General features: G+C 42.6%; 1 protein-coding gene across 5 annotated transcripts; it reads right to left on the reverse strand.

Annotated features, from left to right (window-relative positions):
• Positions 1-9705: 9705 nt before the first annotated feature.
• LOC113953307 (histamine N-methyltransferase-like) lies at positions 9706-50424 on the reverse strand. 5 transcript variants are annotated; one of them, XM_027656319.1, is made up of 7 exons: positions 50299-50424; positions 47260-47446; positions 46282-46334; positions 42871-42978; positions 39287-39417; positions 38624-38717; positions 35088-36299 (listed from the first exon to the last, which is right to left on the reverse strand). In XM_027656319.1, exons 2-7 carry the CDS (start codon positions 47394-47396, stop codon positions 35944-35946), a joined length of 879 nt encoding a protein of 292 aa, XP_027512120.1. In that variant the 5' UTR covers positions 47397-47446; positions 50299-50424; the 3' UTR covers positions 35088-35943. The 5 variants fall into 5 exon arrangements, with proteins under 5 accessions (XP_027512122.1, XP_027512120.1, XP_027512121.1 ...); XM_027656320.1 differs by lacking the exon at positions 50299-50424 and adding an exon at positions 47672-47690; XM_027656321.1 differs by lacking the exons at positions 35088-36299; positions 50299-50424 and adding an exon at positions 9706-9780 and having other exon boundaries at positions 47260-47517.
• Between the last annotated feature and the right edge of the window lie 21665 nt (positions 50425-72089).

Consider the following 72089-nt stretch of genomic DNA (forward strand, 5'->3'; position numbering starts at 1 on the left):
GACTTAGTGCCTTGCAGAGCACTGGATTCCCCATCTGCTTTGTTTATTTCCAGTGAGAGAGAGGGATGAAGGACTTTTATCCCTTATGTTACCTCTGTATGAATCAAGCAAGATGCACCTTCAGGCAGGATGAGAAGAGTGGCTGGTAAGGGAGGCCATGGCCCCAACCCATTTGCACAGGAGTGAAACCAGACCCTGATGTAGGTGAGACTGAGGGTTTTGGAATTTTTTCTTACAGGCTACACAGCTCAGGACAACAGCTCCTGAGCTGGACAAAGTGATTCTTGATGAGGAAGGTAAGATGAATGTGCTAATACCAGACTAGAGCATCTACTACCCACTTCCAGGCCCTTTACAAAAAAAGTATGGAGTGCAGTCAGCTCTGAAAAGCACCTGCCTGTCACCTCATCACCCTCAGGCAGAACAAATTGCCCCACAAGGACCTTTAAGGTCATCCTTGGTTGCCAACCCCAGGGATGATTTGGCTGCTCCCACCCTTCCCTGCCATCCACAAAACTGGGCCAAGCTGGGCACAGAGATGTTGCCTCGGAGAGTGTAGTTACACACCTTTCCTTCTTTCACCAAAACTCACCAAACCTGTGATAAACTTCAGAGAAATGGTTAAATTATTGCAGAGGGAAGCCTGGATAATGTAGGTTGTGCTTTTAGAATATGTTGTATTGAGGGAAAATTAATTGAAAAAGAAAGTGAAGGGAACAGACAAATGATTATTGTTTTTTTCTGACCTGTGGGATGTGATGCTGTAGGAGGCAGAAGACTGTTCAATGTTTCAACGGGTAGACCTTATTTCAGACAGATATTTCTGATATGACCTTTTCCTAGTGATATTTCTTTTTCATATCTATCCAGTAGACGGAGTAAGGAGGTGGTGGATGTGCAGTGGATTATTAACCTGGTGGCAACGACATTAGTAACATAGAAGGGTGCTTTATTCTACTGCTAGAGCTCGCATCTGTTTCACAAACATTACCAAGATAATCACATTCTTCCTGCATCTGCTTTGCTTTAGCTCACACAGATAATTCAAGGGTAATGCACCTTGTCTAAGCTAATTCTAAATACATGCCTCAACACAAAAAAAAAGTGCTTGGTGGGTATTTTGACCCAATGCACTACATCAAAGTAACCGAGTAAGCTGTAAATGCTTTGAATAAAATTGGACAAAAACTGGCTTTTGTCCAGCCATGTTTCGGAATGGCAGTTTGCTTGAGTTTTAAACTTTCCCTTTATGTGAATATATATGAAATGACAGTGCAACCTGTAAGTTATTCAGGTGCTCCAGTGAGGGCTGTGCTGAAGGATAAAATACACCATGATGAGTATGAGGTCTAAGATGAGCCGTGGAACTGAGATCTGACCTTTTCAGATAACTTGCAGGCTATCAAAATTGCCTATGTGGGATGACAGCTTTGAGATATGCACCTGATGCAGAGGAACTCAGAGCCCTATGGGTCCAACTTACTGAGACTTTGCCCTGTGGATCCAGACATTAACTCCTGAAAACTGGAATCATGTAGATGATTGCTGAAAGTGAGGTTAAATGAAATTAAGCAAAATTGATAAACATAGTAGATTATGTACTTAATAAAAGCAGAATATGAGAACCCTGGAATCACAGAATGGTTTAAGTTGGAAGGGACAGTAAAGATCATCTCATTCCAACCTCCTGCCATGGGCAGGGACACCTTCAACTAAACCAGGTTGCTCAGAGTTCCATCCAGCCTGGCTCTGAACACTTCAGGGATGGGGAGACCTCAGCTTCTTTGGGCAGTGCATGCCAGGGCCTCACACTCTCAGAGTAAAGAATTTCTTCCCAATATTCCTAACCCTGTCCTCTGTCAGTTTAAAGCCACTCCCCCTTGTCCTATCACTCCAAGCCCTTGTCCAAAGTCCCTCTCCAGTTCTCTTGGAGCCCTTTTACATACTGGAAGGGGCTCTAGGGTCTCCCTGAAGCCTTTTCTTCTCCCAGCTGCTCTGGAGGAAACTTTACATCCTGGCTGAAGCTGTGCTTGTCATACACTGCAACCATCAAATCCTGGTTTGTAAGGTTTAGAAATATCAGTGACCATTGGTATCAGCAGCTTCTGTGAGGTGCTCTGGTCAGGTGGTAATCTATGGCATCAGAGGTTTGAAATGACTCCTTTAGACCTGGGAAAGAAGAGAATTTATGGAGGCATCATCTGCATTTCCTTTCAAAAGATCATGCAGATTTCTTGGAGGGACATATGCTGAGTGTCTTCTGTTAGCACTTGGAACTGAGTGGAGTCTCCTTCTCAACACTGGCTACCACCTGTCATCTTCTAAAACGTGTGGCATATGGTTTTAGATAGCTGACACTACACTGGACACCATTCCATTCATGATTTCTTCGAATCATAACCTATTTTTAAATGCTACTACTCCCAGTCATCAGTATGACAAATCCATTTAAAAATAGATTATTAACACTGTTCCTGTTTGCAAATACATTCACCTAACAGACTTAATTAGTAAAGTTTATGTTTGGCTGATGTTACATTAAAGTGCCCATCAGCATAAAAGAGTAAATAAAAATGAGGATTTTTTTTAACCGACTCCTGAGGCTGTACAGACTGCAGAGACAGCTCTGAGTCCCTCCTAACACCAAACTAGCTTATACATGGAAGATCAACATTTAGAAACACAAGATGGCAAAGAGGGATCTGAAGTAGGTCTTTATTCCACACCTTTCAATGCTAAAATACAGAACTGGGCATTTGAAAGAAAAGGCAACAGAAAACGAGCAGAGAAAACAAGCGAGTTTATCTCCAATAAAAAGAATTATTTATTTAATGCTATATAAAGTGATCTATGAATTATCTTCTTGTTGCACTAATAAAAAGTCTCAAGACTGTTGCACAAATGTGACCTGAAAGGGGTCTTCGCTTTAACATGGGGAACTGCATCAAATGCAGGGAGTTTGTCCCAAGGCTGAGAACTTCTGCAACAGTAAAAACACACCCTGGGTTTGAACATTCATTTCACAAACACTGTAACAGTGAGTCTTGTGGACTAATTTTTAATTTAGCCTGGTATAAATGTGAGTTAATTTCAGCTTACCTTTTTTTCCACTGTTCTCACTTGTTCACATCACTGTTTTGCTTTCCTGCCTTTCTACCTCTGTTGTCCTTGTTTTTTTGCTATGTATTTTTTAACTGAAGTTTTTTATAGCATTATAACTACTATAATTCCTCAATAGAAAAGGTCAATAGAATCCCATCAGTAATTAATAATTTAAATTAAAAGCAATATGTGATAGAAAACTTAGGAAATCTTTGAGCATGCTTAGTGGTATTCAGAAATTGGCCAAGTGTAATCTTGCCTGCAACCCTTGGAGCCACATGTAGAAATTCCTCACAGCCACAGAAAGAAGGAACAAGCCAGGATGGAAAGCTAGGTCCTTCTGCAGCTCATAGGAAAGAGAATTTAAAATGGCTTGGTGAAACACACAAAACACTGCCCTGTCATTGGGAATAATAGGCAACAAATTGATACAGTCATTAGGGAACTGAAAATGAGAAGTATAGGAAACAGCAATTAAGCAATTTCAAGCTTAAATCATAACAGCGCAAGTGAAACTCCCCAGATGCCTTTGCAGCCTTTCAAATAATCACTGGATAAGTTTTTCCAGGGTAAAGGAAAAAAAAAAAGAAAAGTGTGTAGAAAAAAGGAAAAGAAAAAAAGAAAGAAAAATCAGTGCATCTGCTCAGAAAAACACAAAACTGCAATAGCAGATTAACGAGGGGAAACTCCCCGAGGGTGGAAGAGGAAAAGATGCGTGAGGACTGCACAGTCTCCAGGAGCTGTGGCACAGGACATGACTTTGCAGGGAGGAGCCATGTGGGAGCTGTGTGGCCACCAGTCCCATCCCCAAGCCCTGCTGCTATCCCAGCAGATGCTGTGCCCTCACAGGCATCTCCTCACTTTCGACATTGGATTTCTGTAACTAATGGAGGAGATTCTCCTCTGGGAAACTCCACCAGGATCCTGCTGTCCTCCTGGTCCCCTCAGGCTCTCCCCAGGCTCGCACTCCCACTGGTCTGATCCCCTCATGTCAAAACACAGTCGAGCAGCCAGAGCATCCTGAAACACCCACACCTACACGGTCCAAGCCAGCTGATCCAGGAAGCAGTCAAGAAAATGTCCTGAGTCAAAATTTAACAGCACTGACGCTCCTTGTCTGACTCTCTGCTGGTGAGTTCATGTCTCGGTCATCATAAGCAACATTCTCTGCTTTCCCAGCCCTCTAAATCTATGCAGTTACTCAGATTTATCCTTCTAAGCAGTCGTGCAAGCGAAACCATTTGGTTGCCCTTGTTGAATCCTCCAGGATAGTTTAGCATCTCTGAGTCTCTTTGACTGACAATGAAAAAAATACTGGGGTTTAACAGGCTCGATATGGCTCATGGTTTTTCTGAGGATGACCTGAGTTGAAGCCCTAATACTGTGTGTGTGTAAGCTTTCCTGAGCCCAGCCACATTTTCCACCAAGCAATATTGTTCATGTGTATTTCCAGAATTTTGGAGTTTTGTCCTGCAACCTTAAGCGTGTTTCCAAACTAACTCCATGACTAAGGAAGGATGTAACCAGGCATTAGGCACTGCAAGTACCATTGGTGCAATGTCCAGCATGGCAACAAAATGATGTTCATCCATTTTGAACTGAAAAGTTACTTTGTGTATTCCCAGAAATCACCATGTTTTAGAGGAAAGATGGGTTTGCACACACATGCCAGCAATCTGGGCAGCACACGTGCAGAAGGTGTATGCTTTCTGAAGGAACAGAATCCATTCCAAACGGGTATATTCCTTTGTATCCAATATGAAATAAGTCTTGCCAGAAATGTGTCTTTTCAGGACCAGTAAGACAAGGACACAGTGGAAGTATTAAACACCTCTTTAACAGTATAAGCAGAAAGTCATGGAAATTATTAACAAAAAAAATAAAAGAACCAAATAAGAGAAAATTAACTATATGAAGCCCCAAATCTTAGCTCCAGGTAGTGCAATCATCTGAATATCTATTTCCTCCCATTTGCATGATTAATTGACATCTTGTTAACTGCTCATTAGGGACACTGCAAATCAGCGAAGAACAAAACAAACACTTCGCAAGAGAGAAGAGGGCCTCTAATTGTGAGTTATACTGGAAACAAAATTGAGGTTTAAAAATACATTTAAGGAGGCAACCTGTGCAAGATAAATTGGAGATTGGAAACTTTCTGAACTGCTGCTGGAGTGTGTATGGGGCAGCCTGTGCTATACTTGAAACGCTGCCCTGATTTAGACGTGTCCTTCACTTCTCTAGGACCACGCACGGGCTGGGCACAGTGCCTGAACAAGTGCTTTAGCTGGACTGTGGTTATCTCACAAGCCTTTACACTGATATTGTAGATTTGGAAACCAATTAGTAAATGCAAACCACCTTGAGACACTCAGATGGAAGGAACTGACAATGGACTGAGGTTGCTTCTTTTTGTTGTACTATTGCAGTTCCTGGGTGCTATGGTAATAAAAAAGAGTAGTAGTAAATAATAATTACATTAATAAGTAAGGAAGAGCTATAGCTACCAACTCCTGTTCATTCAATAGGGCTAAAATTATATCCCCTCTGTGGTCAGAGTAAGAACATGGCAAGCATTAGCATAAGCCCTACAAAATGCTTTGAAACTGTAGGGGGTGTGTTGTGAGGACAAGTGTGATTAATGAATTGATGGCTGTGGTTCTTCCCAACTCTGAGACCTTCTTAACTCCCTGAGGAGTTTCCATCACGGTTCTGTGGTTCCCTGCATCCCTTGCAAGGGTATCAGTATTAGGAGGAGTAGGTGGCAATTGTGTCTTCCCATGCACAGTGTTTGACCAGGAGAGGTAACAACCACTTAATGCTCTTGCACATCACAGCACTAGTATTATGAGATTTCTCTCCCTGTTGCAGCCTGGCAGTTCCAGTGGGAATTCTGGACTAAATGACTTTTTTTTTTCCTCCATGCACCAGAGAGTAATTTAATTTGTTTTCTCTCTCGCTTGTTTTGTATTGCTGCAGCAGGAAGGACAACGACTGATAAAGGGAGAAAGCAGGAGAGCTGCGGCAGTGATTTTCCATTTTATTTATGGTGACGCTGTGTAACAAAATGTAAAAATAGATCTTGGGACTGACAGTTTTGTTGCTTCTTGATCTCAGGCTGGCACTTTGGAGCTCTGTCCTCCACTCCTTGTGAGGAGCAGTGCCTGAGCAGAGGGATCAGGCAAGAGCCTGCATCCGATAAGTGGGCAACTCTCAAGGAAGAGAGTGTGAAAACAAAACAGTGAACAGTTTATTTTTCTTGGACGAGACATCCAGGCTAAATCTTACTCTCCTGAAACTGAAGTCAAAAGAATGAGTCCTGTGAGTGATGAGAGAGAAGCCTGGGCACTAGAGACATAGCAAAATCCTTGCAAAGGAGAGTATGAGAAATATCATTATACACAAAAACAGAAATACCTGGCTTCTGTTACAATCTTTTCCAACTAGTCCCCAATTTGCATGACAGGCGAGCAGTGAATCAGGCTGTGTGAAACCTTTTGATCCATAAAAACCTTACTGAAGGAGACAATGAACACTTTAAAATCAATGGCCTGAACAACCAGCAAGGTATCAGTGGTGATGACAGCCCACTTGAAAAAAGGAAAAAAACCTAGTGATATGGAACCCGAATAAGAGATATCATTAGCTTTTATTTTTAAAGCCACTTTTACAAAGATGCACCTCCTATTCACTGCCCTGCCTGGACATGCATTGTGTTTTATTAGAAGAAAGCGAAGTAATTTAAAAAGTATGTAAGTATTAAACAAGAATAATCAAATAACAATGGAGACAGAGAACGGTCACGATTTCTTTTTAACTCGGGGGAGGTGTTTTCAAACCACAGAGAGAAACATCTTTTCAAATAAGGGCAGTACTATTTAATGGCATGGATATGTCAGCCTTGCTTTTTTTTTTAAGTTTTTCTTTTTTTTTTTTAATTGCACACTGCTGAAGGAAGCAGTGGCAACACCCATTTTCATTAATACTGAGGATTCAATGTGAGTATTGCCACTCCGATTTAAACTTTTGATGTCCTCCAGGGACTGCACAGGGAAATGACTTTGATGGATCACAGTTGCACTTGAAACCGAGCCGGGAAAGATTACTGTGTCTCAGGCAGAGAGATTCCACTCACCTGATTTTTCTGTTGTTCCGATGAGATAATTTTTCTAATTAACCTTGATAACATTTCCAGACACACAGGCCTATCCACACACAGATGGAAATACGTTCTCAAATGGACATTTCACCTCTACCCATGTATTCTAGTAGTGACTACAGAATTTTAACACTTTAGCTGCCAACTGATTTGTTTGGGAATCTAAAGCTGAAGTTGTCCACAAAAGCCTCTAGAAGAAATCCACATTTCCATAGACACAGATTTGTATACTCTGATTGAATAACAGCAGTATGAATTTAGGAGCAATATGTGTGTCAGGCACCAATTTCTGTTTAGTACTCTTTTAATGCTTAGCAAGGAAGTCGGTGATGCTTTCCCTCTCTAAGCAGGGTCTGAAGAACTGTAAAAACATTTTGAAAGCCAAGGTATGGCAGAACAGGGTCCTTCGGAAATGTTCAGTGTCTGACATTTACTCCTCACACCAGCCCACTTAGGAACAGGAAGGACCATCTCTTAATCCCACTGAACTCACATGAAAATCATCCTGGAAGCAAACTGAACCATTCCCCCTGCTCTCACCTACTTCATTCAGGTTTAAAATCACTCAAGTGCCCAGCCGGAAGTTTTTCAAAGCTTTCCTGATTCCCCTCGCTCTTACCTGGCTTTATACCAATACTGATTTTTTACTACACAGAGCTGGAAAAGCAATTCTCTACTTCCCCAAGAGAGCTGTGACACTTGTGAGAAAGAACAAGTAACTCCCTGTCCATCCTTTCACCACATCCTTTGAACCTACTGCAGGTGAGCAGAGGCAAGTGCTGCTCTGAAAAGCTTTCTCAGGGTGTTTGCTGCAGGTAGTTTTTCTCTGACACCCGAAAGATGCTAAAGCTTGCTAAGGACGCAATATAAAAAAATCTAACACGTTATCTAGGCTCAAATGCGATAAATGTGAATTTATTCCTAACCATTGATCATATTTCCAAGTCTCTGACTATGATGTTACCAACAGAGCAGGGTTTTAAAGGGACTGCAACATCATTTCATAAACCTGCAGGCAGAGGAACTGAGAATCTGTAATCTAGACAACAACCTGTATTTTCCCCAGGAGCTGGGAATTGAGATTTATGGAGAAGTTTTACCAGCTAAACAGAGTTTAGGAGGGGGACAATGTATATGTAAGGTTTATGAAGACAGAAGTTTTAAAGACATCACAATCCTTTTTTTCTCCCATCAGAGGTTATACTGGTACCATATGACCAATCTGCCTTTTCTCTTCTCAGAGAGAATCTGCTCCAATTTTTGCTGCAGTGGGGTTTATACAAAGCCAAAACTCAGCTGTCCAGTTTTATGTGATTTTATGGGTCTCTTAACATTTGTAAAAGGTGTAATTGCTGCAGATGAGCATGACTTTGTTAGGTAGAAGTGATTCCTCTGTTGAATCGGCTTCCTCTACCTGTAGCAAGTTTTCTGTGTTTTTCTTCTCAATGAAGTCAATGTCACTGTCCATTTCTGAGCCAGCTTTACAAAGATTGTAAAATGAAAACGTTTTAAAACTAAAAAATGCCAATACTCAGAAATTACTTATTTAAAAGCCAGTTGTTCCATTGGCCTGAAAATGCTGATGTGGAGGTGCTGCTCACCCAATTCCCAAAGACAATCTTCATGATGGTTCACTAAATAATTTGCAGAAATTTCAGGCTTGGTACTATGTATATATATTTTTTGCTCAGTGGATATAACACGGTTCTGAGAATGTGTTATATTTTTTCATACAGACTTTGGTGAGGGGGTTTGTTTCACTTTGCTCATTTCTGAGGCATACTCTCTCTCTACCTTGTCAGCCTTTGCCATAGCTTTTAAAGGACGCAGGCAGAGAAAGAACAGATGGAAATAATGATAATTGCTTACTTTGAACACTGCAAGAAATGCACACTGCCTATAAGGTGTCATCCAAAGTTAATGGAAGGACTATCCATCTATTGTGCTTACAGTGCATCCATTACTGTGGGCTCTGAGCACCTCAGCAGCTTTCAGGAATTTATCCTCAGGACTGTGTGAGGTAAGGAAGAACATTTTTCCCCATTTCACTGAGAGAAAGACTTTTCATACATCCCAAGGTCATACACACCAGTGGAGCAGGAATTGAAGCTGCGTGTTTCAAGTTCTTTAGTTGCCTTATGGCAATCAGATCCCACATGGCCAGAACCACAGCATCCCTGGAGCACTGAGCAGTCACAAAACTCCTCCACTGTTCCCCTGCTCACAAAGTGCTCTGCAACACCCTGGTAATGGTTATAAATCTCCCAGTCTAGTAAAGGGAATTGTGCACAACAGTTTAGGATATGGAGGCCTGGGTTGTGATGAAGACCTTCTTTCTTGAAACAATGTGTTTGGGCTAATAACAGCTGATGGTTTTACTCTACTGCAGGAGTCATTCAGGCACTAAGTGGTTGATCTCACCTGTTATGTTGTGCTTCTGGATGAAAGCAGTGTGTAGTTCTAGTGACAAGTAAGCCTGCAGCAAACACTGTCACCAGTGTCCACAAGAGTGATTGCTCCTGAAACACGATGCAAGAACATTGGGTCTGAAAAGAAATGTAATATTTTAAACAACATAGAGGATGTAAAGTGAGATTTTTGGGTTACAGGTTTGTGTGAATGTTTTGCTTTCAAAGAAATAAAGTCGGGAATAATAAACAAGAATTCATCAAACATCTATCTGCACATCTGCTACATGTGCAGTACGTGAACAGTGCAATGTTGTGGTATCATGCGTGATACATGTACAATAATAGATATTAATTTGAATTAAGTGTGTACTACATACAGTGATCATGTCATTTCCAGGAACTACATAAAGACAATATGAAGAGCTTAGCTATGAGGACTGAAATAGTAGGGAGACTTCAGAAACCAAAGTTAAAGAACTTAAAAAGAACATTTGAAAAGATGAACCTTTTGATAGGATTTAGGCTGCCTTTGGGATTCCGAAGCTTTAATCAACAAAAGCAGCTTATTCCATCAGTGTTGTGAGCAACAGCAGAAAAGACATCATCAGTGAAGAACACTGTAGAAAACAATTTCTTTGGTTTAAAAGCTTGTTTAGAGAAATCTGAGACTCCTCCCTTAGTCTGGTGACCATCTGGATGGATTTTGCCTTGGAAAGCCTGCCTTGAACTTGAAGCAAACAAACATTTGTTCACATGGTGGGAAGGAAAAGATTGAAGCAATGTGCCAGAACTGGAAAAGCTGCCCATGCATATCAGTACATTTACCTAGAGCAAAATGTACTCTTTATTTTTGGGACATTATCTTTAGTCCTCTTGACCATCCTGCATAGTGGAAACTCAGGGAAAAGATACCTTTTTTTTCCTATGTGTGACAACTATATCTATAACACATATTTGCATTCAGATCTATTACCAGAAGACTCTTCACCATACTAGAGGCTGTGAGGGTTAATTTTTATGTTCCCTAATGTGGATTTTCATCACCCCAAAAGCAGTTTGCAGTAAGCAATTCCCTGGGGAGGAGGCAGCCCCAGAACACAGCACAGAGCACACCAGGGGGTTTCTGCGCAGTCTTTCAGGACCAGTACCAAGCGAGGTGGTAGTGCCAGATGGTGTCACCTCTGCCTGGCTGGGCTGCCAGAGCCATTTCGGGCATCTGGACCCAAAGCCATCATCTGGTGCCATGGCCCTCTCCAAGACCCATAAAGAAGGATAGATGGTAAACTCCATAATGGAGAGGAATAATGCAAAGTGGCAGAAATGTTTATTTTCCTTTCCTCTGTGGTTAGCTGTTATGAATTTGGGTAGCACTGTTTTGGATGGACCCTGGACAAGGCTGTCTCTGTGCTGCAGAATATTCACTCAAACACTCATTTAATGAGCTGGCAGTTCAGGTGATGGTTGCTTCCCCTTTCAAGCTATTTAACGTCCCTGGCTGTTTCTTCGATAACTGATATCCTTCAAAAAAAAAAACAGTGCCTGCAAACAACATTCATATCAAACCCAGACAGCACCTAAACTTTTACCATCTTTAGCATTCCTGATTGATAGCATTTACTAAACCTCTGAACCTGCCTCACCCGAAGTACAAAGGCAGGAGGGACCTTGGATTTCACGTTTCTCCTTTTCACAGCTTTGAGTAAGGTGTAAGTAACCTTTCCCATAAAGTCAGCTGATATGATCCTTCATCCTAGATATATATAATCTACAAATGTAAAAACCATGGCTCGTCACATTTATATGAATCCATATATGGGGTGAAAAGTTGAAATACTTTGAAGATGATACATGCTCCACAAAGGACACTAAGTGTGCTTATTTGTGCACTGTCATTGCTCTGGCACAAAGACAGAGTAACATCAAGTGGTGCAAGGCTACATTTCTAGTACACTTTGCCAGTGTACATTTTCACAGCCTAATGTGCATTTTTACAGGTGCAAATACAACTATATCCAAAAGACATACATACCTGGAAGATTTTAAGTTCAAAATGAAACACCTTTTCCTTAAAGACAATTTTGATTTCTTTTATTTAAAAATTACCTTGAAGTAAACTACGAATCACTCAGTGTTAAAATTAAAAGCAAAGGTTTAAAGTAAAGTAAATGTGTTAAAATGCTTTAAGTTCCAGTAAAATCTTTCTGAAAGTTTTAGAGCAAATTGAGGGCACCTATGTAGGCACATATTACCTTCCCACCAGCATTGCAGAGTCTGAGAGCTGAATTATTAGGAAAGCTCTTTTGCTGGATTTCTGACAAATCACTTTAATGTGCCAAAATTGATTTGGCATGAAATCGTCAATAGACTCTCCAGAATACTAATAGCATTAAAGGCAGATGCCAGGGCTGACAAACTTGCTTGACTAAAGTTAGGTTCATGAATTAGTAATTAGGTGTCTGAATTAAAGTCTTCTGCTTCCAGATGTGCTCTGTGTCTATTGGTCCAGCTGAAGAGGTTGCAGCAAGTGACAAATGGGAGTACTGGGAGTACTGGGGACAAGGAAAAGAGTTTATTTAATGACTTTGCTTCTCAGATAAAATCTTGATCTACAAGCCTCAGATACTCTAGGTAACCACCCCAGACAGTAGCTATAGTTTTGTCCTTCTTTTTTTTCCTGTAACAAATCCACAGATCTTGACTCTGAACACACATCTTTGCATCCATTAAAAACACCAGCACAGCCCAGTGCTCTGGGCAGAGAGCACAGGGCTGACAGGTGGAGATCACTGGCCTCTTCTCCCAGCTCCACTTTCAACACCCCTCATGGCCTTGGAAGAAATTTTCCCCAGCTCTGCTTTCTTGTTTGTAAGACAGCAATGACAGTGTTTATTTTCCATGTTGCTGTGAATGTGTCTTGTTATATTCTACTTTCCCTGAAGTACAAATTTACTGTAGGATCTTTGATATCAAAGTGTAGAGCAATCTTCTGCCCTCAGCTAGTTGTATTTATGGAATTTAAGAGTGTGAAACAGCATTTGGACCAGGTCTTTAGGCAGGAAGATACATATGTGCTATCTCTGTAACATGGAGGGACAGGAGCCTCGGGTGACATAAATCTGCTTTCTATAACTTTAGTGAATTTGAGATTTCCTGTGGTGAAGGTACTGATTCAGTTCAGCTGAGGTCCAGGCCTCTGCCATTTCAGCAGCGGCGTTTCCTAAAACAATTGGGAAAAGTACAGTAGAGGAGGAGATCTGCAGCCAAGCAACAACTCAAGGGAACTAAAACTGTCGTAGCTGATTAAGAGAAATGAAAGCTGCTCAGAAACAAATCTGAGTATGAATTTGGAGCACAAGAATTAATTGAGAAGGGGATTCTCTTTGTACTTCTTTTAGTAGGTCAGGCAGTTTATCCACTAAGATGCCTTTGAAGCTGCCAGTGAAAAAGGCATTGCTGCAAAGATGAAACGAGCCAGTGAGTGAAGTCATCTGTGTGTCCTGAACTCTGCTATTCTGAGTGAATTAGCTGCATGGTGAATAACTGAAGCCTAAGCCAAAGATGCTCCATTACCCTTTCCAAAGAGAGGGTGAGGAAGGGATAGCTCTAGGAAGGGATGAGTGACGGTAATGGGCAGCCTTAATGACAGAACAGGGGTGTGATGCTGGAAGGCTGAGTTTCTGCTTCGCTCACACAGCTGTGCAAACACTTGTGCTGTTGCTGCGGAGAACACCAAAGGACTGAACACAAACTCATAGCAATGTGTTCCCATCTTGATGTCACTCATTTAATGGTTCAGGTGAGAGCTTATGGTGATATCATGGTGACTTAGTAGGTGGCTATTCACAGAGCCATGAATTCAGTGGGAGTTTTTACCCTGATTTTAATGAAATGTAGCTCTAGAAGGGAAAAAAAAAAAGAAAGAAAAAAAGGCAGATAAAGGCACAGGAACTGATCAGTAACATACAGGGAACAGACTGTACCTCCTACAGAAGTCAATGGGAGGAAAGGTTTTCCCCAATAACATACAGGAATATTTTTGAGAATAAGAAATGTGCACTCGGAGCAAAGGAAATGGAGTGTTGTATTTTCTAGCCCTTGGCTGCTGAAAGATACTGACAGTAGGAAAACTCACTATTTAAAGCTGTGTCTGTTCTAAATGCAAAATAGCAATGTGGTATTTTTGTCCCAAAGAGAGCAGAAATAAAAGAGATATTATAATCTCGCAGTCCTATTCTTCCTCATCAAAGATGAATTGTGGCAGATCATGCCACCCTCTGTCGCCAGCATCCAACCTTGTACCTAAGGGATCACTCACCCTTCTCTGAGGATCAACTAGGTGTAAGGAATGGAGGAAAATAAGATGCAGTCACAGAATATCACACATTTGAGGAAGTAAATTTTGAAAATACTACTTACTTTGCCCATATTTTTCCGTACCTATAGCCGGAAAACCAATAAAGGAGGCTTTTTGTCACAGTGCTGTATTATGTTGTATTTATTGGTTTTTTCCAGCCTAAAGTGCTTTGTGCGTGAGATTAAAAAGCTGCAAGTCTCAGGCCATCTGGCCAACCAAATGGATTTAGTGTACAGGATCACTGCCAGATGTATGCCAGTTGTAAGTTTAATTTTTGAACATATAAAGTGCCTGGGGCTCTCTGTCTGTTATTCAGAGGAAATCGTGTTCCAGTTTTCCAAAACAATCCAGACACAGTTCAAGTCTAGGTGTATGGTATATTCTCCTCCACATGGTTTAAGGGCATATTCTTTGTTTCTCATAAAGGAAAAGTGAGGGCAAGAGAATTTTGCAGGTATCTTATGTGTAACTTATGTTTGATCACATCTCTCTGACCTTATGGGATGGTAGGAAACACAGCAATAAGTTTTCTTAAGGACCTTCACTGAAATTGTTTCATTGAAAGATAAAATTTGAAAGAGTACTTTAGATTAATTTACACATATTTATTTATGAACAACTTGGAGAATGAATATGTTTTCAAGTATATAGTAGTTTATAATATCTTAAAAGTGATATTTAATTGATCTGATTTATTTTAAATGAGGAGCTAATGGAAGGTGAGATATATTTTTAGCTTTACAGATGCTAAGAAGGATAAAGTGCATTTAATTTTTTTTTATTTTGCAAATGTTCTCACATAAGAAGGTCTACAGCACAACAGGCATAGATGTTGTGAAAATGAAGAAAGGTGTGAGCACAGATAGCTCCGGGCTTTGCAAAATGGTTGTTCAAAACACAGCAGTTGGAATCCAGGATAGAACAGGATTGGGGTGATGAGAAACGGTGATTTGTGGGTCTGGCTCTCCTGCTGCCCACATTATTTCCCACCGTATTTCTTTGCAACTGAAATCCTGAGGCTAAATTACTTTCTCCTAAGCAGACCTGAAGGCCCAATGAATCAGAGATAAATGTTTGGAAAGGAAAGACAGACTTGTTTGTCAGGGCATAGTTATTCTCCACTATCTGACAGAGCCATGAGGCAGAAGCTGGTGAAAGCCAGACATCCACATCACCCAGGAACTCCTGCAGGATACCCTGGAGCCCTTGAGAGGTCCAGCTTCACCGAGCCCACCATGCTGACTGGACTTGGCAATTTCCATCACAGTCAAGTCGAAGTATATATAGACAAAACATATGTTCAAATGTTTAGAAAAGGAGATTAGTGGCAATGTTGTTAGACACTGCCAAGAACCAGAGCCTTCAAGATATTTGCAAAAGTCTCTACCACTAAAACCAAATCTCAGTCTTCCAAAACAAGGCCTGCATTAGCCTTGAAATCAGCAGGTCTAATTACATTTGTGCTCCTGGACATTGCTGAGGAGTTTTGGTTAGCAGCTCTGGTCAGTGTGTTAGCAGTCGTGGTTACCCAGTAAAAGGGGCTCCATGTCTTTTTGAGTGCACTTTTCTAGTGAAGAGCCATAAAAGAAAAGCTTACACTGTCATTTGTAGTTTATTTTATTCCTGAAAGTATTTTTCCCTGTTATATTAGCCACTTTTTTTTCTCCTGCAAACTCGTTCAGGGGGTGGGAATAAGGGAAATCAAACAAATCATAGATTTCAGAAAATAAGAAACAGCAAATTGAGCAAAAGCAGGATTATGAAGACTAAATCTTTTGTTCAAAGAGTGATTAAAAAGCATTAAGTTGGATGAAGTCAATCTAGAGCTTAACTGAATGAACCTTCTGCTCTATTTTTCTTCTGTTTGATTTCACATATATTAATAAATTAAAGGATAGGAGAGACCTCTTGAGGACTGCTGAGGCTGGGGCTTCTTAAAAAAAATAGCTGAGCAAAATCAGTTGAACATGAGCTCTGTTTCCTGGTTTCTAGGCAATGCAAATTGTCCTGGCCAGCTGTGTCCAAGAGCATCAAGAATATGCTGAGGGTTTTTTTCCAGCAGAGGACTGGAACAATTCACACCCAAATGTGTGTGTTGTGGGGATTCCTCCAGGCAATGAAATTCTGGGATTTGTATCCTCCTTTCTCCATAGCTTAAGTGAAAACAGTTCCCCTGCCCAACAGCAAATACAGCTGCAGTTTGTTGCTGAAATAGAGAAGTGTCAGGGTAATTGCTGTTTGATTTGCATTCAGAATATCTTCTTTTATTTTTCTGTGGTTTCAGGATTAAATCTGCACAAGCTGAGGGCATCCAGCTCTCAGGGTGGCTTACCTTAAAGAAAACTGTGTGTTTAGAGGCACACAGCTCCTTTGCAGGAAATATCAAAAGTATGAAGTAGGAGTTACCAGTGGCTGCTATTGAGGCCATGGACTACAGCCTCAAGAAAGACTAAAACCAACAAATAATCAGGTTTCTGCACTCTTCTTGTGTGTGGCACTTGGAAAGCTCTGAGCCTTTGTTTCTGATCTGTGTTTATAGAGAAAGATTAAGGGAGGAGGACAGACTGTATCCCTAAACATAAGTGACCTTGGTGGTTTTTTTCCACAGCTTTTCTGTATTTACTGACTTAATTGTCTTCTTCTGTTTAGACTGTGGTTTTAAGTGAATTGCAAGTTTGTTTTAAAACTAATTGTTAATTTTGAAGTTATCTGTCTCCAGTCTTTGCCATCATGGGCTCTTTGGTCTGTACATTTTTATATCTTCCCAATTTGACCCAATATCATATCCTTTATCGGAAACATTTTTATTTCTGGTCTTTGATGTCCTTATGAACGTGGTAATTTCCATCTTCGTTTCTGGAAAATGCTACCCTTGGACAGCAGCTGTGTCCCATAGCTCTGCCATTTGGAGCAATGGCTCATAACAGAGAAACGTAAAACTCTCCCAGTGCCAGTAACATTAAACTTTGAGTTGTACTGAGCAAAAAAATTTGCCCTGAAGCCTTTTGCTCCCTTTGGATGTTATTTTCCCCCTTGATTCAGACTTCTCTTAGAAAGAGGATTGTCCCCCCAAGGCACTTGAATACAGCTTGGAGGAAAGCTATTTTCTTTCCAACATCTGTTTTTGGTATTTCATCACCTTTCTCATTCTGTGATTGGTGAAAATAGGTCCTTCTTCCTCAGGGAGAGACAATAAGTGACCTAGTGCCTGTGGCAAATGTCCAGGACAGGAGATACTGAACACCTCCTCAGTCTGGTCTGTACCAGAGACTGAGCTCAATTCCTGTGCAGTGCAGGGCAGAGGGTGCTTGACTGTCTTCATCACCCCTCTTCTTTCCCTCTGACCATTCTCACTTCTCCCCCCAAAATGTCTATTATTCCCATGGAAAAGTGCTTAATTAGCCATCTTACAAGATCTCCATGTGGTTCTAGACAAGAAAGTCAAAACACTGAAACTAGACTTGAAGCTCCAAACATAGGGGATACACATATTTATATTGATTGGGTTTTTTCTATCAAGTGCAGTGAATTATCATAGAACGGTGAAGTCCTCTCAGAATCGCTTTTTCAAGGGGTATTGCTGTATAAATCATGAAAACTAGACATGGAAAATGTTGAGCAGGTCTCCTGATCCAACCATCTGCCAAGAGAAGATTGTCCCCTGCAGAATTTTCCCTGTTGCTCTGCCGTAGCAAGGTATCAAGGAGATGCTTTATCTGCAAAACAGCTCCACACCTATTTATAGTCCTGCAGAACTCATTATCTTTAGCTACAAAGGAATGATTTTACCCCCCTGTTATAGAATAAGGTCCCTCTGTCCGCAGTGTTGCACATTTGCTCATCCTCAAAACCACAAGTACAAAATTTCATATGCGTTCGCTGCTCAATAATTTAATCAGAAATATATCTTATCCACTGCCATCATATATCCTGCCCTTCCATAACACATTGATAACCAAACAGCTACCTCTTGATGACTCCTCCATGAATAATAGGCAGCATAGCAAAATGTTCCTGTGCTTTTGAAGCAGAGAAGGAGCATTTCATTACCAGATCCTCTCCCTCTTTGCCAGAAGCTACCAAAAAATAAAAAGGAAAGGAGAGATATAGCTTGTGACATCTGTCAGTGCAAGTAGCCCTTGGTTCAACCTGGGCTGTTATAAATATTATATTTGAAGTATTAGCAAGAGCAGATTGGATTGCAGCAGGTCCAGAATGAGGCAGCCCGAAGGCTGGTAGTAAAACTGGAAGAAATGAAATGGTTTGGCATAGGTATCTCCTGCTTTGCACTGTACAAGGAATGAAGAGGGAAGAGGGAAATCCTTCTGTCTGATTCAGCTCATCCAGAGCATCTATTTAGAAGAGCCACTTTTGCCACCCTGGCAAAGATGGACCTTTTCAGCATGGGCACACAGTGTGACACGTGACAGCATCCTCATAACATCGGCTTAATTACCCTCATCACTCTTCTGTGCTTTTCTGGAGGTGTTTCTCTATGTTAGCTATGTTTGCATCATTATTGGGTATGCACTCAGTCCTCACTTTGGACCAGAGCTGGGAGTGCATGTTCAACCTGCACAGGCTTCAGGGGGAAAGATGAAGACTCTGGAGATATTCAGGTACTTAAAGATTAAAAAATAGTAACTAACTCCTCCTGGTTTCACAAAATGTGAGCTCTTGAAACTACTATTTAGTTTTTGCCCTCAGGTTTAGGCACCCCAATGATTTTAGAAATCTGGTTAAAGACTCTCCATCTTGGTCCTTCACTAATATTATGGAGAGAAAATTATTTCTCTAGCCTAAACTTTTGTGAGAAGATAAGAAACTTCTGGCAGAGGCCACATGAGTGCCCTAGCTAAACTGGAAAATTCCTAACACAGGCTGAAATTTTGACAACTTCAAGGGAACAGAGAAAATCAAGGGAGTGTGAATATATCTAATATTTCTTTCTGTTACTGCAATTTTAGGTGTTAATTGTAACAGAAATTTTTTAGAAAAATTTTCTTAGGTTCATGATGTTACTTAAAAAAACAAAGAGAGAGAGAAAACCAAAAATCCTTTAACATTTTTCCTCCAGCAATAAGAGAACAAAGCAGGCAAAAATTATTGAAGTTGTGGACACTTCCACACCACTAAATAAACTCTCCACCTTGGTGTACATGAGGGATTAGGAAAGAGAGATGCGAGAAATTGGCCTGGACTTTATTTCCCTAGAGGTATAGGGAGATACTGAGGGAAATCACAATTGTTCCATAACATGTGATTAAGAAATCAGGATATTTTTTTTCTCATTTTAAGAATGCAACAGACTAGACTGGAACCACCTGAGAAAGCTGATGGCAAGAAGAGTGGAGAGAAATCATTCCAGTCAATACTTCTGAAGTGTGGGCTTGCATCGTTTGCTCCACAGCATTTTTATTATAGCAGAAATGGTCATATAAAGGAGAATTGCCTTGATCATCTTGGGCAGAAGGATGTTATATAAACAAGTATTGGCTGATGAGAAGCTCAGTGGGATTCCGCAATGTGCACTTCCAGCCCAGAAAGCCAACGGTGTCCTGGGCTGCAACAAAAGGAGCAAAAACAGCAGATCAAAGAAAGTGAATCTGCCCCTCTGCTCCACTCTCGTGACACCCCACCTGGATTTCTGCATCCAGCTCTGGAGCCCTCAACACAAGAAGGACGTGGACCTCTTGGAGCAAATCCATAGAACAGCCATGAAGATGCTCAGAAGGCTGGAGCCCCTCTGCTATGGAGACAGACTGAGAGAGTTGGGGGTGTTTGGCCTGAAGAAGGGAAACCTCCAGGGAAACCTTAGAGCCCCTTCCAGTACCTAAAGGAGCTACAGGAGAGCTGGAGAGAGTCTTTAGACAATGGCATGGAGTGACAAGACAAGGGGAATGTCTTCAAAGTGATAGAAGGCAGGGTTAGATGAGATATCAGGAAGAAATTCTTCCCTGTGAGGGTGGTGAGGCTCTGGGACATGTTACCCAGAGAAACTGTAGCTGCTCCATCCCTGGAAGTGTTCAAGGCCAGGTTGAGTAGAGCTTTGAGCAACCTGGGATAGTGGAGTGGAAGGTGTCCCTGCCCATGGCAGGGGGGGTTGGAACAATATGGTCTTTATGGTCCCTCTGAACCCAAACTATTCTACAATTCTATGAAGTGTGTATTTAATTGCCCTCTTGTTGTTCTCTGGAAGGACTTTCCTCCCATTTCAAGTTGAAGGTTGGTCTAAACTGAAGAGCACTTGGCACAAAAAGGCACTTGAATTTTTCTCTTTAAGGACATGCAGTTTCATAGCCTCTTTAAGCAGCCTTAAATAGGTGCTGTGAATGGCCAGTCGAGAGGCTGCATTATCATTAGATTTTACCTGAGGGTAAAAAGAAATACACTGTCTGACCTTAGATGGGTCAGAAACACTGGCTATCAAGCAGATGGCAGTAAAATATCCCTGTCTGCTCTGCTGCTGTTAACCACTTCTGAGGTTGTGCCTACCTTAGGAAACACACCAAGGCTAAACTCTGCTTGCAGGACCGTAGCCTCCACAGGACAGGACAAACTAGCCACACACACTACACTGCAGTTATTGATGCCCATCCAAGGACTGGGAATGATTTTTCATCACCACTCCCAACCCTTCTGGACTGTCATTTTGCTGTTTTGAAACATCCAGCTATGGTTGTCTCAATTGTGACCCATGTTGGTGACAACAAATGTCTCCTTCATGGATGTGTCTTGCACATCTGTAAGAGTGGGGTGGTGGCTCCAAGTGACACAAGCTATGGTGTGAGATGTTCCTTCCCTGCCTGATGCTGTATCTCAACGAGCTGTTGCCCAAAAGGCAAGGCCATGAACAACCTGCCCAGTACTCGAGCACCATGCTGCTGGGATGATGTCCTGTGCCAAGGCAACAGGTCTGGCCATACAGCCTCTTGCTGTCCCCTTGCTATAGACAGATGCTATTTGGGGGTGTATTTTTGTCCCCTCTGCAGCACAGTCATCTCCCTTCTCTGACTTCTCCTTTCACACTTGGCACTGCAATTTGGGCTTTGGCTCTCTTCCTAATGACTGTATTATTAGCTCTATTTTCATCTGCTCTCAGCTCTTTATTTTGCAGAGAATTATTTTGGCTGCTCTACATACCACAAATTGAGTGGCTGAACCAAGTCCACAAACACTGACAGAGAAAGCACGTCGAGCAGGGCCCTGTCCGACCACCATCACTGTCACCCTCACATGTGTCACTGCTCCTTGTCCACACGGGCATCCTGACTGCTGCCCTGCTGCTTTTCCAAACACACCACGGTACAGCAAGGAGCAGAGTGACCATATGGCCTGAGGCAGCTGGGCCATATGAGCCTCCATTTGCAACACCCAGTTTGCACTTCCTAGGACACAGAAGGTGTTTAATATGTTATGTGTCACTTTACGGGTTATTCCAGCCTTAATTGCAAAGCCGGAAATGGTGCACAAAAGCTGTCCTCTTGAACGTGCTCCCTGCAGGAACAGTCCCTCAGTCAGAGTGGTTTTCCATCTGTATCCAGGACATACAGCCTGAGATTAGCTCATTTGGTTAGAGCACGGTGCTAAAAACGCCAACTTTGTCCGTTTGGTCCCTGTATGGGCCATTCACTTAGGAGTTGGACTTGATGATCTTTGTGGGTTCCTTCCAACTCTGAATATTCTGTGATTCTGTGATCTGAGCAAAGCAGCATTCAAGGTGGCTGGACCTGCCATTTGTCATTTAACCATAGTCCCCTCAGCAGTCCATCAGTGCTCTGGGGTTTTGGCACAGCTAATGGAAATGTGACTTGCAAAGCTGTGGGACAGGTCTACAGGGCCCTTGATGGGTATAGGGAGAGAAAAGGATCTGTGAGACTTCAGTTTTCTCTTGGTCTTCTGTCAGTTTCAGACTACAGAGGTCTGTTGTTAAGGTATGACAGGGATGGAGTCATCCCAAATTCACTTCTCACAGACCTCCCTGGGTTTTTGGAAAGGACTCATTTGCATATCTGTATTCCCAAAATATGTCTCTGGAGATCCCTCACTGTGATCAGCAGCAGGTACAAGTCCTTCAGCCTGCAACTGCTTAGGAGCTCAATGCCTCTCACTGCCCTTCAACAGCTCCAGTGGGCATTTCCATCTGCACTGTGCCGATTGCCTCCAGATTGGTTGTATGGAGGGAATGAACTGAGAAACAGGAAAGGAGCCTTCAACTTCTGCTATCCTGGGAGTAAAGACTTCTTAAAGGTTCTATTTCTTCCTGGCTCACTGGAAATCTTTGAGGGAACAGGAGGAGGAAGTATGATAGGAGATTCCCTAAGAACAAAGAGGGACCTCATTGCCTCAAAAAAGCAGGGAGGGGCTGGGTGGATAGAAGGAGAAACTAGAGATCTCCCTTTAGCTTTTCCTTTTCCACTAAATAAAGCTGAAAGCTGGAAATATTAAATAGCTGCCTATCTCCCGGGTTTTAGACGAAGAAGGAGTACAGGTTAAGTGCATGTGTTTTTACAAGTCTTAGCTTCAAAAGAGTTTTCTAACAATTTTACCCCCCTCCCAGGCAACCCATGGTTTTAGCAACAAACTGGGATCACCGGTGGATTGATAGCCCACTTTCCAGCAGAAAGAACTCTATGAAAGCTGCACATGGTTTTTAATGTTTAATGACACAAAATCAAATGGAAGTGGCTGCTGGCTTCCACAATCAATTTCAGGATATCTCCCAGAGAACAGGAGAAAGTGGGAGAGTTTCCATTAGCCCTGAAAATCTCATCAATGATAGGAAAATGGTTATAAATAACCCTGCACTCCAAGAAACATATTAATAACCTTGTCCTCACTCATTTCTCATGTCTCTGCAAGAGGATACAGTTTTGTCACTGGTAAGATCATATCTTGGTCTCAATTCCACCCTTTCTTTGCACAAACACTCAAACATCCACAGTGCCTTGAGAGAGCCATGGCTCACAGTTGTTACCCTGGGAGCTGTCCCTGGGTCTAGGAATATCTGAGGGACAGGAATCAGTTCATCCTCCTGCCTGTTGGCTCTGCCCCATAGTGAAAGGCATTCTTGACAAAATGCAGTGTAGGAAGTTGTCCTGTCCCATAGTTGGGTGGGAAGGGGCTCCCTAGGGAAATATGGAGCTCCCTGTCCTGGGTGCACACGGGGACTTGCATGGCCAAATTCACCCAGATGCTCACTGGTGGCCACACTCAAGGGCTGTTCGGTCAATGAGAAGGTTCCTGCTGATTTTGATGGGCTTTATGCCATTTGCCAAGCTTAATGCTGCATGGCATGAAGTGCCCTTTTTCTGCCCTTGTTTTGCTCAGACTGGAGGAGTGTGATGCCTTCTGCCAGCTGGAATCTGGGAGGGGGAAAAGGTTATTTTTTGCGTCTTTAAAAAAAACCAACCAGACCTAAGCAAAGTTAGGAACAGCCCTGACTTCAACTCAGTGCAAAACAAGAGGCTGTTTTCAAATTTTGCAGGTTCGCTCCAGGACTCCAGCTAAGTGAAGTCAAGGCAGGGTTTGTAATGCACAATTTAACCAGTGAATTTGTAAATCTCAAAAGGCATGCTTAATTTAATATTGTTTCTAATGGCTATTGTCTTCATGCTTGCCTGTTTCCCTGGTGTTTTTCCCTTTTGTAATTACTGGAATGGGCATTTCCAGGTGCACTGCATATATTAGCAAGCACTTTCATTTTAGTAATGGGTGAGACACTTTCAGTGTTTATTTCTTCATTGCCCTAATACTTACTTTATTAAAGGTCCTGATTCTTCTAAAGGAGAAAAATAAACATTTACCACTCCTTTCTACCTCATTTACCTCTTCCACAGAAAAAAACCAGAAGAGCTAAATTACTTCTTGGCCAGGGTTAGACCAGGTTTAAATTATCAGAAAAGAAAAACAAAAAAGGGATGCTTGGTCAATCATAGAACGGTTTTGGTTGGAAGGGACCTTCAAGGTCACATCATTCCAACCCCTCTGCTATGGGCAGGGACACCTTCCTCTAGACCAAGCTGCTCAAAGCCCTGTCCAACCTGACCTCGAACACTTAAGACCCATTCTCACCCCTTATGGGGATGAGAACTAAGCCCTTGTTGAACTTAAAGCCATTCTCTTGAGTGTCAGGACTTCACAGCTATTTTAAGCTCTGTTAGGGGTGCCTGCAGTGCCCCTTTCCTACACCTCATTACCATCCCCTAGCAATAAAGTCCATTTTTGCCCTCCTTGCCCCGCAGTATGCAGCCTGGGGACTCGTGGGGTGCAGGAGTCCAAGCCTTGCCCAGCCACCCCAGACTGCTGCTGAACACTGGCTGGATTTCAGCATCTGCTGACAGCCTTCATCCTGCTGCTGAGCAGCATTTTATTATACATGCACAACATCCCTTTGCCACATGCTAGTCTAATTTTCAGATTAGCTGTTTATTAGCATTATTACAAACATGGCTCTTCATCTTCTATAAATGGCAGTGCAGCCACTGTGCTCCTGTGTGAAGCCTGTAAGGAAGCACTTGGTTCACTAAATTACCCTGCAAATGTCAAACTTGCTCTGTAATATTAGCTGTACATCTTACATCCTCTTTATTAGGATTTTGTGTCTTGAGGGTGCCCTGTGGCATATAGATTTTTTAAAATACGAACCAGTGTCATTTCACTGTTTAAAAGAACATTTAATTAAACAGGATTCATTGCTTGTATGGGGCAAGTTAAATGAAAACTAAATAGAAGGCATATGATTACATGTTATTAAGCAGAGTAACTGCTCCAGAGACCAAACTCTTTTAACACAACATTAAACTGAACTCATTTCATATGCACAGGTTAGCTCTGGCTTGGGAGGGCATCATATTTTGAGAGCAGCAGAATGGTTATGGGCACTAAACGGCTTTTAACAAAATGTGTGTTTCAGAAAGAAACCTTACCTAAGCTGGACTTAAATATGTTAATGACAGAAATCAAAGCTTTGCACTGATTCTAGGTAACCTTTTAAAAATTAACACTTTTATAGTGTTAGATGCAAATGAGAATATCAGTTTTGTTTATTATTTCACTAGCTATAAATTAACAAGGGGCCACAATGAGTATAAAAACCAAATTGGAAGCATTTTTTAGGCTTGAGTCGTTGGTCACATCATGGCATTTTAATGTTCTTTAGGAAAACAAAAGGAATTATAATTAGAACTCCATTACACAAATTCCTATTCCCTACTCCTTTTATGTTAACGCTGTTGGTACAATTGGAATTTTTTTAAGACGAGCACTCCACCAAATTTCCTTTCCAGGCATCCTAAGCTCATTTTTGAATGCCTGCTGTTCTCTAATCCCACCCCTAAAACTCACCGTGGCTGTGAGCCTACAAAGCCTTTGGCAGTGGTGTAGCACTCGGTGGGCAAAAGTTGCTCTTTTTACATGAATTGCAGACACCTCATTGTACTTTTACAGCTCCCAACTACTGCAGTGGTTTCGCCCACCATTTGGAGGAGGGATAAGTGTTTGAGTGTGCATCACTACATGGCCCTGGCTGGGTGCCATAGCCTTCTCTCCCTTTCCTTCTTGCCTGCTGATTGACCTGTTACTAAGGTTAAAACCACAACAGTGACAAGCTCCAGCTCAAGCCCTCTCCAAATCCTCAAAAGGACATCACGTCTATTTTCTCTGCTTGCAAGTGTGCGTGCACAGCTAGAGCTCCAGAGAGGAAGCTCTCAGCATGAGGTTCGTGACTGAAAAGCATTAGGTGACTGAGATCTTGTATCTAAGACCGGAGCTATCTGTTTCTTCCAATAAAGTAACTTAAAATCAGGCTGTTTGGCGTGGTAGCTACCGGTGGGACCAGTGCTGTGTGTCCCTGTGTGTGTGCCCTGAGTGCCACTCTGTTGCAGTGAGGACCTGGCAGTGGGAGGATTTGGCTCACAAACCTCCTCAAATCACATGGAGAGCACAAGGAAAAGGTTTCTCATATGTGAAGCACATGCACTCAGGGGTGAGGCTGCACTGTCTCCCTCCAGTTCGGCTCCCCTGCCCTCTCTGTTGGTGCAATCAGCACTGAAGCTGATTCAAAGCACCAGTCACCTCGCACTGCCTGACTCCCCCCAGTTCCAGCAGAAGCTTTATCAATCGCCTGGGCATGAAGGTGCCTAGTGACCAGAATAAACACTTCTGTCCTAAAACTGGTGAGGTTTAACCATTCTCGGAATGTTCTCCATTCTGAGCGGGTGTGGGCAGCTCTGCTTGCTGCCCTCGGCACTCCTGGCACGGCCCCAGGGCACCTCACTGCCCAGAGCTACAGCCTGAGCCCCTGAGCTCCTCTGAGGGTTTGGGCTGCTGACTGCTGCCTCAGTGCGTGTCCCTGGCTAACAAACAGAATAACTTTTGCCTGTGCATTAGGCCAGACATGTCCCCCTACCTCTATCTAGGTCAGCAAGAGCCTTGGGAGCACAGAAGTGTACTCTAAAAAATAAAAAAAAAAGAGGAAGAGACCTTCCTATTTTTAGGTTGTTTTAATTGCTTTTCATGCTTTTCATAACAGCTGAGAGGAAACTCTTCCCTGAGAGTGCCACTTCCCCTTTCACACCTCTTCTGGGAAGACCTGGAATTCTCAGCCTCTCCTGCAGTGCAGCCCAGTCACAGCACCAGCTTTGCTGCTCCCGAGGTCCCTCTCGAGCTCATGTCTCTTATCTTCTCCGTGTGTCTATTTTTTATCTTCTTTTTTTACCTGCAAAAGAAACTGATCTCCGTGCATGTTAGTGCAGACATGCTGCCACATATCCATGAAAAACAGAATTATAACAAAAAAATTGAAACAAATAAAGCAGTCTTGGAGCAACTCTGCCTCCCAAGTGGGAGTGTGGTTGTCCAGAGGTTCAGTTTATAACTTCTGGGCTTTGAAACAGGCTCTTAAGTGGAGACCCTGCATTGTTTTTGTTCATTAACACAATCCACCCTTGGGTCACATCAATATGGCCGTGGCTTTAAGGAGAGTTGTAGCCAATACAGTAACATGCAGGTTTGTAATTAGCAACATCGGGAGGGCTGCTGTGGGCAGATGGGAGCTGAAAAGGCTGTGCCTTTTGTGAGACAAACTTCTATATGTATTGGCCTGGGAGTCCAAAGCCATGTGTGATGAATGACCTTACACACCGACAAGCCATTTGAACAGTAAACCATGGCATCTGTGTCCCTTTCTTGATGCAGGGCAGTCATACCCTCTCTATAAATCATGCCAGAATGAGGTTTCTCTTAGTCATCTGCGTTAATCTTTCCTGCTGTGTGGGTTACCTACCCAAGAGTTTAAATCAGCTGTTCAGTCAGGTGGCCTGAGGTTCATCTGCAAGTTAAGAAACTCCAAATTTCTTTAGCCATCATCCTTTGCCTTCCAGCAGACCCCAGTTTCTGCCTTAGAGCAGCTGTCCTCAGGCACAGCCTCTGAACTTCTACAAGGGGAAAAAAAAGAGTAGCCAGGAGCTGTAGGACCCAGAAATACTGTAAAGTCTGTGCTGTACATCCACCTGAGCAACAGTTCACCTGACCTATTTCAGGAAAGATCCCAGTCTCAGTAATAGCTTCTAATGGAAATATTCTGTGTCTGCTCGGTCTCAAGCTTTCTCAGATTTTGTTTTCCAGAAAACTGTAATTCAGGCACTCTTAGCATCTGCTCTTACATGGCAATATCCAAGAGTACCTGTTTTTTATACATGCACAGCAAAAAGCCTTTTACTCAGAATTTAAGAGCATTACACTAACACACCACTGCCTGTGTCTTCCATGGGATTAAATACAGGTTGTCAGAGTTCATGCTCCTATGGGCTGTGGAAGCACTGCTTTCAGTGGCCTAATGCTTGCCCTTAGCTTAGCTGTCAGTCATTATTAGGAAAAAAGAATGAAATTCCAGAAGAAGAGGTTTAGTGTGTCAAATCAGTAGCAGCACTGCTGTGCCATGATGTCACGTATAGTATCTCCAGTGATGGGCATTTCAGCTTGGACTACAATAAATTCTAAATGATTGGACTATCATGATTATTTATTTAGTGTTTCTCCAGCTGTGGTCACAGATAGGGAGCCAGGGGACAGTATACTACACATCTTATATATACAGGGCAAGCACTTGTGATAGTTTTCCTTAGTATTTTTCCACCTATTTAAGCTCAGGGACCTCATGCTTTGGACACTGGATGTTCCTCCTCAAAATGCTTCTCATCCACTATGTTCTTGTCTTCTCTTGAACCCATGTAAAGGTTTAACATCTGTTCCTCTTCCAGGAGGAGTCCCAGAGGTCACTCAGCTGCCATAGGAAGAGCAACTTCGTTCTGAGGATTTATAGATCTGAGCAACAGCAGCCATGGGGGAGGCAATTGCTGCCAGCCAACTCGTCCAAGATCACTGATCCAAATTTGTATCAAATCCTTAGAGTCCTCTTCCCTAAATAATGTCCTGTTCTTCACATAAAAAAAATAAATTTGTTATTTATACAACAGATGTACTTAAAACCACCGACCAAGATGAAGACTCAATTGTGCTAGGTACTATAAAAACAAGCAGTAATCCCCCAGAGAGCTTTTAAAGTAAGGGATTGATAGTTTAGCTTTCCTGGGAAGACCAGTCACAGTGAATCTTTAAAATCTATTTCTATGCAGAGCAGAGAAAGTTGTTGGGCTTTCACTCCTTACAGCTCTTGATAGCACACATAAAGCACGAAACAAGAAAGCTACATGTGACTTTGCAACTCCAGCCAGACAGAATGTATGTGCAGATCCTGCAGATACATCCATTGACTCCTAAGCTGGAATTTATTCCTGAATCAGGAAAACGATGACCCGGGCATTGCTCCTCACTTAAAATACCGGCCCCACAGTGGTAGATGTGATCACAGCACGCTTCATAGAGAGGAGCAATTCCTAACCCTTACCATAAAAGCACATTACTGACTTTCTGCTGTTGCACTATCTTCATGGACATGCCCAAAACCATCATTGTTAGAGTGGTTCGACTCCTGAGCTTGCCTCGGTGCACTTTGAAGCAGTTTGTCCTAAGCCAGTCATGTTCACTATCCTAATCTGACACGGAGCCTGATGGAAAAATCTGTGATCGATTATAGCAGCAGGACAAAGAGATATGAGAGGAAAGCAATGCAAAAGAACAGATATCAATCACTGGCTCGCGACGAGCCTGAAGAAGGTAGCTGATGGTATTCCTGAATTTGAAGGCAGTGTAGCACATCTTTTTGCTGTTGTAGGTAAACACTCTGAGCTGCAGATTGTTTGTCTTCCAGACAGACCGATTTGGTGTGAAAAGTGGATTTTGAAGTATGGATTATGTTGGAAGGGGACAAAATAAACTATTGGTTTGTTACCTTGAAAACGGTGTAGCATGTAATGGGTGTTTGCAGCAGTTTCACAGATGTTTATTGCTCTTCTTTTTAAGCTTCTAAGTGGGGATTTTTTTTAGATTTACATTTTTTAATTGATTGAATGTGAAATATATGATGGAACAAATTTGTATTGAATAACAAACTTTAATGTCGAGTTAGCTTTTTTCTCATTGCTGGACAAGATCATACTACAAAGCAAATTAAAAATGTGAAGCCAAACCCTGATTGCAATGCGGGTAACAGAAATCTTCTTGTCAGCCTCAATAAAAGCAGGTGTAAGTTTTCAGTATTAGTCCAGTCCATCCAATTCACATGTCTTTCTGTCTTTATCTAATCTAATACATGGTCATGAGATAAATTACAGAAGCGTATGATAAATTGCATTGCTATTAATTTTTGGCAAGATCACCTATACACTGGCCAGTAATTCATCTTCTCCAGGATCCATTGTAACATACCAGATCCTTGAAACTGCCTCTAAAATACTGTCATTTCATTTTATTTAAGAAAACAAAGAGATTATAACTGCTGGTAAATATCCTGCTTACCCTCACCAAAATAAATGATACTTCATTGTGACCTCTGTAAAATCATGGTTATAAAAGTATCAAAATGTATTTATAGCATTAAGAGTCCCAAAGGTCCTTATTGTCTGTGTGAGTGGAAAACTATGTACTAAGAGATTTCAAAGTGGGAAAGGATGACATGGTTTTAATTCATTTAATTCTGTGTTCATTGGGTTTTGGTTTTCTTTGCCTAGAGATTTGATATTACAGATAAAATACACAAAACTGAGTAAGAAATATGTGATATGTTGTAATAATATTTTCTGGTCCTCAGTTCACTACTCTTGAACAAAGTCCCATTCTGATTCACACAAGTACCATTCTGGACCCACACACTCATGGATCTCTGCCAGATACCATTCATATCCAACTGGGAGTGGAAAGAGATATATTCCAATAATGTGAAAATACAACTTCTTTTCCCTTACACCCATCAGATCCATCCCTGCATTCTCCTTGGTTCCACCGCCAGCATGAGCTGTTGGATGTGCTGGAGAGTGGGTGCACATTGGGCCTTATCCTGAGCCAACCCCATTGTCCCAGCCCAATGTCCCACCACTCTATACTGCCAAGGAAGAGGTGAAGCTGGTTGCAATTTTGGCTGGAGACTTGTTAGTGTCTGTGCCCCTGCTCAGTGCCAGCCTGGGAAATTGCTTTCTGCTCCTTGGCATTGTCAGTGACTGCCAACAGTCACCTCCTCCTCACCCCACAATAAATCACAGTGAAACGGTGCCATGAAACATCCAACAGCTGCTGAATTTCACCCAGGAGATTGCTGCACCTCAGTGACAAGAGAAGTGATTTTGCATATCAAGATTTTAAAGTAATTTGGGGCATTGTGAGATGAAAGACATTGTTGATGTGAAAAGAGAATTATTATATTTACTTCAAAATCCATTCTCCACCCCATGAAAACAGTAGTTAAAAACAGAGCGTGTATTGCAGGATGATGTGAAAACCTGGCCTTGCTGGTGGGAGGGAGTTTTCCCAATGATTTCAGGGAAATGAAGGCTTCATCCCGCACTATTTAGGAGCTGGTGAGGCATAATGGTTAAGTCCAGCTAATTGGATGCACTGCTATAGGCACTTGAGAAATGTGTTAGACAGATGCATTCAGCTAGATAGATATCCCTTGGTGCAGAGAGCTGAAGTCAATTACAGAGTTAAATTGTGAAAGATTTGACCTGATGTCATTTATATCTCAAGTCATAATTAATGCTTAAAGTTCAACTCTATGGCAATTTTCTTTTAATAACACTTAAAACCTATATAGAGCTGAAAGAATTGCATAGACGTGATGAAGGATGACTTGAGTGGATGCCAGAATTTCAGTGTCAGTAATTAATCCTCAAAACATCTTTGTGGGGCATTTGGAAGCATCATTTCCCTCCAGTTTCTCCTTTGAAGAGAAGCAGGGTGTGCTTAATGCCTCCCCAAAGTCTGTGGCACCTGGAGATAAGGACTGAGGTTTTTTCAGGTGCTAAAACAGTGAACACTTAGCTCAGCTCAGCTCCCGTCTTTTTGTCCTGATGAATTTTTAAATTTTACCACAATCTTTAGAAATATGGACAAATAACTTGACAAATAGCCTGGTTTTTCCCAATTAAAATCTATGCAAATGTAGAACCTGAAGATCTGTCATAAACACAGCTTCTGCCTCAGAGGTTTTTATGTGGATGAAATATGAATCTTACTGAGGGAAGAAACGCGCTCTTGGGCTGAGACCTTGTAAACTGGGATTCAGCTCCCTGCAGATTTTTATGGTCAGGTTATAACTGCCCGTAAAGCAGGGGTAAAATGGAAGTGCTGACAAAACTTTTAAACTATAACAGTGGAAATGGCGCCACAATAATTTATAATCTACAGGCAGCTTTGGATTTATTATCACAATGACAAATGCACTGTCATTGTTAATAGGATATTTCCCAGCAAGGACTTCTTGTTATGCAAGCCAGGTTCACTATGTCATGCAGCATGATAGCAATAAAGTCTACAAGAATTTGTAATGAACTTCAATTACTAATAGATTATGGTTAATGGGAAATATGTGCAGTAAAGATATGGGTTTTTATATGCGCCTTCTGGTACTGTACAAGGCAATGATTTATGCTACAATTTCTGTTAACATTCTCCTGTATGAAAAAAAAAAGCACCTAAATTGGTGGAAAGCCACTCCATCCATAACAAATATTTAAGATAATTTTGCACATCATGTAAATGAAGATGTAAAATTAGATATTAATCCATTTCATTTTAGCATTTGTATTTTTATTAAAAATGAAGACTTTGCACTACTGTGTAATGACATTAAAAATCCTATCATGGGCTGCAAGCATGAATTACACCGACGTAGGAATGGCGACAGCAGCCGAGCTGTGAGTGCATTTGTTCAATTTGCTGTTGTAATTAACGGAGCAGGGAGAATATTTTTCTATGTATGATTTAAAGTAACAACCCTGAAGCTGCTCAGGCAGATGTGTTTGATGCAGGGGGATATACACACGAAGTCTGGGCTCCTTTGGAGGGGGTCAGCCTTTTCCTCCCTTGCTGTGGCTCTGCCCCAGCCTTCCCGTGTGGCATCGCTCCAAAGCCGCACCTCGCTCATGGACATCGGGCTATTCCCTTCCCCGCACAGCAAACCTCCCACGGGAATTACATTGGAAAATAATCACCTGATGCACCATCAGAGCCACAAGCTCATTCTTACTTATCAGAGGGACACAGGCCTGAGTGTTTGCCTGCTGTTTCAAAGCAGACTTCCTCCTCTTCCTTCTCCCTCCCTCCCTCCAGCTCTTTTCTCCTGTACCTGTATTGTATTCCAGGTTTATGTGCTTATGAAATGAAAAGGAAAATGAATGTCTCCCAATTTGAAAACAAACACTGTTCAGAGCCATCTCTGAGAAATATATAGATGCAATATAAAGGATTGCATTTACCCAGAGTCACGTTTCATTGCTAAAACGTGTATTTAGCCAGAAAGGGGCACCCATGCATGAAGAACTTTCAGGATCATTTCTGGGATATTTTTTAATACAGGTATCCTGAAGCCTTACATGTTTCAGTCAGTGCTATGCTGGTTTAATACCACTTCTCTCAGTGAACCTCTGTATAAGTTAGTTTTCTAGGGGTGTAAGTGAGGAAAATGTGGGGTTGGGATTTGCTCTTTTCGCAAGGCATGTAGTGATAAGACAAGAGAAAAGGATTCAAACTGACGGAGGGCAGGTTTAGATTAGATATTGGGTAGAAATTCTTCATTTTGAGGGTGGTGAGGCCCTGGCACAGGTTGCCCAGAGAAGCTGTTGGTGCCCCATCCCTGTAAGAGTCCAAGGCCAGGTAGGATGGGGCTTGGAGCAACCTGATCTACAGGAAGGTGTCCCTGCCCATGGCAGAGAGGTTGAAACTGGATGATCTTGAAGGTTCCTTCCAACCCAAAATATTCTATGATTTTATGGTTCTATGAAGACCCATCCCATCGACCTGGGGGTTTGCAAAAACCAGGGCTGGTCTGGAGACGTGCTTTTCAAAGCAATTTCTGCTGGTTGAGATAAGGCAGACTTTCTGAGAGGAAAACAATTAATTTGGTGCAGAAAGCACACAGGTAAACTCAAAATTGCCATGTAAATCCCAGTCCATAAACAAACTGCACTCCCCAACCATGCTGTGGAATAGCAGTGTCTCACTGTACAATTAAGGGTGATTCCCACATGGAAATGTGGTTCTTCACTCTGTTAGGAAGTTCTTTGAGAGATTTACAAAATGTCCTACCGTTTTTATGGTAAAATGAGCATAAAATTGTGCTTCCCCACACTCATTTCCTACTAAGTAATATTTACTTCTTGGAAATGTGTGTGTTCCAAATTTAAAATTAAAAATAATTTATCCCTTAAGGGTGCTCTGCTGATTCAGTTTTCCCCTAGTCCCTTAGCAGAAGCAGCAGCATATACAGAACGGAGTTTACTGTATTTTTTTCCTCCAGTTTTTTTAATGAAATTCTCCTCAGAAGCAAAAGAGGGGAAGGAGCTCTCTCGTGCATTCACACTGAACATCTTTTGTGTGTGTGTGGTCATATCCTCCTCTCCTCTCCATATCAGCTCTGCTCCTCCTCATCTTTCCTGCTCTCTCCTGCATTTTTAGAACAAACCTCCCCCAAAACCCCTAAAACCCCTTTTTTCATGTTATTTTTTAAGTCTGCTAAAAAAAGGAAAAACAACAGGATCTGCGTGTGCATCTTATTGCTGGGTTTTGTTGTTGGATTTGAGGGGGTTTGTTTTTGTTTGGGCATTTCTGTGGCTCTCAAAGATCTCTCACTCCTGACAGGGTTGATGTGGCAATATTCAGCGGTCACCTCGTTTGCAAGCACCATTTAGAAAAGGTCACTGACAGCATAAAAGAGCTACGAAAAAATTTGTGTCTTTAATTTGTTTTCCATTAGAAATGCATGCAGCAATCTGTTCTAATGAGAGATTTTCTTTCTTTCCTGCTTTGGCATGTGACTGTAGCAGCTTACAGATATACTGAGGTCATGTAACGCAGGAGTCTGTGCACAGAACTGTGTAAAGTGGTAATAGATCTTGTTCTGTTCAACAGCTGAGAAACATCAAGGAAACATTCTAAAATACACTGGAATTAATATCTGAGCACTAGGAGAAGTTTGTGTTTCAAATAATTTGCCCCAAAATGAATATAAACAGCTATTAATGCCTAATATGATCTCTTGAAATCACTTCATATCATTAATAATCTATATTTTATCAGACATGTGTGTGAAAAAATAAAACATAATTTCTTGCAGCTAAAGTATTACCTAAAGTAAACCATTTCAACACTGAATCAAATTATTTCAATGGCAAAAATCACACCTGTATCACGGGACAAATTGAGTATTCAGACTATTAAATCCATTCAAGCGACTTTATTGTATTCCACTATGTATTGTGCCTCATAGAGAGCAAAACAGTTCCTAAAACCATAAAATCATTTAGCAAAACAAATGCATCAACCCCAACAGCCTCACATGGAGCAGGAACTAAGGAGATGAAACACCTTCTTGCTGAACTCCCTATATACTGAACAGATTTACCTGACACGACACCATTGAAAATGAAAAAAATGCTACTGGAACTGGTCAGTTTTGTATCACATTTTATTTTTACATTTTCCTTGTTACAAAGCTCACAGGCCTCCGCTGCCTGTCGAGGGAAATGGTGTGACCAGAAGGTTTGTGTGGTTAATTAAAAATACAAAAAATAAAAAAAAGTCCTGTGTGACTGTAGCTGCTGATTCCTGACCAAAGACTTTGCATCAGGGCTCACCACTGAAATGCACCTCTCCAGGACAGTTGTTACCGACCCTGTGCCTCAACCATCTTCCATTGCTTTCCTCTTGTACATCATCATAAAGTAAAAATCCAGGAAAAAAGGAAGCAGTGCCATTAAATGGAGTTGGCTTCGGAGGCAGGAGAAGGTAACCATTGAACATGCAGGTGTGAGGCCACTTTCACAGTAACTGAAGGTATGAGATATTGAAGTCAGAAGCTCAAGAAATCCCATCAAGGAGCCATCCAATAGTCGGTCATTCTGAGCCTCCACTCCTGCTAGCTGCACTGAGAAGCTGTAATTGGTTTACTTGGTCTGTAAACAATGATGAAACCACATGTAGCTGTGGATTATTTCTTAGGAAATGGTTAGGTTTCTGTAGTGCCTGAGTGGATAGGCTGAGTTATAGCTGATTATACAACATCCGTATGATAAAACACAATTTACTGCCCAGTGAGTTAAACATTCATGGATTAGTGTGGAATTAATCAGCTATTAAAGCTCACTTATAACAACAGATGTTAATACTGATTTCTTAACAAGCTCCAAAAACTATATATCAGTGCTGAATTAAGCCATTTAAAAATATTAAAAAAAACATATTTCTGTACTTAACAGTTTGTATCTGACTTTTTGCTTTAGATCAAGAAGCAAGAAGAGGTTAATTCATGGCTCAATCACTATTACACATAGGTTGTTATTGAAAAGCACCTTCCCATCTCTGTTTTCACTGCATCCAGGCTTTCTTAACTCTTCCATTAACTGACACTTTAGTTCAGGAGGAGCAGTTTTAGAAAACTCCAATGTTTCTGTCAGGAAATCCAGCAATAGCTCCCCATCTTTGTCCCCTTCAATAAAGCAGCTTGTTATGTCCAAGTGGGACGGGAGCTCGTAGAGCTGGTACTTCAGCCCTGCTGAATCCAGTATCTTTGGCAAGTCACCAGAGGAAACGTAAGAGCAGAGATCATTCAAAGGGAAAGAAGACCCGTACTTCTTCCACAGCGTTTCCCAGCCACTCTTTCCTAAGAGATGAACCACCAGAAGAATGCTCAGGAGTAAGGAACAACATTATTTGAACACATTTTTGATCATCTCTGGTTTTTTAGCAGTTGTCATCACTGCGAGCAGGATCTTCCCAGACTTGGGGTGTGTCCTGGGGTATGATGGTGAGGGCTGACTCTCTGCTCCTGTGCCTCAGGTTTGGGGACTGCTGGAGTAGGTGGACACATTATCTACCCTGGAGCTCCAGCACCTCTCCCCAAAGCCCCCAGATGAGGCTGGAGCAGTTCACACCCGTGCATGTACCTCTTCTCAAGAGACATTTTACAAAACAAAACCAGCTGGGTGAGTTGAAAAGTCCCGAGTTATGTCTTCATATCTTTATTTTTCCTCAGTCTGGATATCTGATTCAGTATTTCTGCTGTAAATCATTTTTAAAAGGATCACCCACAATGACTGGACAGGATGAAAATAACTTCGAGCCTAATGAGCAGCTCTTCAAAGTTACAACTATAATTCTCCCTAAGTCCTAAAACCAGTTGCTCCGCGGTTTTGCAGTTGCTTTATCTGCAAACAGTTATTTATAGTCAAATAAACAGTTTGGTGTTTAGAAGAGAGGCTACAATATTTTCTTTCACCTGGTGGAAATTGAATGCAGAGCGCTAATTGCAGGAAATTTGCTGGTGTCAGTGTTGTGTGACTCAGTGCCGTCTCTGAGCCGAGCAATTATACAGTACCTGAACGCAGCATTATTATAATGGCCCTCGACAGGCTCAGCATATGGCACTGCTTTTGTTTTCAGGGCGATGTAAACAGATCCATAGCTCCTGCAACTCGCCTGCTCTCCCAGCAGGGTCGGAGCAGGAGGGATTGCAACTCCACCAACTGACCCAAGCCCTCTCCTACCAACGACTCGTTTTTAATTAACACAGCCTGATGTGTTTGTGTTGGAGATGACATTTTCTTTTCTGAAATGAATTTTGTTCTGCTGATCTTTCAGTACCTCTTTTTGCTTCAGTGCTCGTTTTCATGGCATTTCTTCCTTCCTCTCTATTCACTTGTTTCCCCCAAGGTTTTCCCTTGCCTTCCTCTCTTCTATTCTGAGCCCTGCTCCTCTCTCCCACTTTTTTGTTGGTTCCAGCAACTTCTGCTCCATCAGAAAACATGGAGTCACATTGCCCACAGAGGACTTCAAATCCTCTTTGTGAACTCAGAACTTTAATAATTTTAATTTTTAATAAGCACGTGTTCCTTCCTTTATTCACGTTTTGTGAATAACCGAATGGAGAGGTTAAGTAACTGAAAAAGAATTTCAATTAAATATGTGTAAATAATCAGCAATAGTCTGATATTATGATCTATTCTCATTCAGTCAAAGAACAAGTACAGTGGTTTTTTAAATCATTTAAAATAGTATCATTTAAAATAGAGATTTCTTGTTGTGAACTGCTTGAAAACACTTTGAACCAAAAACATTTTGGATAAAAAATAGTTTGGATAAATGTGGTTCAGAGAATTGTCACTTCATTGTGGACCCTTCATGAACAAAATGAAAAGCAACTTCATCAAATACAGTTTGCAGACGTGGCCAAATTCAGTAAGAAATTAAGCTTAAACCTCTGAACAAATAATGCTTAACATCCCTTTCAAAATTATCAGATGAGACCGTTTACACAACTAAAATTTCCATAGCTTTTAAGGCAAATTAAAGGCTTTCCAGAGTCAAATTGGACTCCACCATTTCAGTACCTCTGGCATAACTTCCTCACAGTATTAAAAGGTCGTTGTTTACTCTGCTCCTACATTTTCCTGCTGGATTGACCACAGAGTACCTCTATGAGACCTGAAAGAGCCTAAGAATGCTGTTTTCTACACAAAAATGATGATACTAAGGAAATGGGCAGTTTGAGAAGAAAATGAACCATATGTGCTGTAACACCTGCTGTATGGCACAGCCGAGCCCCGTCGTGGCCGTTTGCTTAATGCCACAAGTCTCCTGGAGCGAGATAATGCAGCGCCCAGCCTGGAAAGCCTTTTCCAGCAAACAGCAGAGGCTGGAGCAGCTCTTCTGAGTGACAGCTGCAGGATGGAGCCTCTCTCCTGATGTGAGGCCTCTGCTGTCGTCCACAGCTGGACAGGCTGTAGGATGGGGAAAAGCACAGGGCAAGAGGAAGATGTTTTGTGCCCACGAGGTGGGTTTGGTGGCTCATAACATCGTGGTGTTTATGACTCACACAGGTTTCAATGGATGTCAGTTCACCTCTGTGGCCTGTCCTAAACTCACAGGAACCCCAAAGGTCCTCACAGCTCTTGGCTTACTGGGCAGCACTGGTGGAGCAACTCTCACCTGACACCAGGATAATGAGGAGCTTTGCCTGTGATTCCAGGAGGCTGTGGAAATACCGCACAGTTGCTGGGATATCTTTCACATAGTAGAGCATCTGGAAAAAACAGAGATGCTGATAGACACACAGTGCCATCCTGAGTGACTGTTATAACTAATACCACTGGTAAAATAATCCAAATAGGGGCAATCCTGACAGGTGAGCAGCGGGACAACAAGGCACATTAGCAAGATGCCAGGCAGTGGGCTTGCACTGCAGGCTCAGGCTGTCACTGCTGTGCCTGCTCTCTGGCTCTCCCAGGACCAAGCTCATGTTCATTCATTAACCTGAGATAAAGAGATTCACCTTTCTTTGCAGTGAAGATGGCTTGTAAGGGCTTCAGTGAACTTGGAAATACAAAGGCAATTTCATGGAGAGGACAAGGAGCTTTTGAAGACACTAGTTAAAATGTATTTTTAGTTGACTGCCACCCACAGCCTGGTTAATAGGACTACTGTGCTCAAAGCTGCTTTTCATTTTTGCAGTTCACTCATGCTGAAGTACTTCAAATTACTGGGAAGTAAACTCACCTTTCTTCCCCTTAGAGTGAATAATGAGGTCACATACTTCATGCATACTTTTAACAGCCAAGACTTTGATAGCATTTACTTTGCAGAGACTCTTACCTGGATCATGTGAATGAAGTCCCACTTTTTAGACTTCTTTTCTGCATTCATTCGACTTTCATACTCATCAGCTGTCTCCTCATGCCAGGTAAACTTTACCTTCCCAAGGTTTGATGTCTGAGCCACACGCTCTGAAATACAGGAGAAGGCAGGACAAAGTTATCTCAATTGCAAATATGTGGCTGATTTCCACTCAGAGCTTTAATACATCCAAAAGTCATATTTAGATAGAGAGTTTTGGTACCAGCTAAACACAACAGTGGAATATTTAAAACCTTGAGCCCATATGTGAGGAGGAGGCTGTGAAGGGCTTTGTAGGATGAAGTCTTAAGAGGGTCTGATGCTTTTTCCTTTGCTGCCTCATTTGGGCTCCTCTGATTTTTACCTGACTTAAAAAATAATACATTCTTCCCCATGACCAGTTCAAGTTGATTTAAAATATATTGGTTGGGATGAACATTTATGAGGCCACAAGCAGCACACTTCACATTCAATAGGAGAAGGACCGATGGTCCCATCACACAAGTGCCACACAAAACCCACATGGCTGAGCAGAAGCCAGGCTGTGGTGGAGGGTTTTCCCCAAATAAATACAGGAGTTCAAGGATGGATCAAAGAGTGGGTTATTGTGGAGAGAAGCACAATTAAAAGGCTGAGAATGGCAGAGAAAGCAAATGTCTCCTTCTGAGACTGCATAACCGGGATGGTGGGAGAAGGAAGGAGATTTGCTCTGTAAACAAGGACCTAACTCTTGACATTTTGGCTTCTGCTATGTTGAAATAATTTTTCAGAAGTGCACAGTTTTGGCTAACTGCTTCAGGTAAAAGGGAAGACAGTGTTTTAAAGCAAAGACTAGGATAAGGAGCGATATATGGAGTGTTTTCAGACCTCAATACAATGCACATTAGCAACTGAGGAAAGCAGAAAGCTGGAGAAGTGGATTCAAAGAATAAGTTACACTGAAGGCCTGGCTTATCACTGCATTTCTTTCCTTTTTATAGGAGCAAAACTGAGAGAGAATTTCATAATTTAGGGGATGCTGGAATACTAATGTCCATCTGCTGGCATATGGAGCTCATCTCACTGCGTTCCTGCCTGGCGCCCAGGATTGCTCCAGGACAAAGCTAGCCTGGATGCAATTCCTGTGCTTCGCTGGAGTTAGCATAAATTTAAAACTTAAATGGCCCAAAGGCAGACTGAGCCTTAGCTACAGAACACATGTTCAAAACAACACAATTTGCTAAAACCAGTGCCTTTACACCATTAACGACAATGTTACTCCTTTTGGGCTCTGATTAGGACACAACCCCCTCAGACAGATGAGAAATGCTCCATCAGTGCTTATCTCCATTCTTCTGTGGTTGGAAATGGGCCATCTCCTTCAGATGCTGCTGCTGTTACTCTGTTAACTTCCCTTTATCAGTCAATGGCCACAGCACTTGCAGTTCAGACTTCATTTGCTGTTTTAAACTCAGGTGTCATCCAGCAGCAGTTCATATCCCCATCACCAATAATCTGGTGCAATCTGGTTCCGTTCAGCTGCTAGTCTGTCTGCAAGGAGGAGCCAGGATGACAACTGAATTGCTTGCCAGGGTGGGCCTTTAAAGTCAAAATTTCAGGAAAGGCAAATTCATTATGTGGATTTTCTGCCCAAAGATTCATCTGAAGCCATTCTGAAAAGTTTTCCTTAATTTTCTCTTGAGTTCACCCCAGACTGTTGTCTGGTTCAAAGCTGGTCATGTGCCCCTGTCAGATGCCCTCAAAACTGGGCCACCTGCAGATGTGCAATGGCAAGGCAGCTCAGTCCTGGGGCCACCAACACTCCAATTATAGTCACCAGAGGACTTCACCTGGCCGTGGACCAGGAATGAAGGAAAGCCACAGCCCAGCCATGGAGCTTTGAGTGGAGCTTCCATCGTATGTCTCAGCCTAAGAGAAACCTGAGTTTGTCATCACTGCATGTCCCAGTGTGAAGTTTCTCTTGTGAGCTTGGCTTCTACTTCCCTAGGAGAAAGTATTTGGTGAGGCAGAAAACATAATTCCTGAATCCTCAGAGGTGCAGATAATGTTTCTAATTCTCCACAGAAAATCTGAGGCCTCAGAAACCTAATTAATGGTACCTACTGGGGACATGATTAATTACCAAATAAGAAAGTTTAAAGAAAGAAATTCAGATGAATATTTCATTTCCAGTTTAGCATAAAACTTAAAATAAGGGCAACATGTTATATTTTTCTTTAACTTCCTTCTGGAAAGAAGTTCATTAAAGTAGGATAGGACTGTTGGTGGTAGCTGGTGGGACCACTTAGGAAGATTCAGAGCAAACCCAGTCCTACATAGCCCAGATAGGACAGAAATCCTTTGTGCAGGCGCACAAATGTCTCACGAACAGAGCAGATGCTCTGTTGCCCATCCTTCACCATTTCAGCCTGGAGCAATGTAAAAGCTCACGGGATTTTGTATTTTTGATTTTTTAAAAGATCAGGTCCATGTAATACAGAGACAGATATAAAGAAATTACGTGTTTCTTGGGAGCCTTTGGTGTTTCCAGTGACTCTGAATTCCCACACTGCAGGGAGAAGGGAATTTTTTTTTCCTTTGACTTCCACAAGCTGCTTCATACCGAGAATGCTTCATTTTTAAGGACTGAAGCAAGAGCAAGAGTTGGAGATTTACAGTGTGGTTTTACAGCCTGGTGTTTACTATGGTTTGGAGTATTTCCAGCAACACAGTCTGCTGATGAGGTTCATTCATTACTGTCACATCCATTCAGCAGCCCCTCTCTGGGAAGGTGTGCCGTGCTCTGGGCTGCTCACAGCTCGTACATGCAGCTGGCGTCACCTCCACATAACACCATAATTACTTGCTAAGGTGAAGCCTAGTAGGTGTTAATCCAGTGATAATCAAACTGTGGGTTGCTATTTAATGCTCACTTTGTAGGGCAATTTGACCAAAGTACCCTTGTTAACACTCAATCCTCCTTGGAAAACGATTTGCTTTTCTTCTTGAGTGCTGCTCGGACCTTTGGGTTGGTGGAAGGAAACAAACTCTAAGCCCCAGAGCACATGGCAGAAGTCTTTCCTGTCAGTCTTGCTTTCCTGTCCGTGTTTTCTAATTCAAAGCATGGTAACTAATTTAGTGCATCACTGTGAGGTTTAGCTATTTGTTGGAAACGATTTTTAAGATGTCAGAGAATTACCATGAGACATTAACATTTTCCCTTTGATGCCGAGGAAGGATCCTGATTCAGTGCAAGTTGAAGGAGAAAAACTTTCTGAAATGTGGGTATTTTACTCTATTCTCATACAATCACCAATCACTTCCCACCTTGTTTGACTTTTAAAGTCTGTCTAGCCAAGCATTTGCCATGCAGAGTTCTTGCAGTGTGAGAGACTAAGATTTTAAAAACAGTAAACATTGTTGAGAAGTAATGATGGCAAAAAAGTATAGAAGAGTGAACTTTTTAACTTTTATGAGACATTTCTGACAAGAATACATTTGAATGTAGGGCCATCCAGCTTTCAACACTTTTTAATGCATTTAGCATATTTAATGTAAATTTAATTTATTTAATGTAAAAATACCTTTGTACTTGGAGATTTGGTCAGCACTTGGCTCTATCACCTCATTGTTGATGCTGACTCCGGGATATCTGGCTTGTACTTTTGAGAGGATCAGCAGGTCCATCTCACCTAGGGAAGCAGGAGACATGAAACACAAAATGAAAGCAGAGCTCAGGCAAATGTGGTCTCCATCACCACCATCACATCCCCGGTTTTGAAGACTGGTGCCTGCTGTTTGCATACAGAAGACGTACAACACGGGTACGTGCAGCTGTTTTGTATTTTCAGTAGGTTGCCACTGGAGATTGAGCTCTAGGATTTCAGAAAAATCTAAATATCCATTCCAACTATCTTCATCTCTCCTCTCTGACTGCCAAGGGAAAAATCAGCCACAGTCATACCTGTGGCTTGACCTCATATTTTCTGGGTATGGTCCAACCTCTTGAGAGATATCCTAAATGACTCTGACAGTGCCAGTTCTGATGGTCCCAAGTCACCAGTAAACCTGGCAGGATTCCTTAGGAGTCAGTAAGAGCATTTTTAGCCAAGTGCCTCACTGTTTACAAGGTCATGTGGGGGAGGGCAAAGAAAATATGTGTTTACACTGGAATCAGAGACAAACATGTCTGTTTGTCTTTAGTGTCCCGTGACTTTTCCCAAAAGAATGATGAATAGAGCACATGTTTATCCAAACCCTGTTTACAGAATACCTCGGAGATGATTCCACTTTCATTTTTTTGTGTGAGGGATAGTTCTCTCTAAACACTGTTCGTGCCAGCTATAATTATTTGATTGATGGATGCATCAGTAGATCCAACATTTCAAAATTTAAAAATAGCTGCCATATGTCTTGGCATCTCACCCCTTCTGTGTATAGCAAACTTAGGGAGATGATATTCCTGACTGAGGCACAGGTCCAGGGACAATATCCCAGTGGCTTGCTTAGCTTTCTTCAAGCTCACTTCTGCTTATTGTGCTTGGATAGATTTTAGGTGGAAAAATAATAGAGGAATAAATTAAGGTTGAAAGAGTGAAACACAGGGTAACTACAGTGAATAACAGAGCCAGGAGTCACGTTTCAGGCAAATGTATTGTCCTGAAAGATGTGTTTGTGCTTGCACACAACTCCATGTTACAAAATTCCCTGCAAGTACACGAAGTTATGTTCTGAATGGAAGATCACTCAGCGAGCCCTGATGGCCAGACAGGCCCTTGCTGAGGGGCTGTGGAGGGAGAGCCTGCACAGCCTCTGCCCACCCTCATGATTTTCAGTGCCCCTGAACTCTCGCCACGTCAGCATTAGCTCCATTATACAAAATATTTGAGGTACAGAAGGAAAATATTCAGCATTAAATTGCTCATTAGTGCCCAGAGGACATAATATATAAAGCGAGGAAGAGTTTCATTTTTTCGGACTCGCATGGCTTTCTCAAAGCAACCAGTAATACCAACATTTACATGGCATCAGTGGAAGCACATTCTTTGAGGGAGGGAAATTGAATTTCCGAAGCAGTAGAAATAACTGCAGCTTTGCTATCGCTGCAAACCCTGCATTCTGTTGAAAAATCAGAGCAGAACTAGTTGTCTGCAGGCTGCCATGATGAAGTTTGAGAACAGACAATTAGTAACAAACTACTGCAGTAGCTTGATTTTTGGTTGCTTTACCAACTTTCTGTAAAATGACTTAGCCATTTGAAAAGGCTGTGCAGGACCTGATAAAAACCCCAAAATTTGAATTTTGTATTTCCATATGCAGATAGGTTAGTATATTCCTTTCCACTCTTCCGTGCCAAACCACCCTTGTACTGTCTTTAACCAAAAAAACCACCCCTTTGATTCATAATTTAATCCACAGCCTTAACTGACTTCAGTCAGCTGTTTTATATGCAAACAAGTGTCCTGAGGCATTTTACAGCCAGATCTGTGGCAGCTTGCATTATCAACAATTTGGCAATTAGGCTATCGGAATTATTTAAACTCTCCAACACAATTACCTTTTAAAGGCTACCACTATGTTCACCATTAAGTTTCTAATTAAACATTTTACGTAACGGGATAGTTTATGGCAAGTTGCTACTTTATAGCAGTGCTGATGACTTTTATGGTTTTTAAAGGTACAGAGTGCGACGCGCTGGAGTGTGAACTTAATAAAGCAGCGGCTGTGGGCGAAGGTAGGCGCCGTGTACGGGCGGGTGTAATGGGATATGATCCTGCATTAAATGGTTTCTTTGTCTCTAGAGGGGGAAAAGTGGAAAGGAAATGGTTTCCTTCCATGCTCTGTCCCCGTGAAGCACAGGGCAGGTGGCGCCAGGGCAGCAGCTCCATCACCACACTCCAGTATCAGCCAGGGTTGGTTGCAGGGATTTGGGAATCAGTTCCCTCCTGACTTCACAAGAATCTGTGATGGGAACAAGCCAGCAAGCAGATGGGTTTTGGGGATTTTTACATCACAAAGTGAGTTTTGCCTGCACATTATTGATTATTGAATGTCCATCATGCCAAGCTGGACTGTCCCTGGTCAGGGAGTGAAGTACCTCACCAAGTAAAGTGTTCCCATTAAAAATATTTTTTTTTTTGGCAGAAGGGTGTTTTCCTTCATTTGGAGAGCAATGTTCCTGCCCTATCACACTGTCTGTTTTATAACTAATGGCCACCATTTATGTACAATTATTGTATGGAGGAGAGATTGACAGAACTGAGATTAGTCTTTGGCAATGGTATGACTAGAGCATCTAAGCTAAATTAACTCTTCATATAACATTTAAGTGTGGTAACTTAATAGGCAGAGCAGAAAACTTAGGTTTTAATTATGGGGGAACTCAAGCAAGAATTTAACAAGAAGAAACCACTTGATCTTACTGGTATTGTTTTTCCACCCAGTGAACTTGAGATAAAATACTTATTTCTTCTGATTTCTACTGGATTTCTTCTGGAGCTTATGTTCGGCTCCAGTGTTTTGGGGGACAGCAGATCCAGGAGGCGTTTCTGCATTGACTGTGGTCGGCAAATAAGTACAGGCAAAGCAGAGCTCAGCCATGACTGTCACATAGCAATGATGGGGAGTTATCACCTCAATAAATAGTTACAATGCAAGTAGAAATTTGATATTCTGAGAAACCTAAGACATTCTGGCACTTTTTTTGGTGTGTGTGTGTGAAGAAACACTAAGGGGGCAATTCAAGCTTCTCTCTGCCCTTCAGGAGTGATAGTCCAAAAGGAGATGTTTTGTGGAGGACATAAAAGAATCAGGGTGGGGAGGCCAAGATGTTTTCAGATGATATGGTTGCACACCAGCTAACATCATTTGTCCCTTGGAGCTGACTTTTCAACAAAAGACTTATTTCCCACTCTACTCCTTCTTGCAATTTTTAATCCTCTAATCTTTGGAAAAAAAATAATAAAAACACATCAATATTGAAGTCTGTAGCATACCTGCTCCGCCACCAATGCTGAGGACATTGATTGTAGACTTCCCATTTCCAATACTGAAAAACATTATTTATGCATTTTAGTAGAGCTCCCAGTAGAGAGGGCTAAATGCAAGATGTGAAGCATTGGAGATCCCATGAAGACTAAAATCTGCAGGACAAAACCACAATGCAATCTGTGCATGTACAGGCATGCCTGTGAGCGGGTAGGAGGGATCAGATTCAGAACTCTGCTCTTTGGAGATTTACCATTTCCCGCTATTTTGGCAATTTGTAGAGGCTTTTACTGTGAGCAGAAGCAGGTACACACCTTCTCTGTGTCTGTGCTCTGAGGAACAGAGACTTCCCTGGGTCTCGACCAGCAGCTTAAAAACCATTTGTAGAAGTTTTACATTTTGCAAAATGGGGAGGAAGAGAGGAGAGTACAATGTTCTTAAAATCCCTGAGGGAGGCTTTGGCAGAGCCATGAAACCCTGAGCCCTGAAGAGAGCCTCCCCAGAGCCAGGATTCAAAGCTGGCTACCACCTCCTGAGCCAGCCTGCAAAGTCAGAGGTCCAGCAAAGGACACACACTGGCAGGCAAAGCATGAGAACTGTTCAGCTGTACCAGAGAGACTCTGAATATTACCTGAAAAGATTACTTTTAAAAAGCTACTTTCAATCAAATTTAATGTTAGGATGTAGTATCTGTTACTGCATTTCAGAGTTGATTCAGGGTAAGCTGTATTTGTGTGCGAGGAAACAATGCAGCCTTATCTCCTCCCTGCTAGGCAGGCTCCGTCCCGGAGAGCCGCCATCCAGCCATGTGTGTGTACAAATGGAATCTCCGGCCAAGCCCTATCAGAGACCTACAGATGGGGCAGCTGTCAGGGAGAAGTAATCTGCCTCTTGCAGGCAGCCCCCTGAGCCCAGCCAAGCCCATCACCGTCATGGGACTGTACCCCAGGCTGGCCCTCAGCTCGGTGTGGTCACCTCGGTGTTACCTCGCTATCACATCCGGCAGCTGCCTCTCCATGAACTCCCGCATGCTCTGATGCTCTGTCGACTTCTCCAGGAACAGGCGGAACGACCGGAGGTATCTGTCAGGGTTGGTGAGCAAACTCCTCATGGGCGACGCCATGCTGGGGGTGGGAAGGGTGAAGGACGGAGGGGACAGGTCTCCTCTCAGACCTAGAGAAGGAATAAAAAATGCTGGAGGGGCAAAGTCAGCAGGTGCCTGGACTTTGCTCCACATCCTTGGCCCTGCCACTGCCCCTTTGAAGCACTTAGAGGAGTGTTACACAATTTCGCAACACAAGCTGTAAATCAGGTCCAAGCAGCAAAGGGTAATACATCATCTTTAATCTGTGCAGAGGAAGTGCCATCATTTTTTAGCTGTGCTGACACAGGACTCACCCTGTTAAAATCCAGTAAAAGGGTCTTCAGACAGTTCTTAAATAAAAGAAATTTTCCCCTGTTTTGTGAAGGCATGGAGAGGCTCCAAAGGCTGGTTTTGGATTAGAAGAAAGTGCAACACCCATCTCCAGAGATGCTGGCAGATGTCTCTATCTGTATTTTTAGTCTTTTGATGTTCTTAAAAGGAATGCTGATAGTGGGGTGAAAACAATAAAAACCTTATAAATGCACTTTATTTCTCCAGTTCCTCTGAAGATAATGGTACAATTCCCATGGGCTAAGTAGTTAATTCACCAAAGCCACATGAGTTACAGGAATGGATGTTGTGCTAAACTCGGCTTAGAGAGAGTCAGGAGCAAGGGAGGCAGAGTGTGCTACCAGGAAATGTCAGGTTGTAGCTTGAAAAGTGCACAAAGATGCCTTCATCCTCTCTTAAACTGCAGTTTAAGTCCATCATGTCTTGTCCTAACTGGTAAGGAGAAAGAGGAACCCTCTTCCTCCTTATGGGTTCCTTGCTTAAGGACTGCACCACATTTCCACAGTGTCTCTTACCATCTCCTCTGCCTTTCCTGCAGAGGTTACATCCCAGCCACTTCTCATTATTTTTATTGTTCTCTTTGGACTGTCTCCAGCCAAGCCTCCCACCTGCTGACATTCCCTGGCTCCTGGTACAGCCAGGATGGCTTCCCTGACCCCACTGAGACCCCTTGCCTTCCCTCACCAGCATGACCACTGGAATACAAACCATGGGCTTTTCCCAGACTATGTCTCTTGGCCCTTTGAATTATAATTCTGGCCTCTGTTGTGCTCAAGCCCCTTCCAGCTGCACATCAAACAACAGTCTTGTACCTCCTCCAAATCATGAACAGAAACACAAGTGAGTAGCAGGCTCTGGTTCATACTTGCCATTACGTCCCCTTCTGGCAGTGAACTTTTCACAAATTTCCTAACAATGCAACCAGTTTTCCACCCACCCAATATCTGTCTCATCAAGGCCACATCTTCCTCACTTGTTTATGAGAATGCCATACACAATGCTGCCAACTCCTTCTCCCCTGTACAGCAGCAGAAAGATGGGCTTGGCATTATTTCTTCCTGATATTTCCATGGTTTTTGGCCATCACCTTCCCTTTGAAGGACAATTTCTAGGGACAGCCATCATGCTGAGCAGCTGCAGTTCTCCAGCTCCCTCTCCTGCCCCCTTTCCAATGACAACATAAGTTGTTTGGCTTTTCCCATTTTCCTTCGCTGCTCATGACAAAGGTAATATCCAAGTCATGACATGCTTTGGTTTTGTAGCCCATGAGCCACATCTCCACATGTCCCAAAGGTTCCTGCAGGAAGGATCATGGTGAAGGTTGGTGACAATGCACCTCCTCCAGCATGTGCTGCTACCAGAGCCATGAAATCAATTAGCAATGTCTGATAATTGTGTCCTTGGGGCTCTCCTGAAGACCTCAGGAACAGGACTCAAGCTGTGATCTTCCACCCATATTGTCTCCAAGGCAGACCAGCTTTGGCATGCTCCCTGTTCCCCACTTTCTCAGACAGCAAGGATGCTTTCAAGGCGAAAACCAGCAAAACAGATCATGTTAAAGAGCAAAGATGAAAAAAACCTGAGAACGAGTAGATAGATGGGAGAGCTTTAAAACCTGTCAGTCTCTGACCAACAACCCCTCCTTGACCCAGATGAGCAGCGCTTGAACTCCCAGCAACCTCTGAAGTAACCTGGGAAAATGAAGTATGAATTTTGCCAGAAAGAGTAAGGAAGAAAACTCCTGGATGTATCTCAGGTGAGAACTACTCACTATTAACCCACCCTGAAAACACAGTGGTGTATTCCTTGTTTACTCATTCTTCTGCTCTGCCCAACTACTCACTTTTTATTTTAAGTGCAAAGAGGCTTTGCCATTTGCCACTGATATATTTTACTACGTTCAATCTTGAAAAAATATTTTGCAGTTAATAAGAGGAGATTTAGATAATAAACCTTTTTTTCTATGCCTCCCCCTACTTCCCATGATTTAATTTGCTGATGTCCCCTGCTCAGCAGTATCTAATGAACAGCTGAGATTCATTTTCATGTTAGCTGCAGTTCAAGGAATTTGTCTCGCTTCTTTCATTACGCTTTTGGCTGTTTGAATTTGCCCCATTTATTTGATTCTGTGTTTTGCTCTTTGAATTGTAGCCAGTTACCTTTAAAAAATGAGTCAGGGAAAGGAAGGAAAGGATTGTTTCCGAATTAGGCTGATAGAAACTTTTGGATAATAATGTTCACTTGGGCATGGTCTTTTCAGTAATTATCAAATTTATACGTAGCTCCCTGAGAAGACTGAGAAGTTTTGAAAGCAGACACTGTTAATGCTGCGGTTATTTGATCCATCCCGCGTTTGTGCAGGCACGAGCAGAGTGAAACCTGTTTTAAACTCGCCCTAAAACCCTTTAAACCTTTCCTGTGAAGCCAGAAAACAAGGCGGGCATGCCTTCAGCTGTAAACTATTTGCAGTGGGAGCCTGGGCTTAACAGCACGGGATTACGTCTATCGCTGAACGGCAGCGAAGGAGGGATCCCTCCGAGGGGCTCGATGGAATCTGCTCCGCTGGCACTCTCTCGCAGGCCGTACTTACGTGCAGTGGTCCGTGTCCCTCGGGGCTTTGGGCCCCCGTGGAGTGATGCCACTGGGGGCCTGGGATGTGCTCCCACCTTCTTCTCCAGCCACTGTCCCGGCGGTCGCTGCCGTCCCACCCCCGAGGCTGCGACGTGTCGTCACGGGGGAGGGTTTGCTGCCTGACGAAGGAGAAGGCAGAACTGTAACCTCGTGTGGCGGCAGCTGCCTCTGGAGGCAGAGGGGCAGCTCCGACCCTGCCCGACATCTCCGCTGTCACTCCCTGCAGGGTCCCCACCGGCTGTCCCCCGGGACACACCTGGCACGGCCACCAGAACCCTGGGAGCATTCGGACACCGAGCCCCATCCCTGTGTTAATTAGAGTATGGATGACAAATGAAGCGCTGCCGCGGGTGTATAGGAAATGCAGCTCTTGACAGATTGGAAATAGTTGTCTCAGTGTGCAGCACGTGGCGATGGGCAGCATCACTTGCAGTGTGCCTATAGAACCCTACCATTATAGAATACCTTACTCTTTAGCTGGTTTTCTTGCCAGCAGCTATTCTTCTTATCCCTTGCTTTCCAGGGCTTAAGCAATGGGAAGCATTTTCCGAGTTGTGTGCACCCTCTGCAGCCCTGTTAAGAGCAGCTTTATCCCAGGGAACACAAAAAGCATTGACCCATATCCGCTGTCACATTGTGTTTTGGTGTTCAGGGCACTAATAAAATATTTGTCCTATGTGTGCCTCAAGTTATTCTTTGTTTCTTAATATTTAGCAAGAAGGAATTTTGTTAAGTTAAAAGAAGACATTTTCTTTCTTAACTTAGATGGAGAAATGAACTGTTCAACGGTTCACACTATGAAAGTCATATAATATAATACCAGTAATATTAATAACGATGCTTTCAAAGGCACAGTTACAGGAAGAATGGCTGCAGTTTGACATTTAGCTGAGAGTTTACTGAAATGAAGATTTCATATCAACAGTTAAAATTGTTCAGCCAGAACGACGACTGTTTGGGAAGGCAGCACCTGCTGCACTTTTTTCTCTCTCCATACAGAATACCATTCCCAGAACACTTTGAGGGAATGAGATACAAAGCCCTTCCCCAAGGAATGGTGTTTAGTACCTATCATATTCTATGATTCAAAGAGTGATGCCAAAGCCATGCAGGAGGAACAAGCAGACCAGCAACGTCTTTGTCATTTCAAACCAACAACCGTGAACTTCCTTGCCTGTGGCAGGGGGATTAGAACTTGGTGGTCTTCAAGGTCCTTTCCAGCCCAAACCACTCCATGATTCTCTGATTCTATGACTTTATTTTCAAGGGGTGTTTTAAGGAAAATGAAACCCTAAGTAACCTGTCAGCTACAAATCAAGGCAGCTTCTCTTGGCTTGCGGTGTCCCAGCAAATGCTCCTTCTTCAGTGACAGCTCCCACCAGGCTGTGGGTGCAAACCCAGCTGCAGCAGCAGCCGTGCAAAGCCCCATCTTGGCTCCATCCTGATGATAAGCACTGCTGTTCAAACATAGCTGGACAACAAGGTCAGTGGTGTTTGCCTGGTTTTCTGTGCAGTTCTAAAAATCTGTATTAATTGGTGTCACCAAAGCTGTGCAAGCTGACCTAAAGAAAATAAACTCAGTGCATCTGGCCCACACTTTTCTCCCTCTGCAGAGCACTAAATATGAGTTTTCCAAGTGCCAGTTGCCATTTAATGTGAAAGCCTAAGTTTAGAGAGCCAAAAATAAAGATTATATGCATCTGGTGCTTTTAAGTGCTTTATGAAAATAAAAGATGCTGCTGTTAATTTGCTTTTTTAATTTCTCCTGGAGACACATTCTGTGAGCTTTAAGCCAAATCCCAGCCCTTCCAGTCCAACGTGTGCAGGGGAATTGGAGAGGTGGGGATGCTGCACCATTTCCTGGACCTTATTTTCCTGACCCCCAGTACCTTCCATTCCCAACAGTGTCTATAATGATGTGCTGCAGAGGCACCTGTGCCCAGGGCAAGGCTGTGCTGAGCCAGAGGCTACAAACCAGCAGAGAAGGACAGGAGCCAGGATGGGGGCTGGCATCACTCTTTAAAATGACACCCTGCAGAGAAGCTGGTCACACTGCCCTCAGGCAGATCCATGGGTTTGTTCGTTGATGTGATTTTACACTATTTAACATCATAGAATTATCATAGAATGTTTTGTTTTAAAAGGGACCTTAAAGATCACCTCATTCCAACTCTCTGCCATAGACAGGGACACCTTCCACTACAGCAAGTTGCTCAAAGCCCCATCCAACCTTTGCTTGAGCACTTCCATTGATGGGGCAGCCACAGCTTCTTAGTATTTAAGAAAAATCACATACCTGTCCTATTTTGTGTCCTCCTATATACAGCACTGTCCTAGATAGCAGGAGGCTGAGTTATTGAAAGGAAATCCTACAAGCATTGAGGGCACCAATATTTGGGAAATAATAGCTATTGAATATTAAGCATCCCTCTGTCATGACTCCTCAAGGGACAATTCATAGCTCTGTAGGTACTTAACCAACTCTGATGTGGTGTAATACTAAAATACAAAGTTGTGGGTAAGACAAGTCGACCCTGAAATCTGGCAAGAACCCAAGCAGTTTTCACTGGGCCCTTAAGTGAGTAGAGAGCTGGGAACAGCCAATATCTGCAGATTATTTCCCTCTCTGTAGTACATCTGCACGGGTTTAGGCTGAAAATTTATACTCTGGGAAGAAGGAGAAAGGAGTTAAATGTCATGGTCTTGGTCCAAATGAATCATTATTATTTTTTCTCCCAGGTGTACTCCAAGTGGTGGTGGAAGACAACCCCCAGTGAAGGAGGAAATGTGAAGGGGAAATTGCAGCACAGGATTTCCTGTAGGTTGTACTGATATACAAGCTCCAACAGCCTCATCAGTCCCATGGCAGAAGCAGGAATAGCAGCACAAAAGTATCCACAGAGATTTAGAAGAGCTGTGGTAACTGATGAACCAATTGCCTTCAGAGATGAGAAGGGTTATCTAAGTCAGTACAAACCAGGGTACAAGCAGGGTATTGGGACTGAGTGCTGCTTAGATGTGAAGAAGGAGATTAAAGTTCTGCGATACTGATTTTATCTTGGAAGGGATGGGATTGTCGGAATAGACCATCCTCTTGTGAGAAGGGCTGCAGCAACCCTCCCTTGGGGGATGATCCATCCCTGTGGAGCAGGGACCAGAACCTGGAGTCACAGCTGAGAAAATCTAAGCTTGGGTACAGGCAGGGGATGGATCCATGTGTAATGTCCCTCCTATCTTAATAAAATACAGGAGTACAAAGTATGTGGGTCAGTTCTAAGAAACTGGATTTTCAAGAGGCAGAAAGAGTGGAAAAGTCTGGGCAGGAGCGACCTAATTATTTACCTCACCACCAGATTTAAGCATCTGTAAATGGACCAAATATCTGAGCCTGGAGAATCAGGAGTTTATTTGGCTTACCTCTGGATCTGATGTAATCACATCCAGCCAGCCTGATACAGCAGAAGCAAGACATTGCTTAATGTCTAAAGAATTATTTCTGCTGTCTCCTAATAAACGTGCTGATGTAAGCTGGGGGTGATAACAAGAGCACTGCGCTGGGGTAGCAAAATCTCATTTTTCAGGGCAACCAAACTGTCAGTGCCAAAGAGCAGACAGGTTATTGCTCATGCTCCTCCAAGGTTACTTTTATTAAAATGGAAATTTTCAAAGCTTTGCATGCACACACACGTGGCCACAGGTGCAGACTTCCCTCGGAGGGAGAGAGGGGCCAGCTGCAAGGCCACAGCCATCCCCTTCCTCCTGCAACCCATCAGCTGCAACTCTTCCAGATGGGAGTACCCTGGGGGAACTGCAGCACAGCTGTCTCTGCCCCAGGTGAAAGGTGTCCAGGCTTCACAGCCCCCATCCTCACCATGGCTTTGGGGTGGGTTTGACAGGTACAGCAGCCTTTGGTGGGTGGGATGGGCTCCCCCACATTTGCCCCCCATGAATATCCCACCTGATTTGGGTGAGGATTTGCTTTTCCTCCTCAAACCCAGCAAAAGCATCATCACCTAAGGATAGGATAGAATAGAACAGAATAGAATAGAATAGAATAGAATAGAATAGAATAGAATATTTCATTTGGAAAGGTCCTACCAACTGCCTGACCACTTCAGGCTATAAGTTAAAGCATCCTTTTAAGGATATTGTCCAAATGCATCTTAAACAGTGCCAATAGCAAGAAGATATTAGAAAAAATATAGGGGGGGAAATAAAGAAAAGAAAGCAAACACTAATACCTGACTGATACACTGAGCAACTACAACAGGACAAACCTGAAGTTGACTACCAAGAACAATTTATTCAACAAATGTGTCCTTTTATCTTCTCAAGTACATCTGAGGAACAGATTTAATTTTTAGAAATGTGTGCCTTAGTTAAAACAATTTTGCTTTTCACCTCCCTGAAGTTAAATGAATCAAAGATTGTTTGTGAAGTATCTCATTATAGGGTGCTCCAAACTTCTGGCTTGTAGTTGGTGGAAAAAATCAGTGCTCTATTCCCAGATTGAAAAAAAATTTAGAGCATTTCAATTAGCAGTTTGAAACTGAAATTCTTAATTGAATTAATATCAGAAAGAAATTTGACTTGAAAAAAATGTTCATTATTCATTTTGGGGCCTGGGTTTGGAGGCAGTAAAGGGTGGTGGCACTGCATACCAGAAAGACCTGGTAGAAGGTGATGCTGCCAGAAATCATCCAGAGGGTTCAGCTCTTGTCCTGCAAAGCCACGAGCAGTGATGGACTAGACAAGAGACCACCAGCTTCTTGTTAGCTCTGAATGCAGCTTGTTTTTATTGGGGGCTTCAATCTCTGCCAAGAAACTAGTTTCTGTGCTGGAGAAGCATGAAGGACTCAGCAAAGACTTGGCTCAGGTTATTGATGTTATGGGAAAGCAGAATTATGCCAGGGAAGAAGAGACAGCTTTTCTTCTGTGCCACTTTTGCTGCTGATTTAGGTTTCTGCTGATTTAGGTTTTCTACACGTTTTAGCAAGCTATAATCATTCACTATGAAAGAAAGCAATTCTTAGGGCAGTTTACCCATATAATGGAATAATTATTTTTTCTTTTGAGGATGCAGTGATAGGAGGACAGAACTGACAGAAATATCCAACTACCTGTAAATGAAAAACAACATCTTGGTCATGTTTTTTCAGAGACTGTTATGAGGGACCACCTCTGGTACCACACTAACTCAGTGGAGCTTCAGAGCCATGGATGATGAAAGCATGAAGTGGTCGGAAGTCGTGCAGCTCTTAACACCTGCTCATGCTTTAAATAATTTTCATTTGTAACAGCAGTTACAGATTCTTATTTATTCAAAAACAAATATTCCTGGCTCAGAAGATCACTGTCTTTCCTATACCCATGCAATACCCACTTCCCATTGGTGCCTTCCCCACGTTACTAATTTCCCCTTAACTCCTCCTTCAGCTGTTCCCTAATGAGCTCGTACCTCATTTGAAAAGCAATCAACCAAAATTATAAGGCCTTTCTTCTATCCTGTGTTTGGAAAGGCATCATCCCCCTGAGCACATGGCACTGATGTCTGCTTGCACAGACATCTGACGTGTCAGTGCAGGGAGCTCAGTGGCCGCCGTTGCAGCATAATTTAACAACTGATATACCACTTGGAACTCCTTGGTGTGGTTCACATGCCTCCTAAATCTCTCTGCTTGAAGTGTAATATTTTCATGCCCTTCATATCTCTCCCTGTGCGAACTTATGCTAAGCTTTGGAAAGGGTTTAGGCACACCCACTCCCCTCCGGTGGCAGTAGCCACTTACAACTCTCGTAGTCAAAATCTTTGCATTAAGATGACCGCATTAGGAACACTTCAGATGTTTGTAAGCCATCACTTGTGACAAACCCCAGTATTTACATTACCCTGACATGGTAAAGCATGTAGTTTTGACAAAATTTACTGTCTTGGAGCCTGTGGGATCCTGGTTCGGATGGCATCTGGCAGTGCCAGGGTGGCATCACTCCTGGTGTCTGTGTAGTCTGGAGCCTGTGCATCCCTTTGGGCGTTAAATTGCCATGGCAACCTTTATATAATAAGCATCTAAACTGGTCCATGTATCTTTTTGAAGAGGTTCTGCTTCCTGGGACAGAGGAGGGTGTCCTGAACATGGGGCTTAGCACCCAGCAAGCCCAGTGCCTCCATACCAGCCACTTGCCTTTCCCTTTTTTCTTTGCCTTTTTTTCTTCTATTTTTTTTCTTATCTTTTTTTCCTTCCAACCCTCAAGTCTTTGTCCCTTCTGCCAGGTTCATTACAGTGGTGGGATGTTCTCACAGGTTACTGATGAAAACCTGTGTGATAGGGGAGAACCAGTGAGCAGCTAGAGTGCCTGCGAGGGAAGCTGGCTCAGCAACAATGGATGTTCTCAAGGGAACGATGTGGCCCCAGACCTCCCCTCCAGGCACAGATGGGAGGTGAAGCTCAGCCATGCTGTTGTTATTTCTCCCAGGCCTAACAATGGGTCAGAGGTGGAGGAATAAGAAAAATGAAGATCAAATACTCCTGCAAGCAGCATGAATGGACAGGAAGGGCTGCTCGCTGCATGATCTCTGCCTCTCCAGCCCTCAATTCTCAGCAAGCACACCCAGCAGAGTGAGTTTTAATGGCACTATATAACTCATAACCACAAAACAAACTGAATCTATGACCACAGAAACAGATTGGCAGTTTTTCAAACTGATGTTAACAATTATTTTACTATTTTTTTTTAAATGCCAAGTGTTATGACCAACTACTGCCACATGCAATTAAACCCTTGGATGCTGCTATTCAGGGTGGAAAGCAAGATTGTCTGTGACCCATCAGGGTCTTGTATTGCTATAGAATCACAGAATGGATTGAGTTAAAAGGGACCTTAAAGATCATCTTGTTCCAAACCCCCTGCTACAGGCTGGGACACCTTCTGCTATACCAGGTTGCTCTAAGCCTTGTCCAACCTTGCCTTGAACACTTTCAGGGATGGGGCAGCCACAGCTTCTGCCCCGTACCAGGGCCTCACTACCCTCACAGAAAATAATTTCTTCCTCACATCTAATCTAAATCTTCTCTGCTTTAATTTAAAACCATTCCCTCTTGGTCTATCATTACCTGCCTATGTAAACAGTTGCTCTCCAAAACCAGGCTGTAGCTTGGCTTTGAACACGGCCATGCTTTAATTTATACTATGTTTTTTACTACAGTTTGAACTAATATATTAATTTTGGAGCTGAGTGTACCACCTACTGCCAAAAGGCATTGCAAATGCGGGATTTCACAGTGAAATAGCAGTACAAAAGCACTGCTTTTTTTTTTTTTTGCAAGTACTTATCAGTGCTAGGTACATGGATCATGCAAAAGCCCTTGACACAGTACTATAACATTGCTTGAGTGAATGTGTATGAGAGCTTTTCATGGATAGTGCTGTCATTTAATTTTTTTTTTTAAATACAACTTAATTTGGAGCCAACAGGAGCCTTGACTGGAAGCTCCTTCCTACAGAGTGCGTTCATGCTTCAGGAAGAGATGCTGAAAAGGCCATCTTAAAACTTCCCTAGAAGAAAAAGCACTGTGGATTTCCCCTCCTCTGTGAAAAGCCATTCCCAAAGAAATGACAGGTGTCTGCTCAAGCCTTAAACTGAAGGTGTATTTATTTGCACTGAAGCCAGACATGAGGAATTTTGTCTGGAAAGGAATTTTGCTGAAGGTCATGTGTGGGATGGAAGGGGGTGGTGAGGGATGCCTGCAGGCAGCCTGACTGCCAGCTTGCACGGCATGGACCTGGAAGGAGGCAGCTCGATCCCTGATTGTATTTTTTGAGCTCCTTCTCCTGTTGCAACCCAAGAAATTGCCATTCCTCACCTCTTCACTTACCCTCCTTATCTCTTGCTATGATTCCTTCTCTCCCTTCCTTTTCTGCTCTGCAGGCCTGCAACTGTTGCTGGAAATAATATTTTTTTTAAAACAGTTTCTATCTCTCACCTCAATCCAGCTGGTGCCATTGTAGGCAGTTTCCACGTGTCACTGCTCCTTTCAAGCACCATATCCTCCCTCAAGATACTGACACATCCACCCCAGCCTGCCCACTCTCTCCTTTGTGAGGCTGTATATTGAAAGTTATTTAAGCTCCCAGCTATTTTCCTGCTTAAATAAACCCTGGACCAGTTACTCTAACGGCATCAGGGTTTTAATAGAAAGCTACACTGCCACCTTGTTATTTTGATCCCTATTCACCTCTCATCTTCCCACAGACAAAAGCCTTTGAGTTTTTTTAAGCGTAGGTGTATTCATGCTTTTATTGAGAAGGAGTCCTCTTTGCAAGCTCCACTCTGGCACAAGCCTGTTCTGTGGGTCATATTTGGTGTTTTATTTGGGTTTGACTTTGTCTCTGCTCTGACCAAACTGGTGACCTTAATGATGACAAAAGAAGGAATTCGGAATTTGGTCCTGATTTCAGTGCTAGGAAACACCTCCTTGTCATTCTATGGGTATTGTCCTCCTGTTGCAGCCACATCAGATTCTGTGGGGACTGGGAAGAGTAGGGGAGGGTGTCAGGGAACATCTTTCAGGTTAGGATACACAAGGATGGGTACGGTGCACAAAAATGCAAAGTGCACTGAACTTTGTTACAGTGCAGTATTTATGGCAGAGATAGTTGGAAAAAATAGAGTCTTGTTATAGTTAATGGGTTTTACTAACCATGCCTCTCAGAGCCCAGAGGACACACTTGGGCTGTGGATGTATCCCCTGGCTCTGGAATGCTCCTGGAAAGGCAAGGTTAAAGCTTCAGCCTCCAGCCTCCAGGCAGGAAAATGCAAATGTGGTCCACCTTTGGCTTTCCAGAGGCAAACATCTGCTTTAAAGGGAGCTTAATATAAAACTTTGGAGCTACCTTTTTCCAGATAGGTTTTATGGTGTGGGAACAAGGCAAAAAAGTTGGGAAGATGGGATATTATTATTATTGTTGTTTTTTACTATTACCATTAATTGCTATTACTATTACTATTGCTATTACTTGTTTGGGGTTTTTTTCCCTTGGTGTTATTTCTTGCAGTTTTCATCAAAGATTTTCCAACTCCAGAGCAAGGGAGTGGGATCTTTTCTTTAGCAGTTATTCAAAACCAGGGACACATCTCTGTCTCAGGTCCCTGCAGCTGAGGTAAGTACCACAAAGGGCAGCTGGGGAGATGCAGCTGTGCCATCCAAAACACACACTGAGCTGCTGTGGTGACAGTGACATGATAGTCCCATGAAAAGCCTCGATAAAAACATAACTTTTTCTTCCATTTATCAACTCTGCTTAAGTTGAATGTGCCAGGTTTACTGAGAGAAGTAACCTGCCTGCAGACACCCGCATACTGCTGTTTAATTTTCCTAAAGTTAATGGAGAGAGTGCCCATAATTACACGTGACCTTCTGTAACTTTTCAGTTTTTGTGATGAAGTAGGAGACAGAATTATGGCACTTACAGCTATTGATTAGTTAAATTAATGGACTGAGACTGATTGAATCTATTGCCACGGCCAGGGGGTTCTGTGTGGTCTTTCTTTTACGAACTCTATAGAAAACATCTCTCAAACTGCAGGGTGGAGAGGTGGATGGACCAGGGAGCACCCACTCCAGGCTGCTCCAACCACAGAGTGGGTTCTTCGTCTCGTTGTGGTACTGCATCCAAATGTCTTGAGACCAAAGCTGCTGTGTGAATCCTTGTCCCACTGGTACACTTCGCATTTGGGGTCTATTGTATGATTTTCATGGGTCTGTCCTGCTAAATTACAATCATCTACAAGAGATGGAAAATTTAAGAAAGCACAGAAATGCATGAGATACAGTAAATATCTGAAGGGCACTGAGGGAATAGCAATAAGAGTTTATTCATCTAGCAGAGTTCAGTGCTGGGCTACCTAGACAGCTTCATTTGATCACTCCCATGAAGTCTGTCACATCACACACATTTTTTGAGGCAATTTCAAGTTGATCTTCAATTCAACAACCAGTGCTGAAGGCCAAGCTCACCAGGTTTACCACTGCACCCAAATTTCCTTGTCCTTACCAGGACACACCAAATCCAGTCTTCAAATTATTTATTTTTGTTAGATATTCAGCCCAAATTTATCTCCTAAAATTTTGTACCTACTGGAGAGAGAGCAAGGGGGAAGATAGAAGCCATTTCCCTCAACCCAGACTAAAAGCTGGCCAGCACCTTGGCCATCCACATGGAGACATCAAAGCTGCTTTTCCTTGCAGGGCTGCAAGTGCTGTCTCCAAGGGCCATTCAGGCTTCTGGGGAGAGCTTTGCACTGTGCCATTGCCCTGCTTTAAGAGGAGACACACAATGAGTGCCAGACAGCATGTCTGATGGAAACTGCTCCTGTCAAGGGTTTAGTAAGAGGTTGGAATTTTGGCTGAAGAAAGCAACAACACTGAGGCAACCAATTGGACTTGCACAAATGCTGGCTTGGTGATGTGCAGTATTTTCATTGTGTGCCAAGAGTGGTATAACGTTAACATGGTGCAGAACATACAAACTGAAAACTACCTGAGTCCCTCAGATCCCTCAAAATGTAGGTAAAAGCCCAAAGACTTCAAAATAAAGATTACTCACAATCAGAAAGATTAATTTCTTAGCTCAGGAATAAATGCTAGGATTAGATTGTCTGCTGGTGGATGGGCTGCCTGGTGCCGTGCTGATGGTTCTAAAAATAAGCGTTGCACCTTTTATAACACTTTTGTAGTGCTACATTCACAAGAGAGCCTGCCCATGTCTGGGGATGTTTGTGGTGCTGGGGGTATCAGCTTCTCTCCTGCTGCTACTCTAGGTGCACACAGGTGTCCCACAGGGCTCATGGCAGCACCCTGAGGATGTTTCTGCTGTCCCCAGGTACCTCAGACAGCCCATAACATGAGCAGGGTCATCTCACAGCCTCCCTTGCCACCTCTCTTGAGGCGCAGCTGGTGGCTTGGTCACTTGCTCCTCAAGGAGCTGCTGTAGCTCAAAGACATAAATCATCACAATAAATGGACAAGGACTAATAAAAACTGATTTTGCGATGTTTTGCTGTTCCTTGCAGGTGGGAATGTGGCTGTCCATCAGCAGGGCAATGCTGACCTCTGCTGCCAGAAACAAAAATTATGGAGAGCTACCTGTGACAGCACTAACTTGGCCAGGTGGCTTGGAGGGAGCGAGTACAACACCATCCAGGTGTAACATCATTTCTGTGTCATCTACCCTGGGTGAGCCTAGGTTTGTATTTTCAGGCCTGCAAACCAGATCTTGAGGAGATGGTGTAAAAGGCAACCGATTTACAAGCTGAGGCCAAACCCTTTCCTGATGGCTTGGCTGCCTCTGGTGGCAGGCAGAGACAAAGGCTGTGTCCTCCAGCTCCTGTGGGAGCTGGAGCTGATGTATTCACCCCGACCAGCACGGTGGGTCTCACAACACTGCCTGCATCAACTTCTTCAGTGCTTTGCTCTGCTGGGTGGGAAACAGGTGGAGGGGGGATGTCACAGAGCCAGGAGTGACGTTTCAACTGCTCAGGCAGAAATTAGGATTTTCATATTTATAAAATATTAGCTTGCTAAAACATAATTATAAAAATACAGGTTATTCCTCCTAAGTATACCTGGGGTCCAGCAATGAGGAGTGCTGAAAGGAGCACCAAACTCAGAGGCATTTTCTAGGGTTTTCCTCATGGGTCAGTCACATGGCTTGATATAGTGTGTGGTGATAAAAAATGCACAGATGCCACAAACCAGGGAATGCCTTCAGTACAGAGGAGAATTAGGATACAACACTGAGAGAAATGAATGGCTTTCAGAGCTGAAAATACAATTGGGGATGGTACAAGGGAACAGGCTGCTCTGGTGCAGCATTAGATGGGTCTGTGGTGCCACAGCGATACAACCAATGAAAAAGGCAAGTGCAGTGCTAAGATACATCAGCTGGTAGATGTACTTTCCATGGAGACAGGAAAAAATAAAGTCATTTTGGAGTTATTTGAGGGCTGCAGTTTAGTGGACTTGGCTTACAGAGGAGCTTTCCTGCAGATGTTAACACCAGTATGACCCACCCTCAGGCAGGCTGGGTTTGCTGCTCCAAGCACTGTGAGTGTGCGGGGCCACATCACCTCCAGAAATCGTTCCTGAAGCGGTTTCAGGAGATTTCACTACTCTAGTTATTCCTATTGCAGTCCTGCAGGTCTCCCCTGAGCTTGTTACAATGGATACAGTGTGCAGGGTTGAATCCATTATAACTTGTACTCTGGTTTTACACTCTGCAGAATGTACAGTGCCCAGCCTGGCAAGCTCTTTTGTAAGGGCTCAGGGGCAAAAAGTTAATGGAAACAGCTTGCTCCCACTTTCCAAGAAGGGAAAATTGAGAGGAGCTCTGCAGCCTCCCAGGCATTCCTGAAGATCCATCCTGCATCCCTCATCTCCAGATACTTTTTCCAGTTAGGGAATAAGGGAGTAAGATGGGGTTGATGTTTCTGGATTCAGACCCACCAAATTTGGCAGCTCCTGGAGGTGGAAGAGAGAGGCAAAAGGTCCAGGGGAGGTAAAACTGGAGCAGTTGCATTACAAACCTATTGCAACCCTGATGAGCTCTCATCTGCTGATTGCAGCTGCCATGAGAACCACAGAGGGCTTTTTGCTAGAAAAACTCTTTGCAATCATATCTAACACAGAAAGCTTTCAACTTTCTACCCACTGCTATACAGGTGACACAGAGAAAGGCATGTGTGGCTCCTGAGCAGTCAAAGTGTAAAGGTAAAGCTCATGTGTTAACACAAAGGCCTTGGGGAGGGTTTGCCATCAGCCGGGTCTTCTGCTGTCTGCATTAGGTGTTTTATTTATTACTGCTGCTAATCCACAGCTGACCAAACAGAGACATGCAGGAGTCAAGTGAGTGACTCCTGTGGGGAAGAGGAAGAGTCAGGAACTCGGTAAATGGTTGCCAGCTCTTCAGCACACTGACAAAGCAGTAGCATTCCACCCCGAGCAAGTTCTGGCTGAAGAACGCGCCATGTAACCCTCTGCCACTCTTCATCGGGGGAGAATTATGTGTGTTTGTGGTCAAGGTGGTCTATCCTGGGACGTGCATTTCTTAGTCATTGTCACAAGGGCTAATTTATCTTTGGTAATTAGTTTCTGTGCCTTGGAGCAGTGAGGCGCAAATAAGCGTTTAACATTGATCTATTGCAGCACTTCCCTGGGTAAATAGATGGCTCTGACTTTGGCTGCTGCTGATGCATCAGTGTCTTTTATGATCAGAGGAGTCACTCAAGCATCAGCTCAGCCACAAGCCAAAAAGCATGTCTAAGCTTTTACAACCAAACTCAAGGGAACATGTCTTCTCTGACCTGCTTGTGCTCTGGAAGACAACAGCATCGTTTCCCTCCTCCTGCTCTGAGGCACAAGCCCAAAGTGCTCCTGAGGGAGAGATCATATCAAAGAGGAACACAGCAGCTTGGAGACTGGGGCCAGCAGAAATGTCCTTTTGTTTTTAGAATCTCACTGTGGCTTAAGCTCAGGTTTTACACCGCCTGCAAGGCCAGCTCAGGACCATAGTCTGTCCTAATTAAACTGTTGCAAGTTTTCAAGCAATTACATGCAATTATATGTGTTCTCTTTTTACATGAGCACCCTCTCTAACTCAACTTTGACAATAGGACCACCAGGGAAAGAAAGATGCCTGTTGGCTGATTTAGCCCCAGAGCTAAATGTCTGGCAAAAAAAATGAACAAAGGAAATACAGTTTCATTAGAAGGAAACTGTACTAAGACATTAATTGAAAAGAATGGAAATAGTAGTTGCTAGTCTACATGGAATAGAAGCAGAAATAACTAAGAAAAGCATTATTATATGCTAAGTATACTTAGTGGACTGGTGGACTTCAAAACACCAATTGATCTAGAAATGAATTATAGACAGTAAAGTCTGTAGCTGGTATAGTTTTTCACTTAATTAAATGTATTATTTTTATGTGATAGGGAGATGCTTTATTCTGTGAAACCTAATTATTTCTTTGGAAAAGTTGCATGTTCATCTTTATGACTGTGAAATTAATAACAGGCTGTAAAGTCTCACTTTGATTGAGAAACTCTTCCAGAATACGGAAAGAAATATTAATTCAGTGCCCATCACCTGGATACACTAACCTGGATACACTGGCTTTTCCACAACCATATTTAACAAAGTGCAATTTAAAGGCTATTCCTTCCTGTCACAAGAAATGTGAGAACTATGAGCAGCTTGAAGTGTTCAAAAATTATCCCAGTTCTTTGTTTGAGCTATGAAACTGGGCTGCACAAATTCAAAGTGGCTAATTTTATCATGACCCCAAAACCACGTAGCAGTTGGAAAACAATTTCTACCCATTTATTAGTTCCATTGTCCTCATTAAATATCTGCTTTTCTTGCTGTTTAATTGGAGATGGGGAAGACTTACAGTTGCTATTCATGATGACTTTACTGAATCATTTTATAGCAGTAGACAAGTTGCAGTGGCCAACATTTAAAATTTGGGTATTTCAGTTTTTCAGCTGAAGTCCTAATTTTCGGGCATGTTTTCTTTTTTCAAGACTGCAAAAATAGTCACTGGCATGTGTGAAAATCAGACCATTAATATGAGTAGAAGTAGGAGCTAGGTAGATAATTTGAGTGCCCTCATTTGGAGATGGTCTCACACTTTAGGCTACATAGAACCACTTCTAATGGCAGTTCAACAGGAGCTCCTAGTTCTATAAAAGAATAAACACATCATAAATATACGATTTCAGAAAGTCTTCTTATCAGTTCTTCTGACTTTTTTCCTCCCTCTGGATTTGTTTTAGTCTGACACCTTCTGCTTTGTTTGAACTTTCCCACTTCTTTTGCCCTTTCTGGCACTTTCTTTCTTGAGTTCTCCAAAGCACAGGGAGCAGCAGCAAAAGACTGTCACTGCTGGACTTCCAAGCCAGTGTGGTATAAAGAGAGTCACAATTAAACAAAACCAATTGAGGGTCTGGTGCACTGATGAATAAAACATGCTTTGATGAAAGAACCTGCCTAAGTGCAAAGTATCATTATAACATAGCTTGGGTGGAAAAAGGGTTCTTTCCTCAGCTGAAATTTCTCAGAGCCAGATGAGCATTTTCATACTACTATTACTGAAACAACCATCAAGGTGTTCAGCAAAGTAGTCATCCACCTCAAAAATACAGGTTATCAAATAAAACCCCATTTCCAAGTATTTCAAACATGGAATTTTCTCAGCTGCAAATTCAAAGGGAACTGGATACCTAGGAGCTTTATTATAATTTGAGGAGTTATTAAAGAATAGGAATCATCAGGAGAGAGCACGATAGCAGATCAGGTTGAAAAGTACAAATCACTTTTTTTTTTTTCCTGACAAGTCAAATATCAAAATAAATTCACTTCAGGCACATTCACATCAGTTTTCATCAGCTTTCTCGAAAGACTTTTATTGGCACAAATGATCACAGGAAGCAAACTTCACGCTGAAACTGCTCTACCCACCTCCGAGGGGTAAGTTCATTAGGAAGGATTAATTGGATGAAGGCATTATCTCCTTTGAGAGGTCTTTTTCATGTCAGTACTTAATAATGTTCACTCTATTCAAGCCAACTCGGGAGTGCAACTTTCCACTGCCATTCTGAATAGGCAAAACACCACTCTTTCACATCAATTATTTTTATTTCCATTGTAATGAAACAACCTCCCTTTTCTGAATGATCAAAAGAAGATAAATGCTACAGTAGAGGACAGAAAATGAGGTACCAGAGGTTCAAAGGACACATTAAATCTGCTGATGTGACCTGCTTTTTCTCTAGTGAACTTACCCATGAGCATGTCGACTCAGATGTACAAGGTAGGCTGCAGCCTCGTGCAATGCTTTGTGCCAGAGCTCTGCAGCAGCTGAGACCAACTTCTGCCTTTAACCAAGAGCTTTAGTTCCTTTTTGGACATTGTGAGGCCCTCTGCACATTCATCACTGAACAACAGCCTGCAGGAGAGATGCAGGAAATCACAGTTTTTATAAGTATCTAAACCCTTGCCTTGTGTTGAAGTCAAGTGACACCATCTCTACTTAAGGCCAGGAAGATTTATAGCATTTGCATTTGTTATTAAAATAAAAATAAAAAATAATTTTTTTTTTTTTTTTTAAAAAAAGGAAAGTGTCCAGCTGTTTAGGAAAGGAAGGCTTTGGTGCCAGTGCTTGTTGTGCAACCAGTCCTATGAAATTCAGACTCTGTTGAGGGTTGGGCTGAAACAAATGTGGAGGGAAAAGAGGAAACAATTCTGAAGGCACTCGAACAGAAAACCTTGCAGGATCAAGCAAGAATTTACGTGCCTCTCAGAGGGGTGTTCCTCCACCTCTGCACCTCAGCAGGGCCATGTAAACCTGAATGGGAGTGACAGGGGCTTGCATTGATGAGAGATTTGTTGCAGAGTTGATGCACCAAGGACATTTCAGCTGAAGAAAAGCCATTTCTTTCCAAAGAGTAAAAATGCAAGAAGAAAAAAACCTTTGGTCTTTTCTGCATTCAGTCTAAATCCACATACACTGCAAGTGCTTGAAATGCAATTAATAATGTCAGACCCTTTTACACTTTTAGAGAAGTTATTTATTATTACTATTGTGTTGGCATGACACTTATCACCTCCTTAATAAAGCCTCTCACTTACAGTAATGGATCTAGCCTCATGACCTGCCTGCAAGAAAGGAAAAGAAAGGTTTTAAAGGTGGAAAATTGGGTCCCAGAAAGATGAAGTGATCATGGCCAGAATGGGAAAGCCATGGCAGGGCCATGTGCGAAAACAGATACCCCGGGAACAGGGCTGGCTCTTAATTACAAAAATGAACTTCCCTTCACATTCTCAGATTTAAAGAGCCAAATGAGAGATTTTTAACAGCAGGTTATCTCTGAAATTATTTCTAGCCTGGTTTTGGAAGCAGAAGATGCCAGACAGTTTTGCAGTCAGGGTGTATATGAAAGTTAATGTCAGATCCAGGAGCGGAGTGGCACAACAGGAGGCACAGCCAGCCCTGACAAACCCAACACGTGGGCTTTTGGGGGATTACCTGGCACAGAGGTGAGGTCCTGTCCAAACCTAGCCTGCCAAAAAACAGCATCCTGTACAACAGTGCTGGTGCTCTGCCTCCAGAGAACCTCGAATATGAAAATAGAATTACGACACCTGCTGGAAAAACATACAAGCAGCCACAGACAGAGTACAGACAACCCAGAACTTCTGCTCTGCCAGCTGTTAATTGTCAGCTGGAAACACACTCAGTTTCAATGTGATAAGAAGTGATAAAGTCATACACTTCTCCTCAGGGGACTGAAACTTAGTGGAAAACCTTTTCCTCCACCGTTTCACCTTGCAAAGTTAAGGAGTATCTCTTGGCTGGCTCCCAGTGCCCACGTTTCTCCCTCTGGGCCATAAGCACTGGGCTGGTCTGGGTTGTTTCTTGGTTTCCTTCCCCACCCTGTTCTCACGGCCTCAGGACACCAAGAAGGTGGTGGAAGCAGGTGCCATCCAGTCTGTAGCAGTCCTAAAATGAAGTGCAGAGCTGAGCTGTCTTGTTCGTGGAGGCCAGATGGTCCTCACATTAGAGGAAATTATAAAGGAAAAACAAAAAAAAGAAATATCTTTCATCAAGATAAAAAGTGACTGTGCAGAGACACTTGAAATAGATTTATTTGTTGCCAATCTTCAAAAAACACATGGAAAGAAATTAGGGAAATTAATGAGGAAAGGCAAGGGGAGGGGAGGATTGCCTGGATGCAGCCTTCAGCACAGGAAGTGTCTGACCAACAGGTTCCAAAAGGCAGGAGAGGAAGGGAGAAGTATAAGAAAGATGCAGAATAACTTTCCTTCCTTCCTTCCCTTGAAAGCACAGGGTTCTGGTCAAGGTGGAGTTTTTGTCTTAAGCCTGGGTGAAATTTTATGTATTCTGACGCTTTCCAGGGACTGTTATGACACGTAAATAAACAAGGCTCTGGGACCAGTATAAATGTTAATTATATTCAAAAGCAGTTTGTGGTTGAGAGATGGAATTGGAAGATTTATTTAAATTCCCACTGAAACAAGAATGAATTTGGGGACTGTATTTTCTGGGGGAAGCGGAAGCAAAATACGGCTCTCCCACACAGAAAAGCAAGAATTTCTTCTCCAATTAACCTCTTTATCTGGCTTTGTGCTATAGGTTATATATAATGTCCTTAGTTTAAAATTTCAAATCATCAGAAATATTAATAAACATTAAGTAGTGGCTGAGGGATAATTTATACAAAGTGCAGTGAAGGCACACCCTGGCAGTGCTTGTTTTTTTAAGACATTTGTAGTGGGGTGAGATGCTCCCAGTAAAACACCCAGATGAACACATGTCATTTGTTCCGTGTTACCTGAGGCTCTGAAGCAAGAAATTTGCATTAATATTTGGTAGGAATTACAAGTAAGTCAGGACCAAGATCGGCCATGACCACACGTCCTCTGAGCCCAGGAGGAAAGTTTTCCTTACTTTGGCTGCCTTGAGATAAGTCCATGGTGGGGGGATGCTCTGCCAGAAAAGGGACCTGGGAAGGATGAGGCCTTGGACACAATCTGTAAGAATTAAATAAGAAGGATGTCTAGGTCAAAAATTTGTATTTTTGTCACTGTTATTTTTACGTATAAAAACAAGTCCTGGCACAAGTTGGGTGAATAATTTTTAGTCTGAAGGTTCTTAACAGTTGAGTTGATTGATTCTCCAGTGTTAATTACTTATGTTTTGTGTTGGATCATAAGAGTCACAAGGATTTCTTTACATCCCAAAGTTGGATTACCAATGCATAAAACTGGAGAATGACCAGTTGTTGATAGTAAATAATAGAGAAAGTCCATGAGTCAAATTTATTAAATCTGTAGAACTTTTCTCTGAGTTTCCTCAAATATCATCCACTTTTCCCAAATAACAGATGACATGATCTGCATGAGCACAGAAAAACAAAGTCAACATTTATCTACACGGAAACATCTGCAAATCAAGACCTGGTGGAATGTTTGTTCAGTGCTGGAAGTGTATTAGCTCTTCTTCCAGAAATAATAAAATCAAAACGTTTATCCTCTGTGTGATCATTTTGATACTTTATAAAGTAAAAGCACTCTGAGTCAGGAAAGCACTGCAAAGTGTTTACAAAAGCAAGGGGCTTGGTCTTGTCAGATGAAGTCGATGGCAAAATGCCAGTAGAGTTAAATACTAAAGAAAACAGCCACTGGAGCAATGAGCTGTAATCTTCCTTAATCTATAGTATCAGCTGTTGGCAGATACATACAGAGTGATAATAGGATGCAAAAAAATTTTAACAAAGCAATAGGGACTTGGAGACTGATCTGAAAATTTCTCTGTCACATTTATAAATCCACCAGTGGTACCATCACTACAAAGTATGATAAAACATATGTTTTCTCTACCAGCTTGCTGGCAGGTCTGATCTAAAGTGTCATCAGACTATGGGAATTGGCTACTGGAAATGAAACTCCTGTTCTGCTCTTCTCTGTTCCTTCTTAGAGACGAGAAGAGAAGCCCCGCTGGGATCTGACCATCTCACATGTTCCACAAACCTCCTTCAGACACGAGATCCTTCCAGCTGGAGCTTCTACTCCAAACATTTGTCTTGGAAGGATTTATTTGTTTATTTATTGTTAACAAGAAATTAAAGGAGAATGGGGGATGAACAATACATTTCCTGCATTTTGCAACAGCTGCTGCTTTAGCTAAAAGCAATGGTCTTAAACAATGCACTGCACGGGGGCTGGTCCACAGCCCCCTCTGGGTGTCCAGGCACAGCCCCAGCTCCCATGCCAGGCTGGTCACACAATGGACTTGCATTAGAAGGTTAAGATGTCAGTTTATCTCTTTTCCTCTTTTAGGACTGATTGCAATAAACATCTGCATTGATAAGGGTACTTTAAGGGATGGGAAGCAGCTTAATTCTAGTGGCAGAAGATTTGTGTTTTCTTCGTGTTTTCTAAACAGGAGGGCAGTTGAATTTTGGCATGTCCAAGAAGAATTGGGCTGGTGGAGCAGAAGCAGGGGGAACTGTTCAGACCCCAAGGTGCTCATCCCCCAGCCAGGAGTTTGGGTGTCTGCCCCTGAGTGAGAAGGAGGCACAGGGAGATCCTTGAGATGGCTGCCTGTCCCCAGCCAGCACAGAGCTCCTCTGCTGGGACAGGACAGATGCAATCATGGCACTGCCAGAATGTTTACAGTACCATCACTCCACTGTGTCTGTGGCAAAACAAGGAGATATCCAGGCTTTTGCTGTCTGATGTGCCATCAGCTTGGCATGTGGCAGAGTGACCATGCCCTGGCCCACAGATGTCTTTGGAGACTTAACCAGAACTCTCAACATCTAGCAAGATTTAAATTTCTGTTGATATTTAAGTACAGGAGTGGCATGACTGCAAGGAGCAATGGTCAATAATAAAGATATTTTAGACTTAGGTTAGATATTCATTGTCAGTCTGAAGGATATGACCTTCCAAAAAAATGGTAGTTTGAAAAGCAGGATAAAAAACACCTTCTTAGAGTTATGACCAGAAGGTTATTATTCCTACGAAGGCCTCTGGAAGCTCCAGAAAGGTGAGCATGATCCTACCCCCAGTACATGGAGGCACTACAGCATCATCAGGGAGCTTCAGCAGGATGCTGCCATCTCTGATGATACAGAGCCTGTGCAGATGGATCATATTTTGGATCATCTGGACTAACTCCATCAAAAGACAAAAGACCCTGCACATTGAGCTGGCAGTTACTCCTGTCCTTCCCATCATAAAGCTCTTTGAGAACAGTCTGTCCCTTAGGAAACCAAATTCTGTGCCTAGCAAGGACTATCTGAGAGTATTTCCAGGGACACATGTTTTCAGTCAGCTGGAAGACTACTTTCTCAACATAAACATGCCCCAGTTTTCCTAGATACGATGCTGTGGCAACCTCTCTTCCTCATCTAGATCCTGCCTCAGGTTTCTGCACCCAAGGGACCTCCAGAACCAGCATCCTAAATCTAAAGACTGCAGGGCAAGCCTTGGTATCTCAATGAAAACTATTAATGTAGATATGGTACAGCTCCTGATTAGTGGAGATCTCACCTTACAGCCATGCATTTATTTGGTGTATTTATTTATGAAGAATGCATGGGGTACTCAAAGATTTGCTACATCCTTGATGTAAGCTTCAACAGATTTGTTTGGGCAAATATTGAAGGGAGAGGTAAAAAAGTTCAGCCTCTGTATTTTTATCCTTTGCCCCTTGATTGACATTAGGTTTAATCTTTTCAATATATGGTCTACTATTTTACTGAGCTTGTCTTTTGATGGGATTATTCAGAAATCAGCTATTAGATTATTGCAGTTTCTGTGCCACCTTCATTCCCCTGGCAATGCTCATGGGTAGAGAAGCCTTAACATTCACTTCAAAGTCAGCCCCCAAGACTTCATACAGGCCCAGTAAAACTAAAATTATCCATCCTTGATGTTACAAAGAGCTGCTCTCTGTAGCTCCTTTTTAGGGGACTGTAACACACAATCAGAGCTCTGCATTGAAATGGGCATATTACTAACTGGAAATAAGGATAAAATCTGCAACTGCTACACATGAAACAATGCAGTTTGGGCTTTGCAGGCCTTAATTCTACTGCAGAGTACACAGGGCAGCTTACTACATGGTTATCCACAAAAGCAGTTGCTTTGGGCTGGAACAACC

The sequence above is a fragment of the Corapipo altera genome, unplaced genomic scaffold (genome assembly GCF_003945725.1).
Source record: "Corapipo altera isolate COAL_440 unplaced genomic scaffold, ASM394572v1 68, whole genome shotgun sequence".
NCBI lineage: Eukaryota > Metazoa > Chordata > Aves > Passeriformes > Pipridae > Corapipo > Corapipo altera.

What these genes read in the sequence shown, in the direction of transcription:
- LOC113953307 (XM_027656318.1), bottom strand. Translation starts at nt 47,510, where the DNA reads ATGTGGAGCAAAGTCCAGGCACCTGCTGACTTTGCCCCTCCAGCATTT. An exon ending in CTGCCGGATGTGATAGCGAG is followed by an intron (nt 46,335 to 47,259) that starts GTAACACCGAGG and finishes AATGTTTTTCAG; the next exon opens with TATTGGAAATGGGAAGTCTA. An exon ending in CCTCATTATCCTGGTGTCAG is followed by an intron (nt 36,300 to 38,623) that starts GTGAGAGTTGCT and finishes TTCATCTCTTAG; the next exon opens with GAAAGAGTGGCTGGGAAACG.